This window comes from Mercenaria mercenaria, chromosome 11 (genome assembly GCF_021730395.1).
Source record: "Mercenaria mercenaria strain notata chromosome 11, MADL_Memer_1, whole genome shotgun sequence".
NCBI classification, from domain to species: Eukaryota; Metazoa; Mollusca; class Bivalvia; order Venerida; family Veneridae; genus Mercenaria; species Mercenaria mercenaria.
This window is the reverse complement of record NC_069371.1, coordinates 49,462,462-49,530,518: the sequence shown is the minus strand read 5'-3', so window position 1 is coordinate 49,530,518 and position 68,057 is coordinate 49,462,462. Positions and strand designations below refer to the sequence as shown.

The 68,057-nt window shown below is 34.4% G+C and overlaps 4 protein-coding genes across 7 annotated transcripts; all 4 read right to left on the bottom strand.

Annotated features, from left to right (window-relative positions):
• Positions 1-7,594: 7,594 nt before the first annotated feature.
• On the bottom strand, positions 7,595-14,617 carry LOC123532467 (uncharacterized). The gene is made up of 3 exons (XM_053517408.1): positions 14,422-14,617; positions 12,897-13,738; positions 7,595-8,551 (listed from the first exon to the last, which is right to left on the bottom strand). The coding sequence occupies exons 1-3, from the start codon at positions 14,612-14,614 to the stop codon at positions 7,727-7,729; spliced, it is 1,860 nt and encodes a 619-aa protein (XP_053373383.1). The 5' UTR covers positions 14,615-14,617; the 3' UTR covers positions 7,595-7,726.
• A 20,628-nt stretch (positions 14,618-35,245) lies between these two features.
• LOC128546775 (putative uncharacterized protein DDB_G0282133) lies at positions 35,246-36,652 on the bottom strand. Its single transcript, XM_053518087.1, has one exon. The coding sequence runs from the start codon at positions 36,650-36,652 to the stop codon at positions 35,246-35,248; it is 1,407 nt and encodes a 468-aa protein (XP_053374062.1).
• Positions 36,653-36,967: 315 nt separating this feature from the next.
• Positions 36,968-42,592, bottom strand: LOC123525722 (uncharacterized). Its single transcript, XM_053518086.1, has one exon. The coding sequence runs from the start codon at positions 42,590-42,592 to the stop codon at positions 36,968-36,970; it is 5,625 nt and encodes a 1,874-aa protein (XP_053374061.1).
• An 11,232-nt stretch (positions 42,593-53,824) lies between these two features.
• On the bottom strand, positions 53,825-65,547 carry LOC123531828 (E3 ubiquitin-protein ligase TRIM33-like). Of its 4 annotated transcripts, none has more exons than XR_008366032.1 (7): positions 64,393-65,547; positions 63,809-63,861; positions 63,048-63,149; positions 62,104-62,181; positions 56,078-61,086; positions 55,111-55,181; positions 53,825-54,365 (listed from the first exon to the last, which is right to left on the bottom strand). XR_008366032.1 is itself a non-coding variant. In XM_053517411.1 (6 exons), the coding sequence occupies exons 1-6, from the start codon at positions 65,357-65,359 to the stop codon at positions 54,338-54,340; spliced, it is 1,299 nt and encodes a 432-aa protein (XP_053373386.1). In that variant the 5' UTR covers positions 65,360-65,547; the 3' UTR covers positions 53,891-54,337. The 4 variants fall into 4 exon arrangements, 2 of the variants coding, with proteins under 2 accessions (XP_053373386.1, XP_045169029.2); XR_008366033.1 differs by having other exon boundaries at positions 54,316-54,365; positions 56,567-61,086; XM_053517411.1 differs by lacking the exon at positions 56,078-61,086 and having other exon boundaries at positions 53,891-54,365.
• Positions 65,548-68,057: the final 2,510 nt, after the last annotated feature.

Sequence of the window (68,057 nt, the reverse complement as noted above, 5' to 3'; positions counted from 1 at the left end):
AATGATGCTACAAACCAATTGTGATGAAGATCGATCTAGCGGTTCATGTGAAGAGGTCGTTTTAAGGTGTTTCTAATTTTAGTTCTAGCGGCCTTTAAAAGGGGCCAAGTGCCCCCATGTCAACAAAATGAGGTGAGGACCTTATATTACTGCTACAGACGATGTTTGATGAAGATCCATTAAGGGGTTCATGAGAAAAAGTTCTTTTAATGTTTTTTTCTACTTTTTTAGCTCTGGCATCCCCTATAAGGGACCAAGGTTAACCATTTGAAGGAATTTTGGTATAATGTTGACCTGTAGTATCAGAGGAGAAGATGTTTAAGTAAAATGTTGACGCAGGACGACGGACGATGGACGCCGGGCCATCCACTTACACTAGCAGCTCACAAAGTTTAGGTGAGCTAACATAGACATGAATATAATAATGGTTGTGTTTTGTAAAAGAGAATCGGTAGGACTGAGAAAGTTTGATACAGTGTACAGTTGCATGCAGAAATTTAGAGTAATATGAAAACGGTTGTTTTTGTGAAAGAGAATATTTATTACTGAGAATATTTAGTTGCAAAGTTAATGTTATTAGGTATTGTTATAATGCTTAGTAATATGTTAAACTTTATGCCAACAGATAAAAATTATGTAGAAACTTACTCAGCGTAATGATAAGCTGGTTGTATTTGAGAAATAGAATAGTTATGACTAAAAAGATTTTAAGATTTGTTGTTCATTGTTGACAGTTATTACTGCTGTTATTGAGTAATTAAAGTTCAAAATCTTTTTGTTGTTGGGCAGCATGGTAAAGAGTTGGCAAATAAATCCACTGTTCGAAACCTCGCTTTGTGTGTGTATGTGAGGAAGCCAGCTGACATGAGGAAAGTCTGTACATATACCCAGCTGTCCACCCGTGCCAAAAACATAATCAACCTAGGATCTTTCTCCACCATGAAAAGTTGAAAGTTGCAATATGGCCTATTTGTGTCAGTTTGACTATAACTCAAGTAAAAACAAAACCAATCCTCATGGAAATTCAAAATGAGAACAGTGACTGTCATTACTGTTTAAGAGGTTATTCGAAATTCATTGCCCTGATTTTAATATAATAAATATTATTTTGCGCTATGTCCAATTTTTGTAATTTCACAGTGCTCCATCTCCCGGTAGAGCAATATACCTTTAACATAAATTTTTTGACTTTTGTCTAATTTGCTTTATTTCCAAAGTGAAAATGTATAATTGCAAAAATGTTAAAATGAATAGTAATAAAAAGCATTTATAGTCTGAATAAACTAAATGCAAGGATTATTATCGTTTTCGCCGAGAAATAAAGAAACTAGACACGAATTAAACTTTGGAAGCGATTTTCTAAAAAAGGCATTAAAGTTGTGTCGCACATATCTTGAAAAGTTTTTGACCTAGGGTCATGAAACATCATAAGAAATATTATTCTGCATGTGAAGTTGTGCTCCTGAGATTTTGTTCTGGATCTCTGTCAGTCAAACCAGAGTTATGGCCCTTAGTTTTCAAAAAATATGCGTAAATGGGAAACAAGTTTGTGTCGCATGTACCTAAAAAGTATTTGACTTAGAGTCATAAAAGATTTAGGGATTGCTATATAGCATTTGAAGTTCTGCACATGGTGTTCTGTTTCAGATTTCACTCATAGAATAAATTACATTCTTTTCATCTGTAAGAGCTTGTCCGAGTTATCCTGCTTTCACTCCTATATTTAGATTTTTGCTAAATCTAACCGAAACACGAAACATCTTAGTTTAATGTCGGAAACGATACAACGATTCTGTGGTAGAGCTCTACATTTATGTTTTGTTTAATTTGCAATCATCATCTTGCTTGTTCTGTATGTGTTTTAACTATTCCAAGCCATAATTTATAAAACAAGCACCAGATGTTGTGATCACTTTTCACTATGTGTGTATAGTTCCAGCTTTTAGATATTGTCCATCTTAAAAATGTAAAACTATCACAGAAATGCTCCTTTGGCGATCCTTCAAGAAAATGGTTCGAACTACATTTATTCATCCAAATACATGATGCCGAGGGTTCTGTGCTAATTTTCCCTGTACGTTAAATAAAAAACTCAGCTCTGAATGAATTTATTATTTGGCAGTACCACTGGATCATTTTCTTCCAAAATTGTTACCTGTCTGAGAGTTAAACTCAGTTGAATGATCCAGCTCTATGATATCTACCATGGTGCATTTCATTTTATATGTCAGAGTGTTAAAAAGGGTTTAACAAGTAAACGTTTTATAGTGAAGTATTTAGCAGTTACACAACTGTTTTTATAGCAAGCTGTAATACCTTTTTAATTCTTCTTAGTATACTGAAAAAAAGGTATCCAAAGAAATTAACCCAACTAACGTGAATGACAATTGTTCAGTACATTTTAAATTTTCATATAGTGAGTCGATGATATTTTGACTGATTCATGAGCTACCGGTCCAGTAAAAGTATTAAATATTTTCACGATAAATGTTACTTTAATTATGATTACAATTTTACTGAGTTTTAAGATATACATTATAGTATGTTCCGTGAGGCGGCTGTAAAAAGTCTCCTCGTGCCTTGACTCAGTGCTGTAATACTTTCTGGATCTTTAGGATCATGAAGTACATTCATTTTTACTACAATAGGATTTCGCTTAAGCCAGTGCTAGGGGACAAGAGGGCTGTTGCATATTTCATTTACCTCTCATGAACAGACTCATTCAAACCGACTCTACTCCCATGTTGCTAGGTTACGTTTTATGCTAACAATGAATCTTTTCACATATTTTATTACTTATTTCTTTCGACGCAAGTTCATGCCATATTTTAACTGCGTTTAAATTCATTGCAACTACCATTTGACTTTCATCTATTGCAGATGTCACTTTCATACGTTTTCTTGCCATCTTTTCTAATTAGTTTCCTCGGAGCTGTTTCGATAAAACCTTCATAAATTAAGATGCTATGACTGAGAACCATACAGTTGCCTTATCATCCTTGAAGAGACAAGATGGAAACGGGAGAAAAGGTCTAATTTGACAGTTGTTATTCCTCTCCTATTAAATTATCACCTTTAATTTAGAATATAGTTAAGCAAGAAGTATAACTAAGGAAAATATTTTGTCATGTAGAATCTACTTGTCATGTAAATACTTACTGCGATAGATAACCAGTGCAAACATCATTTTAATTAAACGCTATTACTAAAATAAAACCAGAAAGCATACATCGCAAAGTTGACACTTTTGATGTATGAATATCACATTCTTTTTGTGAAATAGCTTTTGCAGAAAAGGAGAAATGGATTGCTTTAAATATAATTGTGCCGCGCCATGAGGAAACCAACATAATGCATTTGCAACCCGCATGGATCAAGACCAGGATCCTTGCTGTTCGCTTTCAAAGCCTATTGCAATTAGAGAAACTGTAAGCGAACAGCATGGATCCTGATGCCCAAGCTGGTCAGGATCCATGCAGGTCGCAAATGCACTACGTTGGTTTTCTCATGGCACGGCTCATAAAATGAAAAACTTGATATATGATGGCAAAGCTACATGTCGCTATAAACTGGAAAAACTTTCTAATATGTAAATAACTAAATTCTTCCTGTGAAACAATGACCAAATAATACTTCCAGTATAATAACAACAATATTTAGGTATAAGATGAATGAAAATTTATTGGTATGTTACAATTACAAAACTACATAATCACTATAAACCTCAAGCACCATTCCCATATATGAAAACCGAATTTCTTTTTCTTGTGAAAACAACAACAACAACAACAACAACAAAACAAAAAACAAACAACAACAAAACAAACAAAAACTACCTCTTTACTGATAACAAGAGATATATGATATTACCTCTAAAAAAACTAAAGATAAAAGTATATTTAAGTATCAACAAAATTATTGTTAAAGTAATTGTAGATGAATATCTTTGCTGAAAAATTATTTATATGTACAGCACGTACAGTAAATTGCTCGAAGCTGGGTTGCACGCGTTACACTCGGTATACTGTCCGAAATAAAATCCCAGTGTAAACATTTCTGGCGTAATTATCATAGTAACTGTTCCAGCTCAGGATATTATTTTGATGATTTTGTAACAGTGATGACGGATATGTTTCAAATTTTATGTCCAGTATATTCAAAATTCGGAATTGAGTTAGCCAGCATAGCCAGATCAGCCAGAGTAGCCAGAGTAGCCAGAGTTCAGCCAGAGCAGCCAGAGTTCAGCCAGAGTTTAGACAGAGTAGTCAGAGAAGTCAGAACTCTGGTTACTCTGGCTAGCCAGAGTATCCAGAGTTCAGCAAGAGTATCCAGAGTTCAGCTAGAGAAGTCATAACTCTGGTTACTCTGGCTGGCCAGAGTAGCCAGAGTTCAGCCAGAGAAGTCATAACTCTGGTTACTCTGGCAGGGAAGGGAAGCCAGAGTTCATCCAGTATCCAGAACTCTGGTTACTCAGGCTGGCCACAGTAGCCAGAATTCAACCAGAGTAGGCAGAGTTTCTAGATTTTTAACATGTTCTGGCTACTTTGGCTACCCTGGCTGCTCTGGCTAATTTCACGCACATTGCTTTTCCCTGCATAGAGGTAAAAAGTGCACAATTTGCATGGGTTACTAGGTCAATAGCCAGCTAAGCATACAGTAAAGTGAAAGCGGAGTTGTCTCCATTTCTTCCAAATATTTTACCCGGGATCATTTTTTTCAGCTCAAATAACTTTTTTTTTCTGAAAATGATATCTAAAATAGTTTTTCAGCCTACATTCTTTGATGCAGTTAGCTACACATATATCTAAAATAAATAGTTCCTACTTGAAGTTTGTATTTTTAGTTACAATGTTTATATTTTGGTGTCAAGTAATAACATACTCTATAACTCTATTTGACTGAGTCTGTTCGTAAGAGGTTATGAAGTGTGCAACAACCTTCACGCCCCCACTCTTATTGTAAAGACTCCGTAATCATAAAGGACCAGGAAATAAAACAACACTGAGTCCATGTACGTGTTTTTGCGCATTTTACGGTTGAAGATTTCTCACTTAGCATTGATCCATTTATTATTAAGACGTAGAATCTCTTGTACTAAATAGCATTGTCTTTGCTATCTTTTTAGCTACTAGTATCATTTTTTTTAGTTCATTTTTGGCATTACATGTATTTCGATTACCTACACATTTTCTGTCTTTACTTGATATTTTATGTATTTATATATTTTTATTATTTATTATATTGTTACATTTTTATTGTATCAAAAACTGTACATGAGGTTGCAGTTAGATAGAAATACAAAACCTAACAGCACCTCACTCATTTCGTTTTTCTTTGTTAAAGATACCTTGAAAATAAATTCATAAACAATGAACAGTTAAACACATATACACAGATTTAGAATTTACCTATTGCTGAAATAACTCAAAGGCTGTCAGAAAATTATGTTGTCAGCATGAGAATTACACCGATTAGTTAACGATCTCGTCAAAAAGAGAGGTATTAAAGAGTTAAAGATAAAATAAAAATTTATGACAGGAAATGGTTTTAAATTTTTCATGAATTTCTGTCTGGTATGATAAATATGTTCTTAATATATATATTTGTGTCTCATTGTTTCCCCAAAGGAAAGTTTTTGTATCACTTTGTATAGAACACTCAACTAATGTACGAAATGAATATAGGGTATTTATTTACAAAATACCGGATAACAAAGTTACATTAAAGTGTACGAAAAAGTAGGAGTTATCTATATCCAGGCGATAAGAGAAACCGCCGCCACATAGTACAAAACAGTTAGAAGCTAACTAACGCTAAAAATACATATATAAAAAGACATGTTTGTATAATACAAGCGACAAGAAACTAGAGCCAAAGAAAAACCGACAATAAAGTTGAACGTCTACAGACCTAAAATACGGAGGAGATAGGGGAAGGTGGAGATAATTAAGAGAAAATAACCATTGAACTGATCCTTTCCGCATCCAAAACAAGAATGGTTTACAAGACGGCGATTGGTTTAATCGCATCACGTGACTAGGGAACTCGATTCTCATTGGCTCTACTTAATTATCTCATCCACGATGCTACCTTCCATTGCATGCGTCATAAACTTAATTGAATCATAACACATATAACTTTAATAGAAAACACAAATGGTAAACAAATACATAAATTCTTTTATATAAGTTTATATAACTTAATTGACTTGTTTGCATTTAAATTGAATGGCTTTTTTATGTATGTTAAAGAATTGTGTTATTAGTTAAGACTATCATGACATACATTGCCGCGTGAACAGTGTCCTTAGTGGTTATAACCCGACACTTACGGTTTCATAAAGCCTGTTGCCAAATCGTTGAAATACTACATTTCATTCTTGTAATTTTGCATGTAAGTATTGGTTTTCAGACACTTCAATAGTTCGTTGAAATTCGTCATCGTTATCTACGCGTATTTAAGCTCCTCGAAAATTTTTAGAGGAGAACATAACCGCCACATCACACGATCGTTTGTCCCGATAACTTAGCCTAGCCAATTTTCACCACTCGGGCTGGAATTCAGCAAAAGAGCGATGACCATATTACTAGCAAATGCCGGACGAAGTGTATATCGTGGAATTACGTCCGCGCTTGTTGGCGGTATTTTGCTCGACCCCTTGTATTAGTGATTGATATGAATTATAAAATCTCTGAAAAAATCCTGGCTTTTCTATCCCAAATTTGAGAAATACAATTATGTTTCGTTATTTATTTATTAATTTATTTTTTAATTAATTTTTTTTGTGGGTGGGGTGGGGGGGGGGGGGGGGGGATTGGGGTGAGAGGAGTGGTGATGTTCAGAGAGGCGAAATGACTAAATGGCACAGCGGCGGCTATGTTTTTAAAGTATAAAATTATTTCTGGCAATTCCAATTTTAACGTTTTGGAAGCGAGTTTCGTTTATAGTAGAAAAGTCTTTCTGCCTTTACCACTCTACACTTACATGAATCTGTTATGTCACATGCACGTTCGTGTGACCTCACTGTAGTCATGAAACTCTGCTTGTGTTTGTTTTTCTTGGCTTTTTCAGCAGTATTTCAGCTATGTAATGGCAGGCAGTTAATGTAAACCTGAATGTACTATGACCGAGTTAATTGAAAATTTCGTACGTTAATTTGAACTATAAATATCAACAAAAGCAAGGAAAGATTATACTTTCAAAACACGTCTGGAATCTGCCCGTTTTATTTTATTTTTATTTGTTTTTTTTTTTCGCATCCAGATATCGGATGTTGACACAGTTTTGGTGCAGCTCTGGTAAACATATTTGAGCCGCGCCATGAGAAAACCAACATAGTGGCTTTGCGACCAGCATAGATCCAGACCAGCCTGCGCATCCGCGCAGTCTGGTCAGGATCCATGCTGTTCGCTAACAGTGTGTCTAGTTGCAACAGGTTTTAAAAGCGAACAGCATGGATCCTGACCAGACTGTGCGGATGCGCAGGCTGGTCTGGATCCATGCTGGTCGCAAACCCACTATGTTGGTTTTCCCATGGCACGGCTCATTTTACCAATGAATGGTTCTTTCAAAGGAATGAATAAGTTTTCGACGATTCAAAGCACGAAATGTTGATACTAACCACTATCCCGGTGTATCATTTACTTTTTTTTGTTTCCTGCAACTGAACAGTTACTTTAACACTTTTATACATCAGACAGAACAGTACATATACTTTGTATTGAATTTACAAAACACGAAAAAGCAATGCTGCAGCAACAAGTCCAAGGACATAGACTGTACGAAATGCGCCTACATTCTGCATTGTGACTTTGAAGGTTTTGTACATTCCGGAGTCTTCAATGCAAATTCTAGCGCGAACTCCTTCAAACGCGCTGCTCGATATGAGTGCAAACTCGCCGTCAAACATGAAACGCTGTGTGATAATATTGTAAAGTGTTTTCTCGTCTCGGATTAGAATAAATTCAAACTGATTCAGTTCAACCTGGTCGCAAAGATAGAGCTTCGTGATCATATGCAGGTCTGTTTTAGTATTCCATCCTTGGTACACGAGGCGGTACCGCGGTTGCTCGAGATTCTCGGAAAGATTGCCGGAGACTGACATGGCTTCGGTATCATTATCTACAAAGTTAATCGTAGATGTCGGCATAAAGTTTGCTTTTAGAACAATTGTGACATTGTTATGTTTTAACAACCATTCTCTCGTCACCGTCCTGTTTATATTTTGCACGATACGCCCGGGCTCTACGGTTGATAGTTTGGTTCTAATTATGGCTAAAAAAGATGAAGTGTCTTTATCCGTAAATTCATGATATAGTGATTCAAAAATCCAGTGGTTTGGCCATGGCGATTTGAGATCAGGCAAATTCCTTGTCCAGACAGAACCAAGTGGAATCTCAAACACTTCAGTAATATTGATGATCTTTTCTGTCGAAAGTTTGATATAAACAGTATATTCCTGGTCGTACCAAAATTTGTTCGGATATGTGCATCTACCGGTTCTGTCCCGCAGCTGCCCTGATGGACAAAACACTGGTCGACATACGCTGGTCTAGATTAAACAGAAGCAAAATAATTCAATTTAAAAGGGAACCATTAAGTCCAATATTAAACGAAATGGACCAAGTAAAATTGTTTTCATGATTAATAAGCTGATGAAATTTAGTTGTTTATCATATGTTAAAATATTCATTGGTTCGCCAAAGTAGGATTTTATTAAAGGTAACAACCTAATGTACTGACACTATTTATATAAAAGGAATAGTGAAAGCGATATCATTCTTTCGGAAACAGAATTATAAAGAACTGCCATAGCTCTACTTATATGTTATTAATATCTGATAAAGTCTAACAACAATAATAAAATGTCTGATTAGTTACTATTTTGCTACGTGTAAATACGTTTATTATTTGAGCCGTGCCTTGAGAAAAAACCAACAAAGTGGCTTTGCGACCAGCATTGATCCAGACCAGCCTGCGCATCCGCGCAGTCTGGTCAAGATCCCTTCTATTCGCTTTCAAAGCCTATTGCAATTAGAGAAATCATTAGCAAACAACTTGGATCCTGACCATACTGCGCGAATGCGCAGGCTGGTCTGGATCCATACTGGTCGCAATCACAGTTTGTTGGTTTTCTCATGGCACGACTCATTTGTAAAAGCTCTTTTTAAAACAATTAAGCTGTTAAATTCAAATACCACTTAAATGGAAAAATGACGGTAATTAAACTAAAACAGAATATATCTACGGATGTGAAATGAAGCAGTACTAACTAATTGAGCAATAATATTTATTGCAGAAAAAGCACCCCAAAAATAATTATAGAAACGGTAATACTGTGTTTACTATTTGAATATTCAGCAGTGTTTACGTTGATAGTGTTACTGTTACTTAATTTGGAACATTTAGTATATTTGTGCTTATATTGTTTTTAATTAATAAATTATCCAGTTTTGTGATTGTTACTAATGCTGATATAAAATTAAAATGATTTTTACTTATCTCGGAAGAATCAAGAGTACAAACACTGAATATAATAATTGTTCGGACAATTCTTCGGACAGTGTAACCGCTACATCCCTGGTGGAAACTGACTTTTAATTTCAGTGATTTTCATACTTTTATGAAGATGTACAATATCTTTTTAAGGCAAAGAGCTATAAAAATAAATAGATCGGCAACTTGAAAGGCCTACAGAGCAAATCTCGCCAACATCCCGTGACTACTGAATGAGATCTCGTTTACCGGAAGTGACGCGTTCTCCACGCGCCATTTTGTATGCGAAAGCAAGTATTCATCGGTAAATTAATAATCACCGTATGACCACGCTTCTTTTGATGGTAAGAAACGTGTACTTTGTGTCTTAAGACTATTTCACATTAAACTAAAGTTGTTTTAGAAGCTAACATGTATTTTAAATGTAGTTTTAAAGATACAAATTGTAACTCCATGCTCGCCGATGTTTGTTTTTACTAAGATAACCTAGGTCGTTGCGGATTATCGATTTTGTACAATACCCTGTCACCAAGGTGATCTAGCAAGGTGTCAGCGATATGACAAGATTCTGTGTACATATCAGTCGCCGATGCACTTCATGATAAATGTAAGACCGCTGTATTTATTTTCAATTATATTTTCTAGCCTTTTCAAAAATATACGAGTTCGGCATTTCGCCGCTCCACGAAATATTGGGGCGGCGGGTGCCGCCCCTGCCGCCCCAGCTCCTACGTTTTTCGTCCCCAAATATTCACGTTCTGGAATACGATTTCTTCTCTGATAATTATACAAAAGCGGGATTCGGAAGATTGCAATGAAATCATATGTTGAATGCACTCCATGATCCCAAAGGACCAGAAATTCAACAACACTAAAATATGCATATTGTCATGATTATGAGGCATTTTTTTTATTAATTTACAGCTGAAAAACGACTGAATGCTGAAATTGGAGATAGTAGTAGTTTTTTTAATGGAATGAAAGATTTAATTTCATTGTAAATATTCTTTTATGGTTGCTTTTAGTTTAAGAACTATTCTGAAGTGTCTTTTATCTATGTAATGTATATGTATAATATATTCATAGCCTACTATTACCAAGATGAGATCTCATTTGAAAATAAATAGATAGATAGATAAATAAATAAAAATCACCTGTCGATGTCACAGGGATCTGAACATTGAAACCCGTTTCTGGTCAATAGCTTGAGGACCACTTGACCCAGAATGTTGAAACTTCATAGAATGATTGGACATGTTTAGTAGATGACCCCTATTGATTTTTGAATCACTTGATTAAGTTAGGGTTAGGGTTAGGGTTTAGTTACAGGAATCATAACTTTGAAAACAGTTTTCAACCAATAACTTTAGAATGATTTGACCCAGAACCTTCAATCACGATGATAGGAATTACAAAGTTGATGAGCCTTAATGTTCTGGGGTCACATGACTTAAGGGAAAGGTCACAGAGGAATGAAGATGGAAAAACTCTTTCTGGATCAATAACTTGAGAATCACTTGATCCAGAATGTTGAAATATCATAGAGTTATTGGACATGCAGAGTAGATTATTCCTGTCGATTTTGGACTCACTCAATCAAAGATCAAGGTCACAGTGGCCTGAACATGGAACACAGTTTACTTGAAAATCATTTGACCCAGAAGTTTGTTACTTCATAGGGTGACTGGACATGCCAAGTAGATAATCTCTATTGCAGCCAAACATTAGTCTCTCTTTGTCTTTCGCTCCTATCCTTTATTGACTTCTTGCCTATTACGACTATGCATTTGGGGACTAAGGAGACATGAGCGTCTTCTAATTTGAAATTTAGTTGCCCTCATTCGAAGGAGGAAGGGTATATTGTAAATATTAATGTTTGATGATAGATGTTGGTCGGTCTGTAGACAAATCAGTTTCCGGATGATAACTGGAAAACGCTTGGGCCTAGGATCATGAGATCAGGATATTTTCATGACAAACAAATGACCCCTATTGGTTTTGAGTTCATTAGGTCAAAGGTCAATATCACATTGACAGTAGAACTTTTTTGCCAGAAAACGAGATTATGATTTTGTCCAAGATCACATTTGATGCGGAGGTCATTTAAGACTGGTAAATGACCCATAATTATTAATTTAAGATCAATACGTTAAATGTTCAGTAGGCAGTGACCAAATAATTTCTGTTCCTTGTCAGTTAATTTATGAAAGTGTGCTACAAGCTCTTGTTATAACTAGAATATATATATATAAAAAAAAAAAAAAAAAAAAAAAAAAAAAAAAACATATATTTATCAATTAGTCCATGACCTTTATTCCCCTTGTTTCAGTAAAAGCAGGGTGTTTCCCATTGATTTGTTGGGAAAAAATGCTTATAATTAAAAAAAGATTTTGAGCAAATTAAACAAACCTCACAATTTTCAATAAGCACACGAGCTTTCCTAATATATCATTTTATCCCCTTTGACAGAGTAAAAGCAGAGTTTACCCCTTGATTTGGTAAAAGAAAGGTTGAAAATGCTTATTAATAAAAAAGATGTTTAACTAGAATCACCAAACTTAAGCTAACTGTTCATGCCTATTACCAGATGCTGTCAACCGCTTTCCACATCAGTCCTCTCAGTGCTTTGATTTTTTGTTTTACACACTCGTAAAACCCGAAACCGAAGTACACATATCCGATAACGATCGGATTGCCGTTATCGTGGATATGTGTACGAGGTTTCGGGTTTTACAAGTGTGTAAAAAATGAAATTTATTACTTTTGTTTCTTTTTATAGTCATTGTTTTCAAATCAGTCATATTTAAGTATAAATAAAAATAGTCCAACATCGGGAGCAGTACAAAAGTCATCCGAATGAATTTGTTTTACAAACAAAAATTCTGATAGCCAATCAAATTGAAGGAATCGGTCCAAAAAAGAAACAATCCATACTGACGTTCAAATTTCAGATCGGATGCTTGACGTCATTTGTGATGCCAGTTTCATGCATTCCGTCACGTTTAAAAGTTCTTTAACGACAATAACTTAACTCGTTCTTTTGCGGAATAATATTGCACTCCTAAAGTCGCGCAATATTTCCGCTGCCGAACTCGTGCATATTTCTCAATACAAATCTAATAACCTATAATTATTTTACGTGAATGATACACAAAGCGGGGTTTTATAGAGTAGTGTTTTAAATTACACTTAACCAAACTTTTCGTAGTGTGAATTGTACTTGTAGGAGAACACTATAACTAAACTTAAGTAATTTAGTTATGACGGATACTACATTCAGAGAGGGGTCTTTTACAACTTAAATTTGTACAGTTGCAGCCACCAGGCGAGGTAACAGTTATAAAGTTTTTATTGTTGCTTGACTTATTTCACATTAGTAACTGCTAGCATAATTCATTTACATTTACAATGCCGCATGCAACTGGAACGTCCGTTGCCTCTCCAAGGTTGTCCAGTCGGCCATTATTAATAAAATCTCCGTCAATCAGCCCGGCAAATCCGCCTTTAAAGATACGTTTACGTCCATCGTCTTGAATCTTTTTGCAAAACATCTCCTTTATAAAGAACTCAGCATTACAAATATGACAAAATACGTTGGCATACAATTTCAACTGCCGATAAGGCGATACAAACCCGCTTGTACACAAATGCATTATATTTTCCCTTGAAAGACCAGAACTTTCGGGTATTTCAAATTCAGACGACTCAGGACAGGTATCTATGAGCGATAGAAAGCATTTGAATGGGTGCATATTTTCAAAATGACCTGGAAAGATGAATCTCACAGTACAGTGATTAGGAATTGAATTTGACTCTAGCTCGAGGAGAAATTTGTTTACATCTGACCTAATATCTATAACTGTATTGCAATCAAGTACGGCATCCCAAAGTATGCCGTCAGTTACACCATCGGAAATTGCACATTTCATATTCTTATATAACTGTTTGGATTTTGCCGAGTATACGGGATACAAACTGCCCCAAGGAGCTACAATTGTATCTCCACAAGGAATATTGGATGCCAGTTCCCTAGAATCTTGATCGTTTCCAGGAACCAAGGAAACCATCTTGTATGAATGAAACCGATGTCGATCCCTTTCTGCTGGTGGTATTGTCATTGGGAACAGACAGGAAAAGCCTTTTCCAAAATTTTCCATGCGTTCTTTTCCTTGTTGATGCAATGTCTCCTCGTACGGGAAACAACATTTTCCATTTTCCGCACAGCGTGGGTCACATGAGCAACCTGAATTTTTATAAGATTGAATATTGAAATATATGCTTTCAAACTGTATCGAACTTATTATTTTATATTAACACAAACTGATTAGGTCACATTTTTTCCTACTTGGTAACTGAATGCATTTTTATATAGCTAGTTATGGTTATTTTCTAGTGTTCATAATATCAGAACACAACAAGTAAACGGCTACCTGTCTCGTTTTAATAATATATCTGTTGTACTAAGTCATTAAAGGAATGAATGTCATAGTTTTTTGTTTGACACACTTGTAAAACCCGAAACCAAAGTACACATATCCGATGGCCGTTATCGTAGATATGTGTACAAGGTTTCGGGTTGTACAAGTGTGTAAAACAAAAAAACTTTGACATTTATTACTTTTGTTTCTTTTTATAGTCATTGTTTTCAAATGATTTCAAATCTCTATACTGGCAATATAAATTAAAAGTGAAAAAAGTAGCCCAACATCGGGAGCAGCACAAAAGTTACCCGAAAAAATTTGTTTTACACACTTGTGCCAAAATTCTGTTAGCCAATCAAATTAGAGGAAACGGCCCCAAAAAGAAACAAAGTTAAATAAATTCTCCCTTCATGTTTTCTTTATTAAATAGATTACCGCTTGAATTATTTTGATGAAAGAGGGTAGTCTTCCGACTGACAATATCATCCTCAATCTGCAAACTTACCAGTACAACAAGATTCAGTTCCAGGTCTGAACACTTTCGTTTGTACTTGAGACGACTGGTTTTCAAGACACACGTTAGCGCCGGGGCAGAATTCCGCCACAATGTCTGGCAGGCGTGTCATAATGGACGAATTTTCAACCGAATTTCCTCTCCCAAAGCATGAACATGCCACAAGAAGCAACAAACGGGACATCTTCCCTCTGCATAATATAATATACCTTACAAGTAAAGATTACCTTACGTTTCTAGCCTTATGAAAAACAAGTGTTAGATTTTCTTGCAAACCGGACTGCCACTTCCGGTGAGTTTTACCCATGCCAGCCGCAAACCCAACTCCCCCCACAACCACCACCTTTTTCTTTTCATGCCAGATGACTATCGCGATGTTAATGACAACTATTGATCCATGACTTGAATTATTTTGTAAAATACGGTATGCAAAAACATATCTGTCAGAATAAAACGATATGCAAGAAAAAATATCAGTAATATGTTTACGAATCAGATAGAAATATTCATCCCCCTGTCATACGCACATGGGACAATTTAGTTGAAAATGCCTTTATTACCTTGAATTACCAAAGACGTCTATAAAATAAGCTTTTATGTGGCATTGTATTTGTTCAAACGTTCGGCAAATTAAACAATACTTGTCTCAATATTTATTTTTAAGAAAAGTCAAAGATGGTCTAAATGGACTCCTTTAAGTCCAGTGTATTATCGTTCCGACAATTTGTTGTTGTTTTTTGTTGTTGTTTTTTCAAGATTTAGGACATGATTACGGGAACTAGATATGTCGATATATATATTTTAGTGAAAAAAAACTTGTTCGTGAATATATAGAAGTTCTTAAATTGAATGGCGCTCATGCATTCCTGTTTTTATAGGGATATCACAAAATTGAAAAACAATTTCTGGCCGGCACATATCTGACAAATCTAATTTGTTCCAATAAATATAAAACACTAAAACACTGGTGATAGAATCCTATGTTAAAAATTGAAATATTAAAGAATAGATTGATTCTTTTTATGCAGTTTACGCATGTATATTGTATCGAAATCACATGCAAAGTCATAAAATGTGTATGTTCTAGTCTCCCGTAAATCTTTATAGATTGGTCATATATATGTTGTCTTAATGTTTTGGAATTATTAGAATTACAAGAGACTACGTATGTCTCTTACCATACAATGCTACATACTTAACTTTCTAAGTAAGTAATTTATTTATTTATTATAGTGACTTGTGTTATACTATACTAACAAAGTACGATTTAAATCAATCTAACTTTATTTATTAATGTATAATAGATCTCCTTTAGGATTCTTAACAAGATAAGATGAAAAAAAAAAAAAACAATTTATTTCTTTCTTTTACAATTATTTGGATAAGTAATGGCAAACAAAAATACTTCTTATAGATAAGATAGACAGTCTCAAAAATAATGAATTGATGTGAGGTCCAGCTTTGCTGAATATAAAAGCTTTCCTTTTCATATGATTATACTGATCGAGCATATTCACATTGCCAGAAATTCATAAAATGATGGTATAAAATGTAAAGATATTTTTAACTATCTAGCTTTGAGAAAAGGTGATATATTTCTTACTGTGTTGTAATCAATTGTTTGTAAAATTCAAATTATTCACATAATGATCACACTTGTCTATCAGCCGTACTGATGCGTCGATTATTCGCCAAATGGTTCAAATTTAAAGCAGCATGCCTCCAGATTTGGCTAAGAAATAATCTTTCTTTTAAATTGAAGTTTTGGTCATATTATGAACGTTAGAAATTAAGAGTATGAATTTTTGTTTCTATAATATTTTAAAAATTCCAAATCAAGGAAATAAGATGACCGCATGCCTTTATTAACGATTAAATGTGGTTAAAAACGTTGACACTATGGTGTCTACAACATCTAGAAACGTAATTTGCAACCTGGCTAAATTCATGTATTTTATTAACAAACTACGTCTTTCTTATTGATTTTCCCAAAGAGTAACTTTATTAAGATTTAACGAGAAAACATTAAGATGGCTACCATGGCAATATATTTCCCAGTTAATTTCAAAATCTGTTTTAAATTTTCTTTCAGGTTTTCAAAATTGCATAACATTTTATTTTGGTTCATATCGATTAAGACTACGTACCAACACTGTTAAATGTTTCAGATCTCACAATAGACAGGAATGCGGGAGGTCGTGGGTTCGATCCCCGGCCGCGTCATACCAAAGACGTAAAAATGGTACTACTAGCTTCCTGGCTTGATGCTCAGCATTTAGAGGATAGTGCTAGGACTGGTCAGCCCGGTCTTAGTATAATATGATTGGGTGGGGTATCATGCCACGTGTTTGCGGCGTGAAAAATTCCAGTGAGGCAGCACTATAAAGTTGGGCATTGTGCTTACTGCTAAAAGTAGACACCGTCGTTTATATGACTGAAAAATTGTTAAAGACGTTAAACCCGAACACACACGCACACGCGCGCGCGCGCGCGCGCACACACACACACACACACACACACACACACAAAAATGAAAGCATCAATAAATTGGCAAACTTACGTCTTTAAATATGCACTTAAGAACACACTTAAACCAGTGAAAATATGTGGGATCTTGTGTGCGTGTGCGTATATTAATCAATTTTTGCTGCAACATTGCAATGAAATCTTCATTTTCTACCAAAATCTGATCAATTAAGCCCATCTAATATATGCATATCTGGACAAATCGCAATATACCACATAGCTGCGACATCCATTTGACAGTCCATTTGCATATTGCAAAATCACATAAAAATCTGACTGCCGTGGCCTTGTATCACTACTCATACTAAAACGGAGTTTTACTTTACAACATGTAACCTGCCTTCTAATTTTTTCAACCAAAAATGTCATAAATACAGCAATTTTGAAATATAAAAAAACAACTAGAAATGTGTCACAGACATGGATGCCCTTCGCAACATGAGAAAGGCATTACCAACTTTTAGTAACATCTCGAAACCGATAAAGCGGGACAGATCTACCTATCATAAAAATCAATAAAACCAATAATCCGATATCATCGCTATCGGACGGATTCGTTGATTTCCGTACTAATTGTTGTTGTTGTAGTAACACGGGGGGAAAATCGATAATCAACATCTTTGGTCATTATCTGATGCATTTACAGGCGGGCGGTTTGCTAAACGATGTACTTGAATTGAATGAAGTTTTGGTAATTATTAAAGTGGAAATCAGATCAGATTCTGGGATATCCTTGCTAGAATTTAAGCAATTATAATATTTTTTGTTTCAAAATGAAGTTGATTAAGCTTTGTATTATAAATACGGAAGTCGAAAGATTATATAATACTTTATAAATTGTCAAATAAAAGTAATATTTAAAAATATGAATATGTTATCTAAAATATTTAGAAATCGTTACATTTTATACATCGAACACATAGATTTACTTTCTTTTTAATACATGAAACATCATGCTAACGTATATCTATGTACAGAAAAGAAATATTTACGCGCAAGAAACTGTCTGTAAATAAAATAAATATTCAAGAATATGAATATGTTATCTAAACATCGTATATACTTGCTCTATACAAAGAAGTATAAAATAAAATTTATTTTTATAGCTCTTTGCTCTATACGCGCTTTCTTTCACATATTATAAACATTAGAATATGAGCTTTTGATTCTAAAATATTTTCAAAATTCTAAACCACTAACGTTTTTCGAAGTTAATCGCAAAAGGTAGTAAAAGCAGCAAATTCTCATGTATTTCTATAACATAAAGTTTGTCAGTAATTAAGTTTTGAAGCCTTCATAAGAAATATAGCATTTTTTTAAGACATCTAAAAAGTCGATCTGGAAGCCGGTCGCTTTAAAGAAAAAGAAATATAGAAATAAAACTAAATACTTAACCCTTACCATGCTGAACACGATTGGTTCTTCCTTTGAAATCAGTGTAGACCATGATCAGCATGTACATCCGTGCAGACTGATCATGATCTGCACTGTCTGCCATTCAGCCAGTAACTTTTTGGTATGCACCCTTTTCATAATTATTAGTAATGTCCAAATTGAAAGATAGACAAGTTCATTATTGTAATTTAGCATGGTAAGGATTTAGTTTCTTATTTTGTGCCTAAATAGAAATATCATATTTGCGTGACATGAATAAGTACTGCTGAAAAATACTACTACCATAGTATACTTTAACTATAAATATATTGTTACAGGAAATAATCAACATTAAATAACAATAACTTCATCAATATCTCAATTTTAGAAAAGCAGACTTAACTAAGTAATAACTTAATTTTTTTCGTGAAACTTGGGCCAAGTAAATATTTACGGAACAACTCTATTAACGATGTGAATTCTAAATTTGTACTGATTCTTCCTACTGTCATACGATTTATGAAATAAGGGTAAAAATCGTAAAAACAAATTTCATGAAAGAAAGGGAAAAGACTATATAAAGACAGAAGAAAGTGAAAAACATATATTACAACGCAAAAACCATAAAACAATAAAAATAGCTCTCACTTATAATAAGTGGGGTAACATATCTTTTATGACCCGTCTTGAAACAACACTGACCGGATATTGTTTACCCCTAAGCAATATTGTAATACACAATAAAAGTCAAAGGGTAATTTTAAGATATTTGTTACAATTAAACCAAATAATAGATATCGCAATTTTTTAAAACGAATGATTGAAGAATGTACCAAAAACATGCATTAATTTAAGAATACAGAATAATATATACAAAGAATTCGGAAAGAAGCAGAATTATCAGTTCATCAAGGCTATCTTTCAAATTAAAGTTTGGTCATATTATGAATAATAGAAAATGACTTTTTTTTTTTGTTTGTTTGTTTGTTTAAAAATTATTAAAAAATCCCATATGAAGAAAAAAAGATGACCGCGTCGGAGATCAAACCCGGACCGCCACGGCAATAAAAAAGTCTCCAGATCGTTCGGCAAAAAATAATATAGGTATCTGGAAATAAATAAATTAATCATCGTTATATTTCTTAAGAATGCTTTGAAACCCAATTACTGACAGACTATATTTTACGGAAACACATGAGAATTAGTTGCTTTAAGTATATTTTGCGATGAAAATTAAAAGCATTTGTATATTTATAATTGCGAATTAAAGACTAAATCCTCCACAGTGTTATTTTAAACGACAGCGGATCTAGGTTTCGGCGTTTCTGAGTTCAACAATTAATTTGTTTTAAATTCTTCTTTTTTTGTCAGTGTGAAGTTGCCTACAATCTATAACAATTTGTACCGCCAAAGTCAGACTAGCAGACGACAATATTTTCCGTAACAGCTTACGAGTACTTACGGATAACGGCGGAAAATGCCGGAATTTTTTAAGAAATGTTCACTGTACACACTTAAATGCAAAAAGGACCAAACAAACCATTATAAAATCTAAAACAAATTGCACATAACGAAAATTTAATAATTTATCTACATTTTTAGGGGTATCGAATTTTTGATTTTTTGCGGAAAATATCTCATTTTATCTGTTATATTTGAAAAAGTCAGTTTTTTTTATCCGTTTCCTACAGAGTCTATATGAACTGAGGTGGGTCTATTTAAAGTCAAAAAGGACCAACCAAATATTAAAATATTTTTTTAAAAAAACATTCATAATATCCGGAATAAATTAAACTTTAATTTGTGGGGTATCGAATTTTTGATTTCCAAATAGAACTTTTTATATTGAAGTTTAAGTGATTTTTTCCTTCTTTGTTTATATAGGCAAATTTATCGATTTTCCAATAGATCGATGTTACTAAAAGTTGGTAATGTCACCGACATAGCACTGCTCACAAACTAAAAGAAGATTTTCAAGATTTTCTTTACAATAAATGCATAAGTCCCACAATAGCGGGAAACATCAGCAGTATGATATCATATATTTATAAACATAATGCATAATGGAAAACGGCTATATATTACATTTACAGACAATATACAAAGTGCATATAAATTCGTACAAACGTATTTCAAACTTAAAACATATCAATGTATCATCTTAAGTATGTATAACATTTTACAGTTGTAAATAATATGTTTACAATTTCGCACTGGTCTGAGTAAAAAGGTTATCAAAGTTCTAAAGAAGAGAAAAATAAGTCTTATTTGAAGTGTTGCATAATCTTGTCACAGAAAATACTTAGTTTTTCAAGTTTCTTCATAATATTAGATGTTAACAAATTGATAAATTTAAACATACTTGGTCTATACCTACAGTAATTATCTATATACTTTTTCCTTTCGGTTTCAAATGTTGGACAGACAAAAATATAATGAAATTCATCTCCTATATCTCTACAATACATGCATTTTCGGTCATGTGCCGGTATATTTTTGCCATCGCCCCAGTTCAATCGGAAGGCGATGATTTATTGTTAAAAAAAGACACAACTTTTTACTGAGATAAATAAAGAGATAGTTTATCTATGTATGGACTTCTTGAAAAGTTACTCTTAATATATTTGTAGACATTTGAATCTGACGTAATGCTGATTTCGGATCTTCAGTTTTGTATATACATATCTCTTAGCTTTTGGTACGTTGCTTTTATAAGCCATTTACTACTGTTGAAATTTTGTATATACCAGATTCCAGAGAAACCAGTCTCAGATAGATATTGCTTTACATTTTCTATCCATAATGACTTCACTATATTTTTAGATTGTAATTTCCTTAAAACAACATATACTTTTGATGAAAGTTTTGTTGTGTCTTCATTATTTATATTATCAATAAGTCTGGCCCAGTAAGCTATAACTCTACTCTTAATATCAATTTTGAGTGGTAAAACACCTGTTTCTCCATATACCATGTATGACGGAGTAGACTTTTCCATGTTAAAGATATATTTATAAAATTTAAGCTGGACTTTCTCTAAAACATCAACATTTCCAAATCCCCAAATTTCACTTCCGTACAATAAAATTGGTTTAATTGTCTTTTCAAATAGTTCAATTTGTAGATCAAACGGTAGAGCCAACGACTTGATCTTTCTTAGTAATGCAAACCTTGCTTTATTTGCTTGTTCGGCAATATTTATTTTTGATTTATAAAATGAACCACTCTTATTAAAATATATACCTAGATATTTGTATTCATTTACAATTTCAAAAACATTTTCTCCAATTGTGAATGATCTGTTACATTTTGAACGACCTCTACTGAAAACAATGACTTTAGTTTTGTTTACATTTATGCTTAACTTCCAATAACCGCAGTATTCTTTGAATTTAGTTAAGGCATTTTGAAGATCCTCTTCACTTTCACCGAAAATTACTGTGTCATCAGCGTAAAGTAGAATAAAAAGTTTTAAATAATCATGTACTCCTTCAATATCTATATCTTTAGAAACTCCATTTACATCACTATTTTGTAGAAAACTTTCAAGATCATTCAAGAAAATTGAAAATAAAAAAGGTGACAAATTTTCCCCTTGACGGAAACCGACAAGGCAATCAGAAAAAAAGGTGTACATCCATCAGAGGTTATTACTCTTGACTTGATGTTATTATAAAGACTTTGTATAACATCAAAACATTTCCCATTTATGTTCTCTTGTCTCATTTTTTGCCAGAGTCAAACTCTCCACAAAGAATCAAAAGCTTGTTTGAAATCAACGAAACAACAAAACTTTTTTTTTCCTGTTTGACTGTACAATATCAGTTAGTCTTTAAGGATAAAAATGTTATCAATGGTTGAATATTATTTCATGCGAAAGCCTGCTTGCGTTTCATGTATTAAGTTCGAACTATCTGCAAATTTCTTTAGTCTATGATTAATTATACATATGAAAAGTTTTCCGAGACAACTCAAAAGTGATATTGGGCGATAATTTTTAGGTAATTTTGGATTTCCCTTATTCTTATATATCTGGCCTATAGTCCAACTTTCTGGAATAACCCCTTTATCTAAAATAATATTAAACAATTTCTTGTAAATATTTAACATCGGACCAATAGAGTATTTAATTTGTTCATTTAAAATTTCATCTTCCCCAGGGGACTTATTCCTTTTGCGAGTTTTTACAGCATCTAAAATTTCTGTTTCAGTTATTATACAATTGATTTCCCCCTTTATTGTATCATTTATATTCACTTGATTTTCGTCAAGAAACTTTGGCCCTATTTATTTACAAAAGAAATATTTAGGAAAACCAGAAAATTTAGTAATCTGTATATGTAGTGAAAATGGGCTAAGTTCAACCAAGAATTGTGACCATGACCTTTAAACTCGTGAAATGTTTTTGTGCATGACACATCGTCTATCCATGCTTATCATGCGTGTCAAACTATTTTGAAATCAGACCATGCATGTCAAAGTAATGGACCGGGCACGAAAAACACATTATCAGTATATATGTAGTGAAAAGTTCAACAAAGGACTGTGACCTTGACCTTTAAGCTGGTGAAATGTTTTTTGCACACGACACATTGTCTATCCATGCTTATTATTATTGTTAACTTATTCTAACATCGAACCATGCATGCCAAAGTTATTGCCCGAACACGAAGAATACTTATGTGGTGAAAATCGGCTAAGTTCAAACAAGGACTGTGACCTTGACATTTAAGCTAGTAAAACTGTTTTGCACATGACACATTGTCTATGTATGCTTATTATTTGTGTCAACTTATTCTGAAATAGGACCATGCATGTAAAAAAAATGTAAAAAGTTATGGCCTGGACAATAACACCACCCTTTCCCGAAAACACAAACAAACACGCACGCACCCACACACACACGAACAGGGGTAACACTATATGCTCCCTCCCCATTTTAAAGTGGGGCCATAAAAACAAAGTCACAAACTACTTTCACCGTGAACGGCTCATCAGTATGTCTCTCTGTTTAAAAATTATATAGTTCTAAGAGATTTCTTAACTGTACAAAACCTAAACCTACAATAAATTGACATGCTTTTTAAGAATGAGATAATAATTATTTCCAGTGGAATAGTACCGAATAGTTACAGTTTTACTTTCAAAGATACGCTTCAATGTTCTTCTTGTAGAAAAAGTACCTAAAATTCTAAATTATGACAATCACTTAAAAAGCTAATGCTAAGTGCTGTATACGCTGGCGATTCATGTTTCATTTGCCGATGCTATTTTGTCGTTCATTTTGCATAAACACCGAAGAAAAAAATATTTATTATATTTACATTAAATTTCCTTTCTATTTGTAAACAAGATGATATTATAAATTGCACATATTTTGTTGCATTTAACATTAAAGTCAGCTTTCCGACTCATATATAACATTTAAGGTAGTTCTGTAGGTTCGGATAAACATGTTTCTAAAATGTAAAACACCGATTTTTCCAAACTTCAGAATACATTTAAAATTACGGCAAAATAAAAAAGATAGGGTCGTGAGCTCAATTTTCTGCTAGACTGATTTGAAAAATTTCAACCTCACCCAAGTTTTCATAATGGGGTCTATAGGAAAATCACAATTTTTATTTTCGCGAATAGTTTTTTTCTCTATAATGTAGGTTTTAATGAAACTTCTCACATTTGTAAATAAACGTACGGCCTATAATATGTCGAAATAAAATGTATAGGTCCGTGTGCTTGCTTTTGAGATTTTTGCCCCATGATTAAAGAGATCCGCGCATTACAAGCTGATGTAAATGGATTTTTCGGAATTATTTAACCTGTCAGATATTTTAATATCATTTTTGAGCTTTAGAAAGAAAATAACGTTGCCGTTGTAATAAATTCACTCACATTTTGCCGTAAATTCATAAAATGACTTATCACATGTTTAACGTCGTGGGAGTGAAATAAAGCCATTACATAAATTTGATAATACACTAGTGTAATAAAGCTTTTTATCCTACCCTCATACAGGATATAGCACAAAATCGGCCTGCCAAATAAACCTTGCTTTATCTTGTCGGGTTTTATACTTTATTAAAGTCTCTTCCAATACAGTGTCATAAAATACGCAACAAATATTAAACATACAATACACATGATTGGCAATTCTATATCTAGAATGACAAAAGACTATAGATTAAAATACGTTACAAATTACACTATAAGAAATATCTTTACACATACATTACTTAGTGCACCAAAATGCAAATTTTATCATATCTGTATTTACACGATAAAAGGTAGATAACCAATGCTAATCAAAATATAAGAACTGCCATAAAAATAAGTAGTTAAGACACTAAAGAATGTAAATCGGGGCCCTAATGCGCTTGATAAGAAACATTTTAAAATAGAACGTATCATCCCAGATCAGATCAGGGATGAACAGATTAGCATTGATGAACTACTCATATAATAAAACGTTACGTTCATTATTCATAAAACATTATTGTGACATTATTTACAAATAAATAAAAGACGACGTTGCAAAATATTAAAAACAGGTTTTGGCACTATAACGTATCATTTCTTCTTTGGTGAACAAAAATTTCAATTGATCAGTTTTAGACATTGTACTGAAAGAAGTATCAACAGTATTTGCCTTTGCAAATAATGATTGACGCAAGTCATAATGCAAAAAAAACAGTCAAGAAGAACATGGCTCTCATCTTCAATATTGCTACAGAAAGGACATTTTCGTTTCTGTACGCCTAATCCTTCATAACGGCTGGTTTCAATGCGTATTGGAGTGACGCCACAACGAAATGTACTAAACGCTGTGCGATGTCGTGGAGACATAATAAGCTGACAATACCTTTCTGCACGATATTCGCTTTTAAATAACCGATAAGTACGCAACTTATGTCCACCTCGATCGGAATAACCTGTAGCAATATTCAAAGATTCAAGCCAATCTGAACAATGATTGACTTTTGATTTTTGCGTGACTAAGTTGACAACTGTTTGTTTAGGAATAACAATACTGATATCACAACACTGGGGAACACTACAACTAGTCTTTATATAAAAGTCAGTGCCAAGATATCACTTTTGTGGGAACTTTTGAAATCACATATTTTATCCAAACATTTTTTGCATTGAAACTGTCACCATTGTATTGAAAATGTTTGAACTTAGAAAATGAGTGGTTAAGTAATAGGTTTCTATAAAAAAAAAGTTATTGCTATTTTTCACTTTTACAACACTTCAGTCGGAAATTTTGAAAACACTTCAAGTTCTGAAATTTTCATTGAAACCGTCATCATTATATTAAAAATGTTCTAAATAAGAAAATAAGTGTAAAGTTTTTATCTAGAAGCAAAACAGTTTTATCCACAAACTGAATTGCACTCACAAACATCATATATATCTGCCATGTGTTTACGAACCAGATAGAAATATCCATCCCGAGGGCACCTGCGCATTGGGCGATAATGAGGCTTGCTGACACATGACTGATATTTTTTCTTGCATATCGTATACATGTTAGCATTTTATTCTGGCAGGCCGATTATTTTTCTTGCATACCGTATTTTACAAAAGGTAGAAATACTTTCTTTTTAGCACTATTTCTTATAGTAGAGAATGAACATGAAGCGCGGGAAATTAACGTCCGTAAGCAGAGTGACGTCATGATGTTTTGCGTTACGCACAATAACAAAGTTTCACATTTAATTTAGTTTTATCGTTTGTAGCGTAACGTTACGTTTTTACGACAAACTAACGTATTTTGAATAGAGAACTAAACTATATAAGGAACGGAGAGAAACTATCAAGGTACCTGCTTTTTTTCGTATTTTACATAAACAACATTATCAGTGCATGAACCACTAGTTGTCATTAACAGCATGAGAGTTATCTGGCATGGGGGTGCCAGATGGGTTTTGCCGGCATGGTTAAAATCACTGAAAACGCCAGTCCGGGATGCAAGAAGACGTCAAGTCTGCGCGCTTTTGCTCTTTCAAACGACGTTTCCCCTAATTTTCTGAGTAGATAGGATAAATAGAATATTAAAAGTAGTATAGGCGTCGGTTTGGGGTCAGGACTGCGCATGCGTGAGAATGACGTCATGCGCAGCGGTCATGTTGAATTATATTTTTAAAATGACATCATCTTTCTATTTTTAGAATGACCTCACTCTGCTATTTACATCTCCCAGAAGTATATAGAGCTTACTTATATTCTAGGGCTTGTTCGCGCACATTGAGGATCAGGTGCTCAGCCATAAACGGAGAGATAACATGAAAACAAAATATAAAAAGAAAATCAAATAGAATATGAATTATACTTAACCATATAAATTCATCGCAGATCTAAATGAACAAATACATTTCTTTTAAATTAAAACAGATCATATTAAAAAGCAAAGAACATTACTAATCCAAATCGAAATATTTATCACATTAAAACTAAAACATTAAGTATTGTTTAAGATAAATACATGATTAAAAAGCAAGATTTACTGAAGATTTCTTTTTTGTCGACGATGTGTACCCCTCGGCGTCCACTAAGTAAATGACCATGTATCTGTTTTAACAAGAGGTCATTCAAATGAACCTCCGACCTCGGTGCAACTATTATTAGGTACTGTATACCCATAGCGATGGTCATTAATCAAACGAATCTTTGATGGTTGAGCTTTGGTATTCATGCGTAAATTTGTACCGGATGAAAATGTCGTTTAATTTTCCCTTTGGCTCTCACGCGTGAAAGTGCACTTCCTGCATCACTGAGTCCATGTGGTAAGCTCATTATCTTTTCCGGAATAGCGTTGAAGCGTGATAGGGCACTTTCTGCATCTCCGAATACATGTGGAAAACTCATTAAGTTTCCTGACTTGGCTCAAACCCGGATTCTTCCTAATATTTGACCGATCCAATGAAACACCCTCTTTCTCCATATATTGAGTTATGTAATTCTTCATGTCTTGTTCATTTTGTATCCAGTCAGGGGAGCCGCTTGCCTCTTGCTTAAACTTTAAAAATGTGTTGATGTAATTGGCATACAGTCCCCCTTCACTGGTTTAAGGGTCATATTGAGTGGTTTCCTCCCAGTGGTATACTTCGTATATTTTCTTAATGGTATAACCTGATCTTAAAGCGGTCTGAATCTCCGGAGTACACCACGTGCCAGTTAACGCTCTATCATCATCCGGGCAATCACAAGGGTTTTGATTTTCAGTATCTGTGCAGGTCCTACATAAAGGGAAGTTCAGCTTGCCATTTGACCTATAAGGAAGTACGGGATGGTATAGACCTCTTGGTGGTACTATTTTAACTTTGGCAATGCCAAAGTACTCCTTTATGTCACCGAAATCTTTCGTTTTTATGACGGGGTGACCTACAGGATACTGGCAATACTTGTTGACCCAAGGATACAAACTAGTGAAATCAACATATTTGGTTTGCTCACTTTCATCAACTTTGTATTAGAGTGTACTGGCATTGGTGCGTCCCCCGAAGAAACTTTTCCTAGGATCTAATCTGTCTGTTAAATCTTAATTGTCAATGAAACGCTTCATCTCAGAATTTTGATTCTTTTGTTTTCTGAATTCGTGGTCCCAAATACAAACGTATTTCATTCCTAATTGTTCTATGGTAGCTTTTTTTTATGTTAACGCGAATAGTTCGTCTAAAGATTGATTGGTGAGTGGATGACACGTATTTTCGCGATTATCAGTGAAACAATCTCGGCAACCGTGAAAAATGCAACCGTGGTACTCATGCGCTGTGTTTGTTTCTTCGCAATACCTATCTAATTTAGATCGTGTACCTGGTAAAGTTTTTTCGCCAATATTTAATGCGTGTTGAATTTTGATATTTTTAGTATGCGCCAACCATTCTAACCATTCGATAGAGACTTTACTATATTGATCATTATAACCACTAGGAGGAATTTTTGCTATTTTGGTACGTACAAATTGTTTCTCGCTCACTTCCGTCCCGGTCAGACTGGTTTCATGGATCCATTCGTTTTCGTGTAATACATACAGCATTCCATCTACTAATTTTGCGGGTACCCAATCATTTTCACCCTCTAATTTCACTTCCCATTCTTCTTCTAAAAATTTGGTGCTAAATACGTTCATGCAGACGGAAGCTATAGTCACGGAATCGAATGGATCCACGGTCCGTACTATCTTTTCTTCTTCCTGCCCTTTCTCATTCATTTCAAACTGTCTTTCACCCGTAGCACTCATAAGTAATTCTCTAAATTTTAAACATGCTTGTCTCAAAATATCAACATCACTTCTACAATATTCCAACATTTCTTTTCTAAAATCAAACATCATCCTTTCTCTCACACAGCCATGCTAACAAATCAGATCTCTCTTTCTCACTCATAAAATCATGTCCGTAAAATTTAGCCTCAGGATAGGGTCGAATATAATTTTGGTTTCCACGTGTATTGAAATAATGAGGGAACCACCCCTTTTTCAATTTATCTAATCCAAAGGCTTTCGGTAACGCAGATAATTTCATGGGTAAAAAATTGAGGCTGTCAATTACTTTAATATGCAAACCTTGCTCCAACGTCATATACACAATTTTTGATCCGCTATAAATGATTTTGTCGGGTCTAAGGGACTGGTCTATAAGGTATTCTAAAAAGGAAGTAACCGTCGTAGTCTTTCATATTGTGGGCAACAGCTTTAAAATATTGATGTTGATCAGAAAACAACCATTCGCCAAATTTTCCGCGGTGTCCGTTCCTTCAAACGTAACTTCTCTAAACCCACATGTTCCGGGGCATGGCCCTTTATCTTCGTTAGCAGGCAAGTCTGAGTTGTCACATTCGTCGCAACGGGTACCGCATTTTTTACATATAGACTCTGGCGTTAATTCTTCATCAATGCATTCTGAACATACCGTATGGGCCACTACAAAGTTGGGACGATGCGTGGTTTTACCATACCATGACGTTTTACATACCTGTTGTGATTGGCAGTCTTTACAATCCATTTTTCTATTAGGTACATATCCATTTTCATACACTGATGTTTCATCCTGACTACACTTAAAATAGAAAATATAAACTATGGAATGTGATCTTCTTTTGCTGGGGTAACTCTTAAATAACACAATTGTCCATCTAATACATATTTGTTACACGAACTACACATATACTCTCCGCACTGGTGTTCATCTTTTTTTCGTTCATCGAATCTTAAAACTTTATAGCATGAAGGGCACTTCCATCATTTGTCGCACTGTGAGGTTCCACTGGATTTTCTTTTATTTTTTCCTTTCTTATGTATGGGTATTTGTTTATGTTTTTGATAGCACTCATTTTTTGAATGAGCTCTTGTTAAAACAGATACATGGTCATTTACTTAGTGGACGCCGAGGGGTACACATCGTCGACAAAAAAAGTAATCTTCAGTAAATTTTGCTTGTATTTATCTTAAACAATGTTTATTAATAATGTTTTAGTTTTAATGTGATAAATATTTTGATTTGGATTAGTAATGTTCTTTGCTTTTGAATATAATCTGTTTTAATTTAAAAGAAATGTATTTGTTCATTTAGATCTGCAATGAATTTATATGGTTAAGTATAATTCATATTCTATTTGATTTTCTTGTAATATTTTGTTTTCATGTTATCTCTCCGTCTAGGGCTGAGCACCTGACCCTCCTTGTGCACGAACACGCCCTAGATTGGTATATAAGTCAGCTCTATATATACTTCTGGGAGATGTAAATAGCAGAGTGAGGGCATTCTTTAAATAGAAAGATGATGTCATTCTAAAAATAGAATTCAACATGGCCGCTGCACATGACGTCATTCTCACGAATGCGCAGTCCTGACCCCAAACCGACGCCTATACTACTATTAAATATAAACGAGGTAGACGTCATAGAGAATATTAGGTTGCTGTCTGAAAAAAAAAATATTTGGCTCGTCAACGAAAAAAGTATAAGGCTCCGCAGAGCCTTTCCTAATATATTTTCTTCGACTCGCCTAATAAATTTTACATAATCAAACAGTAACCTTATATTCTCTATGACTTCGACGTCGTTTATATACTATCCGTAATAGGTAAAGAAGGAAGAAATTTCGATGTGTCAACAGGAAAAGCTTACATGTGATAAAAGGAATATTACATTTGTGTCTTTTCACATTGAAATTATTAAATTCGTTGAATAAAAATGATAAAGTGCTCGGCAAAGTCCCGCATTTTATTATTTTATTTCTCTCGTTTAATACATTCAATATGAAATGACACACATGTAATATCCTCTAATTATTTCTTGTTTTCTACGCAATTACTCCCTCAAAACTACCTTTAGATCTATACATAGAGCTCTGAATTCGGCTACCCCTATCGGGCCTCAGTCAAACGGCAGTATGTCAATACATGCGATCAGCTGTTTAGACGGCATAGAAGCTATGACTAAACTACCTTAAGACCAAAAATTATACTTTTTATAATGCCTTGTGTAGTTCTAAAAAGATACAATAATGAGTGAAATGCTATACCTTTTTTTAACAAATTATTTTTTCTTTTATCATTATTTGAAGAAAAATAATAATCAAACTTGATTATTTTCAGAAAACCCGTTTTACCTAACTAGGGTTTTCAGACGTTTTTCACTCGAAACATACTTGTGAGTTAAATAAGCAAAACTTACCTTATCTGAAGCTGTTCCTTTGTTATATGCCTTCCCTTCCTAGACTATCTGATACTCTTTGTCTTACAAATTATTAGTAATGTATAAATGCAGACTAGAATATTATAGTGCGGAAAACTATATCTGTATTGGATAATATGCTATACATCCATTTATATATGCCGCAGATCATAGGTATTCCATTGGCCAGGAAACGCCTTTTCTCGGAATTGGAAATGCTTTTACTGGTGCAAACACAATTAGCTGGAGGTTTTCATTGGCAGAGAGAAACCATATACAATAAAAATGTTAAGAAAAACCCGTAAATGTCAATATGAAAAAATGCTAAGTACTGGAAATGTATTACAACAAGAGCTGTCCGTAAGACAGCGCGCTCCGCTATTCGGAGATTTGAAAGTAAAATGAATATGTCTGAATAAGAGACCTCTACTATAAAAGGAAGATACACCAAGGGGCACAATTCCATCAAATACACAAATTAGAGTTATTAGGATTTATACAACAAATGAAGATGATGATGGTAAAGATATATTTTGAGTTTCAAGTCATTATTTTATATAGTATTAAAGTTATATCCAGAAAACGAAGTTTGCTAAAAAAATAAGTACAAAAGGGGCATAATATGGTCAAAAGACAAATCAGAGTTATGGGGATTGTTACCATACATGCATTGTTATAAAGAAACATTTTAAGTTTCAAACACTTATCTTATATTGCATTAAAGGAATATCCAGAAAGCGAAGATTGCAAAAAATGTTTAAGTACAAAAGGGGCATAACTCTGTCAAAAATACAATTAGAGTTATGGGGTATGTAACCACACATGCAGATGATGGTTATAAAATCATAGTTTTAATTTCAGTAAGGGTATTTATCTATATTAGCTAGTTGGGTGTGGTTGTGTGTGTTTATCTTGTGTAGCAAACGAATGTCTGCGCTATTGTTGTTTACGTTGTAGTGTAACTGTGATTAAGGAACGTAGCCGATGATTCCCTTTGTATATTCATACTTGTCCATTTTCCCATTCAACCTCCTCCCCCAACCCCTTTCTACCCCTTACCCCTTCCTCCCCCACTATCTATACTTTGCATAAAATTTAAATTTACTTGTTGGATTTTTTAAGCGAACCGTCTGTTATATTTTTTTTCCGTTACAGCTTCTTTTTGTTGTGGACTTACTTTGCATATGCATGGCTCTGAGGCTTGGTTTTTAGTGCTCTGTGCTTCTAATATTGTTATAGTGTATATTAAATATACGTTTGAAAATATCAATTCAAATCAAATCAAACCTTTACTGTGATTTAGGCATCCGGCCCATACACCATCAATTATATACGTAAGTATATATATATATACAAATATAAACATATACATAAGTATATATATATATATATTCCGAGTTAGTGCACGGCGCGATAAAAGAACATCAACAAAGGTGAGTGTCATCATATTTCTGGCATTTTTACAAGCAGTGTATCGAATATCAAAAATCAGGGAATGGTAGGCGATGTAGATATTATTCACGAAAGAGCTGTGAATAATTTTACTCCAGAATCGTTGTCGGTACATATTTTATTTCAAAATGCATTGTATACTTTACAGCTATCTCACGTCTACTCGGTTTGCTTCTTAATATTAGTTAAAATGTAAATATTTGACAATGAAAGTGCTTTCATGACGAAATGGCCAAATTTACTGCTAAATCAGCTTGTTGGTAAACACGACCACATGGACATGTTGTATTAAAAATGAAAACTATAAATACATTTTGATGTTGCTATATTCATGTATCTTTGAAATAATCACAAAAACAGATTTGCGAAATCCAAAATATACAGAAGACGAATGCAAATAGGTCATCCTCAAATCTTCGTTTAGAAGATCAAGTACCCTAGTCAGATTGCTGTGAACGTATCTTAAATTGAATACGATATCTAAAATTCAGTAGCAATTTACAAATTCATATTATTTACTATACAATTTATGTTGGATAATGATTAATTTAAGCAACATCTATCGTATCATTAGCTATGATAGAATATAATGTTGTGATTGTATTTTGTGCGTTTCATATCCGACTGAGTCGATATTCAGGGGCGGATGCAGGATTTGGTGTTGGAGAGGTGGGGGTCTGGGTGCAAAATATTTGTAGAGAACCAAGGAGAGTCCGGCGGGCATGCCCCGCCCCCCCCCCCCACCCACCACACACACAGGCGGAAAGTTTTGAAAACAATGTATCAGTATGGTGCATTCTGGGCATTCTGAGGTATTTTATTTGGCATTGAAAAAGGACAGGTTTTGTGACAAAATTAACCCAAATAACATGCTAATCATGTTTTATGACCTTTCAGACTAATTCTTGCGTTAGTATCTCGGAATGGAATTTCTTGGCCCGATTTCTGAGGACTTTTAAGGGAAGGGGCTACCGAGGGAATTGTAAAGAGCGTTATAGTAGCTCATTCAAACTTTGTCGGATTATTATTGTGCAAGCGTAGCAAGCGAGAAAAAATACATTTTTTTTTCACCCAGAAAAAAAACCAAACTTACCTATGAGAGTGTAGCGAGCGATAAAAATGCATATTTTATATTTTTCACCCAGAACAAAAGATAAATTACCTATGCTAGCGTAGCGAGTGAGATAAAATGCATATTTTGCACTTATTTCACCCAGAACAAAAGACAAATTACCTAAGAACCCCACCCACCCTGGATCCGCCATAGGATGTGGGACTATTTTCAAATAAGAATAAATTAATATATCGGATACAGTCAATATATTGCATACATGTACAAATAAAATGTGTTACGATTTACCTAATGCTTAGCTGGAAAAGAAGCTGAGCTTGTCATTGCAATCGTTGACTCCACGAGAACACATATCTGGCGATATGACAGACATCTCTGACGAAGAACTATGAATTGCGTTAATTTGTCTGTAAATGACTATAAAGGTAGCACAAATATATAACAATTACAACTCGTTTAAATGGGCCAACTGTGTTTTTGTACTTATAGCATAGACTGGCCCAGTTCATAGGTTGGTCAGGACTACGATATGTAACTGTATTTTGCCACCGAAATGTTTCTACATAATGCTTCTTACCCTTCCGTTTGGACCCGCCCATGTTTACAAACACGGTTTGTTATTTTATAAACTGTACAAATAACATTATAATTGTGAAAAATCAAATGAAAAATAAAATATTGTGTTGTATGTACACAATGTATATTGAACTCGCACCGCCTGTGTGGCAGACCAATAATTTAAAGCATATCATGCTGATTTCCCTAATTGACTGACGAGTCTATGATATGAATTTTTAAGCTTCCGAATCAAACTAAATCATCTTTATTTTTGGCCATTAAACAATACTAACGATAGATAAGAAGTTTGAAAACATGCTTACAGATTTTATTTCCAACAGAAAGTTATCGAAACTGAATTCCATCATCATCTTGCAATGATGCCGTCTGCTGTACTCTGTGAGCCTTATTATCATAAAACCAGTTATATGGCACTCTTTTTTATGCACATGTTCAGCAGCTTTTGTGGCGAAATTTTTTCTTTCTTTAGTTTCGGACTGTATGTCATCTCATTAAACGCCACATTGGATTTCTTTTATTCTCATCTAAAACACAAACAATAAAATCCATCCAGTTTCACATAATTTATTTAAGTGACGAATAATTTACATTTATTTTTCTAGTTGTTATCTTCCTAACTTCTCTAATTTTAACAGTGATTCTTTTAATACCTGAACAACAGCCTTTTATACTCTTACAAAAACATTCTAAATCTGTGAAACACGTGACCTGGAAATCATGAACTAGGTTCCGACGACGCCGTGGTTCCGGCGGACACCCAAAAGATGAACCAAGGCTCCGACGGCACCAAGATAACGTCGCAACTGTAATTATATATGCAAAACAGACTCGCAGTTCGCGACACTCCCGCCGCCGACGGAAGAAAACAATTTATACAAAATTTTCAATTTCTTGTGAGTTATTCATTGAATATGAGAATACAATGTATCAATTTTCATTACATAATTACAAACTTATAAGTTGTGTAAAATACATAATACAGACAATACATGTATTTAATATCATTGGCAATTTTCAGTATTACGAAAGTCCCTGGTTATCACTTCCAATTTAATGAAATTGTTTTCATTTGGACCACATTGTAATAGTCTAAGTAATCAAAGTGTTTTCAAATATTAGCAATAATAAATGTTTTATTTTTCAAATTCAAAGTAATCAAATTCCTTTGTTGCACTCAGTACATATTCTTGACCGTCACGTATACACAAGCGTTTCGTCACAGTGCATGTCCAAACCCTGGTTTTATATAAAGATGATGCCTTTTCTACCGCAGTTTCATTAGACCCGTCCTCGTCTTCGCTCGAAATTAAGATATAATCCTCATCAGAAGAACAGTTACGCTTGTATTCATTATTTCGTTCATTGTTTTCACCACTGTTATACTCACTATCGTCGTCGAGGTTAACATCATTCACGTAATTACCGTCGGTACCGTCATTATAACTATTTTCATCGAAACTATTGTCGTTGACGTTATTGTTGATCATGTCGACACTATCGTTGTCAGAGTTATTGGTGTCATTACATCCATCGTTATTACCGCTAGCATTATCGCGTTCATTATATGTTTCTTCATTGCTTTGGTCACTGTAACTTTCGATGATATCATCACATTCACTGATGTCACTATATCCGAAATTAAAACAATTTTCACTTTCATTATTACGGTTAACGTCATTCACTTTGTTGTTTTCATCGTTGACGCTAGCACAATCGTTTTCACTTTTATTTCTGTTAACGTCATCTTCGTTGATGACGTCGACGTTTTCACCGATATCTGATCCCTGGTGGACGTAATCCCTATCACTTTCCTCTGTTTCATTATTAACGTCACTTGCTTTTTTGGCGTCAACGCTATAATCGTATTCGGCTTCTTTGTTGACGTAATCACGATCACTTTTACTTTTTTCGTTATCAACGTCACTTTCTTTATTTACGTCGACGTTATCGTCGTTATCTGATTTTTCGTTGACGTCATGACGATCACTTTCATCTTTTTCACTGTTAACGTCACTTGGTTTATTTACGTTAACGTTATCGTCGTTATCTGATTTTTTATTGACGTCATGACGATCACTTTCCTCTCTTTCACTATTAACGTCACTTGATTTATTTACGTCAACGTTTACACCAACAGCTAATTTATAGTTATTTATTCCGTGAAACTGATTATTGTTCTCATCAAATCCGAAAACATCGGTATCAAATTCACGTATTACAGAATCAAAGTCCAACTGTTCTGTTTCTTCTGATGCTAATAAATCAAGAATTGAGTCGTCATCGCTAATGTCCTCATAGTTCGACGTTTGTGTAGGTTTGTTTCCTCTAGGTGCAGAAATAGCCGCTGTCCGTGCGTCCGTTTTCGAAAATTCATGTTTGAGAGATAAATGTCTCCATAAATAACTTCGCCGAATGAACTTCGAATTGCAGGTCTCAACTGGACAGTTCCAATGTTCTAATTCTATATGTTTTTCACGGATGTGTCTAAGAAGATTCTTTTTATAGCTGTAGTTTCTACCACAAATGTCACACTGATGCATAATTGCACCTGAAATAAATTATAACGCTATATTTATTACTCGGTTACTACTTTGCGAATGAAGGTCGCAGTATGAATTACATTTACAATGTACAAATGAATATCCCGAGAATTTCGTGCACATCGATTTACATGGATAATTAGACTCCGTTGAACTTTATATCGGCTCCGTTGACCTTCTGATTTGTTAACACTTAGTACTTTAAGCGGAGCCATCATGTTGTATAACCTTCCATGTGCGGAAAAGTGTTTTTTGGATTGGGGGGTTAATAGTTGTATCTCAGAACACATATTGAGTACACAAACATGTAACCGTTTATTGGGATAACTGCTGTTTTATTGTTTTTAATGCTTTAGATGCTGAAGCTCTCATAGGACGTTGGGATAAGCCTTGATCCTGATCGTTCACTTTTGACTGTAATTTACACTGTGGCAATTTTTCTATAATGTCATTCTGTGTATTAACTGTGCTTTGAGAAGTTTCGACGGGAAAAAGTAAATTCAGTGGACGGTTAAGAATGTTTCCTGAAGACAATTGAATTTTACAAGCACGTATTTCACCATCCCGACTTTTGATTAGTTCCTCAATTTTTGCAAGTTTCCAACTACCTCGTGAACAATTGTCTTTAACAATCACTACATCACCGACTGTTGGCTTTACTGATGACTGAATTCTGTTTGTTTTTAGTCGGGTTTGCATCCTTTCCCTTAAACTTAGTAAATACTCATCCCGCCATATTTGCCAAAACTTATTTAAAATTCTTTGACCTTTCTTCCAAATATTTAATAACCTGTTTGTGGAACTTTCGTATGGTAAATATTCACTATCGCTCTCTTCTGATATTTGTGGAATTCCGATGTTCGGATTCAAGGTCAGAAAATGACTTGGCGTTAATGCAATTGTTGAATGTATATCATCACCAACATAGATGAGTGGTCGCGAATTGACCACAGCTTCTACTTCTTTTATTAACGTTTGTATCTGAATCAAAGTCAAGAGTTTCCTTCCTATTGCTTTTCTAAAAGATCTTTTAACCAAACCAACTAAACGTTCGTAAAACCCGCCCATCCAAGGCGCGAGTTCAACAATGAAGTTCCATTTTATATTTGCATTTGCCACGTAACTTTGAACTTCGTTACTGTGTAATACTCCATGCCAAATTTGATCTAGGATCGAACTTGCTGCTTTGAATTGCTTTGCGTTATCACTTGTTATTTCGACTGGAGTCCCCTTTTGTGCTATGAAGCGTTTTAAACACAACAGAAATTCCTCTGTGGACATATCAGAGACTAATTCCAGGTGAATTGCGCGTGTTACTAAACATGTATATAAACAGATCCAAACCTTCTTCTCTTCACCTGATGTTTTAAGGTAAATTGGACCGAAATAGTCTAATCCTGTTCTCGAAAATGGTGTTGATTCAGTCACTCTTGACGATGATAGTGAAGACATTGGTGGCATTTTGTAACTACCACCTTCATGACGTCTACACAATACACATTTGTTTAAAACGGTCTTGACTGTTGCTCGACCATGTATGATCCAAAATTTTTGTCTTGTTTTAGCAAGTGTCTGTGAGATACCACTATGCAATAACTCTTTGTGAGTTCTTTCTATAATCAGTTCGGTAAGGTGATCATTTTTTGGTAACAGAATGGGATGTCTGGCCCCTTCACTCAGGTTAGCATTTTCGAGTCTTCCTTTGCAGCGCATAAGCCCTTGTTCGTCAAGAAATAGACCTAATTGTTGTTGTCTGCTAGTGGTCGTTTTAGCACGGATAGCATCAATTTCACTTTGAAAATGGCTTTCTTGAACATGTTGTAACCACATTTTCTCGGCTTCGAACAGTTCTGTACTTTCTAAAGGGCCACCTTTACACGACACTTTTTTGAGTTTCAGCACAAAGCGTAAAACTAACGCGGTAACTCTTGTTAGACGAGTTACAGAAGAATATTTGTTACTGTCAATATTAAATGGCGGATTACTTGCCCTTTCTGTATTGTCAACATTGGTCAATTGCACTAACATTGTTTCTTTGTTGCTTTTCTCTTCTGTCTGTAATACTTCTTCTATCTCCTCTTCAGTAATACCACTTTGCTGATCACTGTATACTGGCCAATTGGGCATTGGTTCCAGTAACCACTTTGGACCATACCACCACGTAGTGTTAGATTTCAACTTTTCTAGCGTTGTCCCCCTAGAAGCAACATCTGCAGGGTTCTCCTTCGTAGGAATATATGACAAGTTTACGTTACTGTGTTCTTTAATTTCTGTGACTCTGTTTTTCACAAACACTGATAATTTTTTTTGTGATGTAATCCATTGTAATACGCATTTTGAATCTGTCCACAAATAATTTTGAGTGACTGGTACTCTAATTTCATCTCTTATAAACTTTAAACATCTTAGGCCGATCACAACCGCTAGTAGTTCCAACCTCGGAATCGTTAATTTCTTCACTGGCGCAAGACGTGTCTTGGAAAACACCATATTAACAATGGACGTTTGAGTTTGATGGGTGTGAAGATATATAACCGTAGAATATGCTTTCTCTGAGGCATCACAGAAACACAACAAGGAATACGTTACTGTTCCATGAAATTCACAAACCTTCCTTGGTATATGAAATGTGTTTATCTTGTTGATGTCTGATACAATCTCGGACATTTTCATTTGATCTTCAGTATTTATTTCTTCGTCCCAATCGTGATTTTTCTGCCATAACGATTGTAGAAGCACTTTTCCTCGTAAGAGTACTGGCGAAAGTAATCCAAGTGGATCAAAGACGGAAGCAACACATTTTAACACGCTACGTTTTGTCCATTCTTGCTGATCCAACACTACCTTCGGCTTTGACAAATTTATCGTGTCTTCTTTGACATTCCAACAATGTCCAAGAACTTTTACTGAGTTAGTAAATGCTCTGTCTTCTTTAGGAATGAACTCATTAACCACCTCACTATTCGTTATCCATTCCCTTAAATTCATGGAAGCGTCTGCAAACATCGATTTCGACGTTTTATACAATTTAATAGCTTCACTTGTATTTTCGGCTCCATATATAACATTATCTACATATATGTTGTTTCTTAGCTTTTCTGCGATTTCAGCGTTGTAAGATTTTAAATGGTAATCTACAGTAGCTCCCAGTAGAAACGGACTGCTGATGACACCGAAAGGTACTCTGCAAAATCGGTATTCCTGAATATTATCAGAATCAAATACAGGTTTTTCAAAGTCCTTCAACCAAAGAAATCGTGTCACGTCACGTTGGTTAGACTGCAATCCAATCTGGAGAAACGCCTTTTCTATGTCAGCAACTACTGCTACATGTTGTATTCTAAATCGTAGTAGCATACCACAGAGGTCTTGAAGCATCACAGGTCCTCTATACATGCACTCATTTAAGCTTTTGTTTTCTTTTCGTGTTCTTGCGGATGCGTCGTATACGACTCGTATTTTTGTTGTTGCCTTTTGTGGTGTAATAACCGCGTGGTGAGGTAAGTAATGTACCAATCCATCTGTTTTTGACTGTTCTACTTTCTCAATAACACCCTTGCTCAGTTGATCCTTCATCACTGCATCGTATTTCTGTAATAGATCAGGTTTGTTTTTCAATTTGTTTAAACAACTTTTTAAACGACCAAGAGCCAGCTCTCTATTTACTGGTAAATTCGGACAGTCCTCATTCCAAGGCCATGTGACCTGATAACGTCCATTTTCAAACTGCAGAGAATCTAGAAACATTTTCATGGCCATTTCATCGTCGGAAGTATTTTGTTTATCTAAAATACCAATGGACTCTACTCTCCAAAAGTCCTCTAGATCAGGTTTCACAGGTACTACACTATCCACATTGGTGAAACTTGTCTTTGTAAAACTTTTCCCATGCGTCATAATAAGCATGCACGGGCCGTCATTGGTGTCTTGATCATTAGTTCTACCAGTCAGAATCCATCCTAACTTAGATCCTAGTAAATATAACCCAGGGTGTAATTCGATTCTTTGACAGAGAATGAAATCCAAGTAATAGTCATTGCCGACCAACATTTCTATTGATGAGGATTCGTTTTCTGTTGGTAGCGTATCTGCTAGATCTACACTTCCGACTACGTGTTTAAATTGTTCTGTTTCCAAAATACTGACTGGGCTACGATGTAACTGACCACTAATAGTTGGAACAATATTCACACTAACTGAGATGTACGTTCCATTTTTTAGTTTTACATCGATATTAGCACACTTTGTTCTTATACGTTGCGTACTGTTACTCCCAAATGTAACTAGTTTGATTTCCTGTTCCCCTGTTTCTTTGAGATGTAACCTATTTGCTAGTTTTTCAGTGATATATGTTCGATGAGATCCCGAATCTAATATAAGTCGCACAGACTGAGTTTCAGAGGTTTCTGGATTTTTTATATCCGTCAGGGCTGTCTGCATCAGGACCATTTCATCTGATGACACAAGCACATTTTCTTCAGAAACGTCCATGGCTTCCGTTACTTCACTTGCTAAATGTGACATTGTTTCTCTAAATTTAAATTTCTTTGGACACAAACTACGGTGGTGTTTATTTACTTCACCACAGTGGGTACATAATTTGTTTCTCTTGCACTCATTGGATTGGTGACCTGTCTTCAAGCATTTATAACAACTGTCCTTTAGTTGTTGTTTCCTTTCACTGATAGTCCGATATTTGTTACACTCGTCACTCCAGTGTTTTTGTTGACAATAACGACATTTATCAGCGTAATTTTCGGTGTTTCTTTTCATAGTTGGTTGTTTTCTAACGGCTGCTAACACGTGTGCGGATCCTGAATTTGCAAAGCTTCTCGTTATCGGTTCTTTTGACTCATTTAATCTTATTCCTTTTTGTACTGAGTGAGAATTTAAAGATCTTTTATCTGGTTCTTTGTCCTTTTCAGCCCTTTCTCTCGCTATAATATACTCCCGTAACCTGTCTCTTAGCCTGAATGTATTCCACTTATTCTTCGTACCATTGAGAATTTCCAGTTGGACTAACACATCTTCTGGTAATTTGGCTCTTATCATGGACACAAACACATCTTGATTCACATTTTGTCCTAACACTTCTAGGCTGCGTAAGTGTTTTTCTACTGCATCAAGTAGTACTCTTAAACTGCTTGTTTTGTTTATTGCAGGTTGTAAATTAATTAACTTGTTATAATGTACGTCGACCACTTCTTGCTCGTTCCCGAAACGTTCCTTTAGAACTCCGACAGCTACTTCGTAGTTAGCATCGGATAACGTAAGACCTGATATTGCACGCTGAGCTTCACCGTACACTTTACTCCTCAAATAATTGAACTTTTCACTGTTGGAAAGCGTTGCATTTTCGTGAACAGAACACTTGAACGAATCCCAGAATTCAATCCATTTTGTTTTATCGCCACTGAAAGATATTAAGTCTAACTTAGGTAATTTCGTAAAAGAGACTTTACCTTTGTTAGTCTGATATTCTATGAGTTTTTCCTGTTGTTGTAATTGTATTTCCATTAGTCTTTGCATGTCTCTCTGTAAAGATACGAGTTGTTCGTTTTGCGTTTCTTCAATCGTTACATTTTTTACTTGTTTTGTTTCACTCTTTTCCTTCTCGCTAAGTAATAACTCCTTGTGTTGCTGTAAAATGATACAACACTCTACAGCGTCTGTACATAATTCACTATCTTCATCAGTAATTTGTTGGACAAACTCCGTGTCAGTTTCTTCAACAGCACCAGATAATTTCTCACTTTGTAGCTCCAACTTTTCACAATACACTTTAAGACTTTGCATACATTTATTTGTTTCTGAAATATTCCTGTCAATATCACAAAATTCGACATCACACTTCAGTAATTCCTTGGCAGCTTCAATATTCTTTTTTAGAACATTTCTAAACCTCGTCCTTACACCTTTTAAATGTATCACACTAGCCATTTTTATTGCTGATATTTCAAGCACTACTGATAAGCTTCAGTATTCCAATTTACTTTAAGTTCTCGTATCCGGTTCGCGGGACCAAACAATGTGGCGAAATTTTTTCTTTCTTTAGTTTCGGACTGTATGTCATCTCATTAAACGCCACATTGGATTTCTTTTATTCTCATCTAAAACACAAACAATAAAATCCATCCAGTTTCACATAATTTATTTAAGTGACGAATAATTTACATTTATTTTTCTAGTTGTTATCTTCCTAACTTCTCTAATTTTAACAGTGATTCTTTTAATACCTGAACAACAGCCTTTTATACTCTTACAAAAACATTCTAAATCTGTGAAACACGTGACCTGGAAATCATGAACTAGGTTCCGACGACGCCGTGGTTCCGGCGGACACCCAAAAGATGAACCAAGGCTCCGACGGCACCAAGATAACGTCGCAACTGTAATTATATATGCAAAACAGACTCGCAGTTCGCGACAGCTTTTGTACATTGTGCATTATCAAAACCTTAATTAAGAAATAATTTATAGCAAAAGAGTGTTTTATCACTTATTTATGCATGTTGGGCGGTTATACGTCGGGCGTAATAATATCACCAGGGCGCAGCCCGAATGAAATTATTTGTACGACGTATTACCGCCCGAGTGTACAAATAGTGTTAAAACACGGCTTTGCTATAAATTATTTCGATTCTAATATGTCCTTAATCTAAAACAGTAGATAAAATAGCGCTCTTTCTTTGTCGCAACAAAAACTTTGACGTCACCGCACATCTGTGTAATAATGAAATATGAAACATTCTAATATGCTTTCTCTGTTAGAACACTCGTACGCTAGAATGACATCACGTTAATGTGCAGTAGTGTCAAAGTTTTTGTTGCGACCAAGAAAGAGCGCTACTATATTTTATCTACTGTTTTAGAATACGGGCATATTAGAATCGAAATAATTTATAGCAAAACCGCGTTTTAACACTGTTTATACCCTCGGACGGAAGTACTTCATACAAAAAAAAAAAGAAATTATTACTTCCGACTTTTAACCGCTCATAGTTCATAAATAGTGTTAAAACACTTTATTTGCTATAAATTATTTTTTAAGTTACAAAAATGGATATGTCACTGCTAACTTTTGAGTCACAGACTGAAGCATTCTAATGTATTATACGGTACATTAATGTGCAGGTGCGTTTAAGTATGTTTTATTTTGTATAATTGTTATCGAAATATCTCTGTCACCTGCTCTATGTATTATAATTTTCTGAACCGTTTGATTTGAAATCAAAGAAAATGGCTGAAAAACTTCAGAATGGATAATGTCTCTCAACGTTCGTAAGTTTCAGCTTGTCATCGTGAAATGTTTGTGAGGTTTTACATATGATAAATTAATGATGCATCATTAGCTCGTGCATTGTCTTGAAAATGGTTGTAAGCGATATTGCAAACAATTATAACAATGATGATTTCGTTTCCAATACTCTTTTACATGAACATGTTTCAGTTTTAAAGTGTGACTGATAAATTCGTGCTTATTTTTGGTTAATGCTTAGTCATTGAATATTGTGTTCTTCATTAGAATACTACTTCATAATTGTTAATGTTATTTTTTATTTTATTTTATTTTTTTTATTATTTTTTTTTTTTTGTAAAATTAAATAAATTTTGGTCTAAAAGGTAGCAAGAACTTTTGCAAAAATGCACATATACACATATATCAAACGTGCTTATATGTATTTATAAGTATGAACCTCCAGTACTTTATCCTGATTAATAAAATTAAACTTATCACAGAAAAATGGAAAGAGGTATTAACCACATTTAAAGCTACTGGTGTAATTTTATGTCAGGAAACAGATTATCTTCAGACGAGTTTTGCTTCATTTATTGCAAAATTTCAAGACTAATATATTTCATATTTTATAATATAATAATATTAATTAATATTGATAGATATCAATATACTTTTGTAATTTAGCTTATAGATATAAATAAGTTTTTGATATAAAAGGTTAGAATTTTGTCAATTCATATGTACAGAAATAGATAGAAACCCGGCTTTAAGGTTTAAGATTGTATCATCAAAACACAGAAATATTTGAAAAACGTACAAAACCTTTACCAAAATTTTACCTGACCATTACATGTTCTGCCGTACTGTCCCGTACGACGGATAATTGAAATCTTCTGAAAAAAGTTGTTCCCCGTTGAAAATAAATGTCATTTGTAAGTATTTGGGAAGAAATAAAAATAAAAAATTGCCGAGAACTGCGTTCCATCTAACTATGCGGCATTTCAACACTTGTACATTATTGCAAATGCATCAAAACGAACATATGTAAGACACGACTACTAAACCCTAGCGCCACCACTAAAAGGTGGTGATTTTACGTTACATTTTCGTTGATATAACTTATTTAATTATAATAAGAATAAAATGCAGGCAAACCCAGACAAATCCCAGCTATTGCAAATGGTAATCAGGCAAAGAAATGTAATATCTCCTTCGATCTAGAAGATAACACGATCTCATGTGATGTGGAAGTAAAACTGTTAGGAGTAACTATAGATTTTAAACTTAATTTTCATTCTCATGTTTCGAGTATTTGCAAAAAAAAAGCATCTAGGCAATTGAATGTATTTAAACGCACTGGGCGTAATCTAGTAAATAAGTAACTTAACGTTTACTACTCATTTATCATGTCAAATTTTAATTTCTGTCTATTGGCTTGGCATTTCTGCAGAGAAACTAATACTAAAATATAGAAAAAAAATACAAGAAAGGGCTTTAAGTTTCATTTATAATGACTATAGTTCAGATTATGCAACTCTTCTAAATCAATCTCGGCTTCCATCTTTGAAAGTTAGGTGTCTAAGGACAATTGCTATTGAAACTTTTAAAATAATTGATAAACAGACTCCAGCTTACCTTCATACATTATTGACAAACCTTATTCTTTTAGGTATTCAAACAATGCAGAAGTGCCACAGGTAAGGACAACAAGATATGGTAGCAATTCCTTCCGTTCTTGCGCTGCCAAGCTCTGGAACTCCTTTCCTCAACATTTTAGAGACGAGTCAAACCTAAATCAATCAGTCCCGGAGCTTGATCAGTGCTTGGAACGGACAGAGTTGCCGCTGTGTCAACAATGCATAACTGTTGCTACTGTATTTATGTCAAGCTTCTTATGTACTGCATGTTGTTTGTTTTATTTTGTATCCTGTTTACTTCAATACATAGCTTTCCAATTGCATACTTCAAGCATGCCATTTTATTGATTTGCTCTGCTAGCTTATAGTTAAGCTAAATGACAATTATATGCTTATGTATTTTGCAACCGGTAACTGCTTTTGTTTTATACTTAGTTTGCATGTTTCTGTTTAATTTGCTCATGATAAAGTTAATATATTACCTGAGAGATAGGTGCTAATCAGGTCTCAAGGTGATATATGATTTTTGAAGACATTTTTCAGCTGGTGCACTTTTGTGTTTATATTAAATTTTCAGAATTTTACTGATAAGATCTTATTTTATTTTTAGACTGTCGTCAAGATTAGCACAAATCTCTCAGCTTTTACCTTGTATAATTTGAAGTCCTGCAGTTGTATTATGTATAATGTGCTTTTATGCTTGATAATTCATGTCCTTTTTATGTGCTTAAATTGTTTGTATTGTAATGTGACTGTTATTTGTTGCTAAATCAGCTAATAGCTATTCATAGCTAATGTTGTTATGTTTGAAACCCGACTATAAATAAAAATTTGTATCTTGTTAATTGTATTTCAAAAAAATCGGCGAATGTAGTTCGGCGTAAGAACATTTTTGCTATAGGTTAACTGAAATGTCGTTAAGATATTATGTAAATTGTGTTGTCAAGAGATTTTCTCCTGATTCTAACGTTTGTAAATTTTGACATCTGTATGCATTTCAACTAAATTTCGATGTATATACACACTATATGAACATTATCGCTCATGTAAATGGTCTACATATGTATGATACTCTCACAGACATGCATTAGTATTAATAAACTCTCCCGTAAAAGAAATACACAAGCATTTTTAAAAGTGGCGGTGCTTTCGCATCAGTGATGGTGCTATGCAGTAGTGGTGGCGCTATGGCGGACGGTTAGCGTTAGAACATCTCTGACTACAAAGAAGTAGTTTTATTCATGAGAAACAAGGTATGATTAAAGGGATTGTCATTTACCTTTTTTAAAATTAATGTCTTAAAGTTATTTTAATATTAAGAGAAGCATGTGTTTGATTAATGGTAATATGATGTATAATTATATAATCACATTATAAATCATTTATATATTCAAGTATCATGCAGACACTGTGTATCAGTATCAGATGGGATTGGTCTCAAGCGAAACTCCTAGCAACTATAAAATGAACAATATCTTGCCAAACCTGTTTCTATGAAGAGATTAATTCAAATGAACACAATTATCACACTGAAGGCGAGTTCTGCAACAAGTACAAATACTCCTCCATACCCTCACTCAAAAACGACTTAATTTGTTCACCTATCAAAAAATAGGTTATAAAACTAAAATCACATTCCAAATAAAACAAAACTTTTGACAAGTCAGTCATTTTCAAAACAAGAAACACTTAAAGATATGAGACGATATTCTAAGCATGACGAAGTACTGAAAGTATTAGCAAAATGCAGAAATGTGAAACTTAATTGTATCAATTTAGTGCATGTGAAGAATGTTCGTGAAATTAGCCAGAGCAGCCAGAGTAGCCAGAGTTCAGCCAGAGTTTAGCCAGAGTAGCCAGAGTTCAGCCAGAGTAGCCAGAGTTCATCCAGAGAAGTCATAACTCTGGTTACTCTGCCTGGCTAGAGTAGCCAGAGTTCAGCCAGAGAAGTCATAACTCTGGTTACTCTGGCTGGCCAGAGTAGCCAGAGTTCAGCCAGAGTAGCCAGAACTCTGGCTACTCTGGCTGGCCAGCGTAGCCAGAGTTCAGCAAAAGTAGCCAGAGTTCATCCAGTATCCAGAACTCTGGTTACTCTGGCTGGTCAGAGTAGCCAGAATTCAACCAGAGTAGGCAGAGTTTCTAGATTTTTAACATGTTCTGGCTAGTCTGGTCAGCCAAAGTAGCCACAGTAGCCCGAGTCACCAGGATATCATTTGCTCTGGTTACTCTGGCTGTTTCTAACAGAGTAGCCAGAGTTCAGCCAGAGTAGCCAGAGTTTCTAGGATTTTAACATGTTCTGGCTACTCTGGTAAGCCAGAGAAGCCAGAGTAGCCAGAGTAACCAGGTCCCGTGTTCGCAAAATATTTTCAGTCTTAGCTGAGTTTGATTATGAAACTTAATTTGTCATTTCTATGTAAATAGCATATGCATATATAAAACTGAATTTCAAGTTAATAACTATTTTCAAGTGGTTAATTAAAGTAGCTATGGTTACTCTGGCTGGCCAGAGTAGCCAGAGTTTCTAGGGTTTTAACATGTTCAGCCAGAGTAGCCAGAGAAACCAGGTCCCGTGTTCGCAAAACATTTTCAGTCTTAGCTGAAGTCGATCTTGAAACTTAATATGTTATTTCTTTCTAAATAGCATGTTAAAAACTGAATTTCAAGTTAATAACTATTTTCAATTGGCTATTTATAGTAGCCATAGTAGCCAGAACTCTGGTTACTCTGGCTGGCCAGAGTAGGCAGAGTTCAGCCAGAGTAGGCAGAGTTCAGCCAGAGTAACAAGACTTTATTAGGATTTTAACATGTTCTGGCTACTCATACCAAAGCAGCGTAACATCAATGCTTGAAACTTAAATGGCAGACACTAGAACATAGAAGAATACATGCATCCCGAATAATGTTGTACAAATAACCATTAATCAAATCATTCAGTTTTAGTTTTAATATTGCATATGCCATGTTTTTGTGATTTTCTTACATATCTGCGATATGTCACATGTTTAATTGTTAAGCGCCCTTGAACGTATATTTTATATTAAATGGGCGCTCAACAAATCTGGATTAATAATAATAATAATAATAATAATGATGATGATGATGATGATAATAATATAATAATGATAATAATCTCATATACTAAGTTTTTCCTGCAATGGATGCAATATGGTGTTACAGTATTCTAATTGTGGGCGAACGTATGGTGTTAGGCAGTTTCTTTAGCATTATTATTATTACATGGTACATATTGTTTTATAAATCTGAGAGTGTTACTAGCTTTTGAAGATGTAATTTCAATATGTGTGTCCAAGTTAAGACATCACTAATAGTAATCCCAATATATTTAGCATTTCCTGTAGTATTTAGTTCTTGATTAAGTAATTTATATGGAAAGATGATATTTTTTATCTTTTTTTGTGATTCTTATTACTTCGCATTTATCAGGATTGAATTCCATAGACCAATTACGTTCCCATTCTTCTAATTTTGTCAAATCATCTTGAACTTTGTAAGAGTCTATTATCGAGTCTATGTTGAGGTATATGATAGTGTCATCAGCAAATAAGCGTATTCTACCTTTAACAGAGTCAGGAAGGTCATTGATAAAACAAAGGAAGAGACTAGGACCCAACACTGAACCTTGAGGAACCCCCTGATAGAACTGGTAAAGAGTGGGAGCCTTCAACTTCTACAGATTGAGAACGGTTACTAAGGAAAGATTGAATCCAGGATAGAGAGATTCTGTAGACACAAAGTTTCAAGATTTTATAGAGAAGGAGTTGATGATCGATCTTGTTGAAAGCTTTCGAGAAATCCATTACAATGAGACATGTTTGTTTCCAGATTGGAGATTGTCAAAAGTTTCTTGTGTAAAGGATAATAGTTGAGCCTCACAGCTATGTTTGGAACGGAAATTTATATTGGAAAGGTGTGAGAAGATTATTGACTATTTTGGTTCTCTCAAGGTTGATTTTTTGGTGTTTTATGTATCAAGTTATTCATCAAACGGACTTCAAAGAATTGTCTTACTTATCAGTTAGCTGTCCTATAACTGTTTAATCCAAACACAGTCAATATCGTTTCATGCACGTACACAAGTAATACCGAGTTAATACAACATGGAATGTTGATTGTCTGATGGCATAAGGTGACCACAATCAATTTTTGAATGGCTATTTGCGTTTTTATTGGCATGTCACAGGTACCTACCTCTTCCCAAGGGTTTAGATGAAATACCGTTATTATGCCGCTTTAAGTGTATGTGTTCACATGTCAACATTTCTTCAACTTCCACAACTTTAAAATGCAAATTTCAGGAACTGGTTGCTGTTAACAAGTATGAAAAATTTATTCTCTAATTTCTTTATATTATGTCTTCAAGTTAATTTATTTTGTACAAATTCAAGGCAAACACTGAAGTTAAATAAATAAAAAAAACAGAAGCCTTCAAATAAATATTCTTTATTTTTACACTCAAAGTTATATGGAATTCACTGCAATTGTTTACGATATCAATATAAACAAGAGGACCCATATGGTCCCGAATAAGGTCCTGAATCGCTTACCTGGACCTTGTGGGTTACGACAGTCATAGTAAAAATTCACAATTTGTAATTGTTAACTCTAAATTCTGGGCATTCTGGAAATTTTAAACTTATATTGTATAAGATTATAAGTATATTGATAATCCACAGAAAGAGACTAATATTACCCTGGGGATGGTGATTCCATCAAGTTTGAAAGAACTCCATTATAAATTTTGCAATTTTACATGCAAAATATTTCAGCTCCTAACCTTGTGGCTCTGAAAAAGATTTTTGCTTTGTAGGTACTGGTTAGGGAACATTTTCCGGACAGGACCAGTTTCCGGACACATGCCATATCCGCTTTATTTCGTTGTTATTCATGTTATTGTTTTATCTAGAACATTTAGATGTTTGTTCTTCATGTCTACAACAAACCATTATTTTATAAGGCTGTATAATGTTTGGGTTTTTGATGATAACTCACCTGCGTTTACGAAACAACTTTCTGTCTTAACGGGGCATGAAGATAGCATTGCGCATGCGCGGTAGTTCACACATGCTGAGATATCAAGTGTGGAAGAAATAATCAAACTACATAATGATTGTCTGCTGATAACTTGTTCTACTTTTAATTTCATGCTAAATGTTAGGCAAAATGCAGGGCTGTCGATTTTTGCACTAATTTTATTCTATTTTTATTGGAATTATCAAGGATTCGTGTTAGACGAAATTCGAGTTTTTTTATAGTCAACCTCGGTTTGCTTTCGTAGCTGCTATTGAACGTCGGGTTATGTTTCAAGTGCAATTTTGAAGAGATGAATGATTAAAAAGTGTGTAGAAATAGTTTAATTACTTATTTTGATATGAAATTAACAACAAAACACCGTCAAAATATTTGTCCGGAAATTGGTTTACCTGACGGGAAAAATACCTCATTTTAGTGACCCCATTTGAGGCCCCACGGAACCCATATTTTACGTCACAACGCGATGCTGATTACAACATCGGATGCAGAAGGGGCTGAAGTTTGTGCAGTGTGGACTTCATTTATGTCAAATATTTTTTTTAAGAATTAATGGAGCCGAAATATGAAAATGTGTCCGGAAAATGGTTCCCAACCAGTATATCATGTTTTTTTCTATATAAAACTTAAGTAGGAACCATTTTGACTCTGGGGTATTGATTTGAACATGTAAAATATCTTAACTCTTGTCATTGCAATTCTTTTGAGAAGATTTTCAAAGATTTTCCTGTAAGACTTTGCAAGCTCATTAGCACAAGCGGGGGCAATTTTGACATCAGGGGGACATGATTTGCTCAATTTTAAGAGAGGCATTCACTAGGCCATGCTACATACAAAATATATATAGTCTGGGCCTAAAGGAAAATAAGAATATTTTTATAGGATTTAATATATTACTCTATGTGAAACTTAAAACCCCAAGGCAGATCCAATATGACCCCGGAGTCCATGATTTGAACAATTTGGAAAGAGATGTACTTGCCAATGCTTCTTGCAAAATATCTAAGCTCTGGGTCTTGTGATACTTGAGAAGATTTTTAAGGTTTTACAATATAAAATGGAGTAAGTACTGAGTTCAGTCAAAGAGCCTGACTCAATCTGATAGACAAGACAAAAGTTGATCACAAAACCCCACCTTGTCACACAGTAACACGAGCTAAAACATTCAAGTATAGTGTATGAGGGTCATTCAATATATAATCATTATGGTAACTATTAAATATCATTTAATCTGACTAAGTCTTACCTATCAATTTTGTTCAGTAATGTAAATTGACTTTCACCATTTTCACACTGTTATGTACGGCGTTCCGTTTGGACAATTGTGACTTTTTATTTAATACTAAACCGCGATGCACGATGGTACGATGATACACTTGATACATATAAAACACTAAAAATTCAAACCTGAGAGTACCAAAAGGGTCATTTCGCAATAGGTATTACAGTACTTTCTCTGGCTATTCTGGCTAGCCAAGGTAGCTAGAACCAATGGACATCTCAGAAATTCTGGCTGATCTTGCTAGCCAAAATAGCCAGAGCAATTGACATCCTGGTTACTCGGCTACTCTGGCCAGCCAGAGTAACCAGATTTCTGGCTACTCTGGCTATTCTTGCCAGCAAGAGTAACCAGAATTCTGGCTACTCTGGCTGAACTCTGGCTACTCTGGCTATCCAGAGTAACCAGAGTTCTGACTGATCTAGCTAAACTCTGGCAGAACTCTGGCTACTCTGGCCAGCCATAGTGACCAGAGTTCTGGCTACTCTGGCTACTCTAAATAGCCACTTGAAAATAGTTATTAGCTTGAAATTCAGTTTTAAACATGCTATTTAGATAGAAATGACATATGAGTCGCGCCATGAAAAAACCAACATAGTGGGTTTGAGACCAGAATGAATCCAGACCAGCCTGCGCATCTGGTCAGGATCGGTGCTGTTCGCTAACAGTTTCTCCAAGTCCAGTACGCTTTAAAAGCAAAGCCACTATGTTTGTTTTCTCATGGCACGGCTCAATTATTAGATTTCATAATCAAATTCAGCTAAGACTGAAAAACTTTTGTGAACATGGGACCTGGTTACTCTGGCTACTCTGGCTGACCAGAGTAGCAAAAACATGTTAAAATCCTGGAAACTCTGGCTACTCTGGCCAGCCAAAGTAACCAGAGTTCTGGCTACCCTGGCTGAACTCTGGCTACTCTGGCCAGCCAGAGTAACCAGAGGTATGACTTCTCTGGCTGAGCTCTGGCTACTCTGGCCAGTCAGAGTAAACAGAGTTATGACTTCTCTGGCTGAACTCTGGCTACTCTGGCTGAACTCTGGCTACTCTGGCTGAACTCTGGCTACTCTAGCTGAACTCTGGCTGAACTCTGGCTACTCTGGCTAAACTCTGGCTGAACTCTGGCTACTCTGGCTGCTCTGGCTACTCTGGCCAGTCAGAGTAAACAGAGTTATGACTTCTTGAGTTTCCAGGGCTTCAATGTGTTAATTAAACTGGCGCGGAAAACACATATGGTGCTCTACATGTTATGAAATTTACGAAGCACGTGTAACATCAAACAAGTCTCATCTTAACACTTTCCAATATTTGCTGATGATGATTTATGTTGATAGTTAGACAATCCTTCAAGAATAAATATGTCAGGTTCACATCCAACAATACATATTTTGCTATAAGAAGCTACTGCTAACTGCAGTTCATCTTTTTTCTTAATATGCTTCAGGTTAAGAAGTAGGCATTGAGAAACAAAAATCAAACAACAACAAATCATAGACAGAAAGAGTTATTTGACATGAAAATTGAAGCATGTAAAACATGTATATTACTTTACGAAAAAAGTGTCAGTATACTGATATAAACATTGAATTCCAGAAAATGACTGCCTATAGGGGCCCCACTTCCGGACAGTCAAACGAATTTAAAAACCCACCACTTTCAAAGGACTGTTACATATGTTCGTTTTGATGCATTTGCAATAGCGCGCGAGTGGTAAAATTTTACATAACAAGGTGGAACACAATTTTCAGCAATTGTTTGCCTTTATTTCTTTACAAATGGCATTCATTTTCAAAGGGACACAACTTTTTCTCGACGATTACTTAAAATAATCGGAAAAAGTTGTCTCCCTTTGAAAATGAATGCCATTTGTACTTAAACTATTCCAAAAAAGTTGATCTATGTTTGTAAATACCATATATAACAAAGAGTGACAGTAAATTCCTGTTCTTAAAATCTATGATTTGGTGTTGTTTGATTTTTGTTTCTCAATGCCTACTTCTTAACCTTAACATTGTTTGCAAAACAACATCAGACCGACCAAAACATATTTAGTAAATTTGATCGTGTATCATGGTTTTAATCTAATTATTCTTTTCATGCAAATCATCAAACAAGTTACTTGAAATGTTTAAAGTTCAATCATATCACTTTCACCATTTGTTAAAGACTACTTATTTCTTGGTTGGGAGAAATTGACGTCTTTAGACCAGGCATTGAACAAGCTTTTAGTTGAATCTTAACACTGTCACCCTATCATCAAGATCATTTCCTTTGTTTGACTATTATGATTCATTAATTACACTTCTTAAAAGCAGTTTCTGTAACAGTATATGTTTAATTGAGAAAATACTGAATAAATTGTTAAATAAGTTCTAAATCATCAAAACCGGATTTTGAATTAAATTTTCCTAGTCTGTAACCAAACGCTTGCTTCCCAGAAATATCCCATCTCACCGTGATGATTCCATTGCTATCTGCATTGGTCACAGTACCTGGCTGGAAATGGTGGAACTGGAAAAGTAAATGATTTGTATATTGACTTGCACTGAGACTTTCTAACGATTGTGATGATGATGATGTCAATAAAATAATGTTGGTGATGAGAATAATTTTAGTATCCTACTGAAACAAAAGAAGTTACTGGGGCATCCGTGACCTAGTGGTTCAAGCCATTTGGTTTGGAATTACTTGCCCCTCACCAATGTTGGTTCGAAACCTCTCTTAGGACACAGAATTCGTTATGTGATGAAGCCTTCCAGCTAGTTTACGGATGTTCGGTGGCTCTGCTCAGGTGCCCGGCCATGCCTGAACTTGGGACACTTCTTGAAATACTTTATTAGATTCTTATCACTAAAACTGTTTATAAAGAAAGCTCATTTATCTTAAATTAAAGCGGTAAGGAAAGGTTATCAGTCGTGGACAAAAGATTGTAATAAGGAGCAATGTCACAAGAGAAGAAGTGTAAATGGTTAATAACTTAATAAATTAAGTATGATGAAACACCGAAATCAGTTTTGCTACAGATTGTTTGATACATCAAGTTTTACTGAAGTGAATTTCTTATAGTTTCCCCCAAGTTGTCACTATACACCATATTTATTTAGGAGAATAATGTAAAATACATAAAGTAACTAAACGAAGTTATAACCTTTAGCTCATGGTAATATAACAGAATCAGAATAGCAAAAACCTCGTACTTTTAAGGGATTTGCTATGCGATGACACGTATGTAATCGAAAGCTTTCTAATAATTTACCTTTCTACCATTTGTCCAGTATGACCTGGGACGTACACGCGCCCCGACAAACACGGCACCTGACATCCGTTCTGAAATAAAATGATCAATTATGTTTAACCGGTAAGTGATTCTGCCTTTGCGACCAGTGTAGACCAAGATCAGCCTGCACGGATTGATCATGGTCTGCACTGTTCGCTATTCAGGCAGTAAATTTTCAGTGTACACCCCTTTGAATAATAAGTGGTACTGTCCAAATTGAATGATAGACCAGTCCATTTTTGGACTTTAGCAGGGTAAAGGTTAAATATCAGTCCGTACCCGACCATATGATAACGACGACAATGATAGATATGAATGCAATACAGCTATATAGTTATTTCTCCTTCTGCTATTAATTTTATGTACCCATATTAGAAAGTTAGAAGGCACAAATAAAGAATTAAACATGTTAAAACTGTTACTGATAAGTTATAAAAGAATTTAGACAAGTAAATAAATTAGTCAAATATAACAATACGTAAAACAATATATTCAGGGATAACTTAGATCGTCTCAAGTATTTCATAACATATTTCCATATTAATGACTATTTGTTTATAAATGTCATTCTTTCAATCCAGATATTAAGTATAACCTAAAATGTTATTTTGACTTCATTTTTGATTTAGTTGAAAATAATAGTTATAGTGTATTACGGGGGCCTCCGTGGCCGAGTGGTTAAGGTCGCTGACTTCAAATCATTTGCCCCTCATCGATTTGGGTTCGAGCCTCACTCGGGGCGTTGGATTCTTCATGTGAGGAAGCTATCCAGCTGGCTTACGGAAGGTCGGTGGTTCTACCCAGGTGCCCGCTTGTGATGAAATAATGCACGGAGGGGCACCTGGGGTCTTCCTCCACCGCCAAAGCTGGGAAGTCGCCATATGACCTGAATTGTGTCGGAGCGACGTTAAACCCAACTAAATCAAGTCAAATTATAGTGTATTACTGTTTTTCTTTTCGTAAGCTTGTACAGTTCTACTTGTCCGATAGACCTTGTTTCCAGTCTTATCCTCAGACATTTGCTTTGTGCCAACACTAGCTGTAACATCTACATGCCCAAGTCTTTTATCAGAAGCGACGCTATTGAGAAGCTGCTTGTCAGGTATAAATTTAATGCTTATCATACGGTTTTCTGATTGTGATCGGGCATCCGTGTTCAATGTTGAGAATTTCAGGCTTACTCTCTACTGTGTGAATAAACAACGAGTTTCCTTGGTAGAATTCTGCGTCTATCTTTTGTTTCACTTTGTCAATATTCAAAGAAAGTTGCTGGCATTCTTTCTCTAACTTGTTCAATAAATTTTCATTGTCAGACTTTACGCGATTCACCTCACTTATAACATCAGCTTCAGCCTTGTCCAAAAACGTATTAATGTCTGTTCTAAATTGGCTTATTTCGTGCAGTGCCGTTTCACACATTATCCCGAGTTCTTACCTATTATCTTCAATTGCCTTGCCGATTTCTTTGTTTGCAGAGGTCATTTTCTCCACCTTTCTAACTAGGGTTTGGAATTCTTTGTTCACTTGGAAATCTTTTGATAAGTCCTCAATAAATTCAGGCTTACAAACACCATGCTCGCGTATCATACAATCACCACACCCTACAATGTCATGCTTTCGACAGTAGTATTTTATTGTTTCATCCAAATGTTGTTTACACTTTTCTCAACAGTAACAAGGTAGGGTCAGCATCAACCATCACATGCTTCCTACATTGCCTCGCTCTCAGATGATGCTGAAAGCATGTTTTGCACATAAATTCCTTACACTCCCGACATAATCCATCTGCATGTGTAGTGATATCATCATCTTTGCATGATTCACACAGTTTATCACTTTTCTTCCCTTCAGCTTCAAGTCCGTCTTTATCAGCTCTCCTACCAGTGACTTCCATTTTGTTTTGTTTAATTAAGAGCTAAGATTTTTATGCAAACCTGCCTCCTGTAAAGACGCTAAAACACTATTAAACGTGTTACGTGTAATACGCAGATGTGTTCGCTGTATACTATAAATAAAATACGATACGTCATATTCTTTTTATAGACTGACTGTAGTACATATGGTAGATATTATTTGCATGGAGATGTAAATACATGCACGGATCCAGCTAATTTTCTCAGGGGTTGGTGAGGGGGTGGGAGGGGGCGGGGTCTGACCGAACCCTTTCTATGACAAACATGTGTCTTCAAATACTCAATAATATGATGTGGTTTATGTGGATGTTAGCCAATTACAAGTACAGGGTTGTTAATAAGTTTTGGTTGAACAAGCTTCTTTTCCTGCATTCTGGGGCAATTTAGTAGCACTGAAGAACACCATTTTCACTGCAATTTATAAACAATATACCCTTAGTTTCACATTGTCATGAGCTCACTTGTTTAATTTTCGAAAAATGATTAATAAGATTAAGTTTTTAAAAGGTTTTAAAATTCTTTGTTTCTTTGAGATAATTAACATAAATATGAATTACACAAAATATGTAGAATTTGTTTCGTGTGTTATAATGCGTGTGTTACAAAGAAGCGCATACATTTTGGCTAGAGACGTGACAAGTATCAGTAAGTTACCTCTACTCGTAGTTATTAATAGACAGAGATAATTCCCAGTATAATCAGCTGACATATTATATCTACTGAAACGTCAATATCCCCCAGTAACAGTGCTACTCAAAAGCTGTCATCTTACGGTGCAATATGATTTAAAAGCAAGGGCGAACCCAGGCTTTAAAAGAATATACGCACATGCGCGAGAGAGTATGAAATGTGGTATCGCCTCCCACTGTTCAGAGTACAGGGGCCTCCCCCGGATTTTTTTAAATAACGACTTCAAATGATGCACTCTGACCACTTTTGAGGATTGATATGATTAGCTGTTGTCAAATCAGGGAAAACTCGCATCTTTTCACAATGGTCCATAAATCTTTAAACAATCGATGACTGTCCTAGAATAACATTAATTTCTTTCTTTCCGATCCATAACACCAGCAAAATTCATGGAAATATTGTGGACCTCTCGCCCTGAAATGCTAGTGTACCATCCAATGACGATACTGCAGATGAACAAAAGTGTTATGCATAAATATATTTTAAACTTGAAAAATGAATATAGAGTTTTGAAACACAGAAATGCGAAAAAAATGTTTTAAATAGGTAAAGTCTGCCATTAGAAGTCGGCAAAAACAAATGGTCCCTAAATAGACACACACGCACGCACGCGCACACGCACGCACGCACCTTGCTGCGTGGAGGTATTAAGAACGTGAAACAAAAAATTAACTTTTTAGCTTTTGCAAAAAGTAAATGTTTGAAACAGTAATATAAGAATTTGTCCAGGTCTTGGACTACAGTAGGAATCAGAGTCATTTAAATTACTTGGAGTTAACTTCACTTTAGATTTGAACGATATTATAGATGAAGACTATTTTACAAAAAAGTGAGGAAATTAAAAAACTGTTTAATCAATGGTCAAAGAGAAAAATTAGCCCAATAGGAAAAATTGTTGTAATTAAAACATTAGCCCTTTCTAAGATAAATCACCTTATTATGAGTTTACCTAATCCAAGTATAGACATTATTAAAAAAATTCAAAATATTTTCTTTAAATTTCTATGGTCTTCAGGTCCAGATAAAATAAAACGCAATACAATAATGAATTCCTATGAGTATGGAGGATTGCGAATGATAAATCTTGAAATATTCATGTCTTCCTTAAAGATCACATGGCTCAGGAGATATATGAAAAATAATTCTAAATACTTTAATATGGTTAGAGATATATACCCATTCATCAATAATTTGACCAAATTTGGTTGCAATTTTTGTAAAATGAACATGAATACAGTTAGGAATAATTTTTGGAAAGATGTTCTTATGGGTTTTTTTAAAATTAAATTCAAAGCATCCTAAGTCCTGGGGTGATTTTTGTCATCTGCCAGTATGGCACAATACTATGTTTAAAGTTGGAGGTTCATGTGTCTGTTTTCCTAGATATGTAAGAAGTGGTATTGTTTTGGTCAATGACTTTTTGGATAGGAATGGCAACTTCTATTCTTTTAATGATTTTAACAATATTTACAACATAAATACCATTTTTTTTTTTTAGAATACATAAGTACTATAGAAGCAATGAGAAGTTTTCTTGATACTTTAAATGTTACTCATTTTGCAGTGAAAGAGTCTATTCCCATACAACCTTTGACAGTTAAAATCATGAACAGTCAAATTAAGGGATGCAGAACTATCTATGACTTTATGTCTAATTTTAATAATTTCCCAAGTTCTAAGAGGAAATGGTGTGACGAGTTGAACCCTGTTGTCAATCTTAACTGGGGACCATTATACAAACTACCTTTTTCTGTCACTAAAGACCCAGTGCTTCAATGGTTACAATACAGAATTAACCATAGAATTCTTGGAACAAATTATATGCTACAAAAAATGGGAATTAAAAATAATGATCTATGTAGTTTTTGTAATGCACATAGTGAAACCATAAAACATTTGTTTTTAGATTGTCATGAAACCATAACTTTCTGGAATAATGTAAAAGAATGGCTAACAGACAAATGTCCGGCTGAATCTTTGGTCTGGTCAAACATAGATATTATAATGGGAAATGTAACATTTAGTAAAGCAATTACAAATATTATCTTGGCTGCAAAATTAACAATTTATAAATGCAAAATGAAGAATGTAATTCCAAACATTGAGTTGTTTAAACACCAAGTTAAACTTTTACTTAAGACAGAAATGTATAATGCTAAAAAAGACAACAGACTGAATAAATTCAATGAAATATGGGGTAATTATGCCATCCTGCTTGACAATGAGGATTAAGGGTTTATTTTAGGTCAATCCCCCCATCTCCCAGCACTGCACTGCCATTTTCATAATGTAGAATGCTCTTTCTGATCTTGTATCTTTTTATTTTTCCTTTTTTTTTGTTTCCAAACTAAGATATGTGAGGCAGTAGTTATTATTGTGACAAGTTATAAGCTTTGTTTCCCTTGTAAAAAGTATTAACAAGGTCTCATGAATTGTCTCCCTTATAAAACAACAGTGTTTTCAAGTTATAAGATTTGCCTCCCTTGTAAAAAGTACTAACAAGGTCTCAAGAATTGTCCCCCTTACAAAGCACTATTTGGTTTCCTTCTTTGTAGTCTTCTTTCTCGCTTTTCGACTTTTCGGCGTCAAACAAGGCTATAAATCCATTTTTAAAATCTAATTGTAAGATTATTTTAATAGTACTAGGGAACGAGTGCCACATTCTTTAATAAATTGGCGATGTTTCGTCAGTTTGACATTTATAGCAATTTGAATTTACCAAAATGGATTCATATGTCACCTTGTATGTACTTTACTAAATGTTTTAGCTATAACTTAGTATATGTATTCTCAATAGGGTTAGATCAATAATATTAGGGAGATATATATGGTGTGGATGTGATTATATTTGTGTGTGTATATATGTGTGTGCATACAATTAACAAAAAACACAACCGACATTTAACCTTTGCTACATATGCATGTTACAAAGAACTAATGATTTATATAATTGCTGTTTCTGTGTCATTGTTTAATTATGAATTGTGAAGGTAAAAATAAACGGGGTTACCTCTAACGGGCCTCAAATATAAAAAAAAAATATCTAATTGGTTGGATACATTTTTGCAGTTTTTGGCGTACTTGTTATTTTTGTTGAATTTTTGAGTAATTAGAAGCTTTGTTCAAGGTAATATTTATGTCACAAAGTATTGTTGTGTAGTAATGTTATGTGTGCTTTCCTAACAAAGTTATTATAAAAATGTCCATCTGGATATAAACACATCCATTTGAGCTTTAATAGTACATTCATTTGGATCTTTTAAGAGACACACTCATGCAAATAAATTCTTAATGAACGTTTCTTCCTGTATCTCGGTCCGTCTGGTATTTATTTCTTCCTGTAATTGTTTTCCTGGAAATTAAAACAAATCCTTATTTTATTTTCCTTAAATTCAAGTTCGCCTTACAGAAAAATTTCCTTCTAACAAACTAAAAATATGTGTACTTCACATTAAAACGTCCGCTTCAGTTGAAGCTTTCTGTAATTTTGACAGTACAGTCAAACCTGTGTTAAAGACTACATCGGAGCAGAGACCACCTGACTCTAAAGACCACATGTTTTGTTTCTCATTCTAACAATTACAGGATATTTTACCCTGTGAATGAAAACCAACTCCCAATAAAAACCACATTTTAGTTTAAACATATTTTATTTCAGTAATACATGAAATTTTTACAGAACATTAGTTAGGAATAAGACAGAAAGCTTTGTCAGCTTACGGTTGTCCTGTCCTTAAAAGACCACATTTTGACTCTCTAAAAGGTGGTCTTTATAGACAGGTTTGACTGTATATGAAAGATTTTATGCCAAGTGCTTACTAAGTGTCATATTTATTTTCCAACTCTAGGACTTCTGTCTTCTTTATTTTCCTTTGATGTTTTAGTTTTTTTTCCATTCATTCTGTCACAAGTATTTTGACTTAATTTCCTTTGACATACGACTACATGCATTATTTAAAATATATTTAATTTAAACAGATTTTAATTATCATAAACGAAACGCTGTGGGTTTGAACCTAGCGTAGTTGCCTCGGGACATTACAATGGCTTAATCCAGTAGATACTTAGAAGTACATTAGCCAATGTAAATATCATTTTGTAGTAACATTGTACAGAAAAAGCCAATTTAACAACAAAAAGACAGACAGATGAAATGATGCAGATCTACACACTCCGAATCTGAATAAAGAAAACTGTCTATTAAAATATATTCTCGGTAAACTTTTATTTATTGAGAAAGTTGTGTTCTTTTGTCTAAGTACAAACTGAAATGTTAAGACATAATTTATCCATAACTTAGGTTGATTAAAAACATTAATAAAATTCAGGATCCAGTATTTTTCTAAAAAAATCATTTGATTAAACTTACAGTACTATCATCTTTGAGGACAGATTTAGTCATCAACACGCCTTCGATGTACCAATGTTCAGGAAATTCCAGCCATTCCTGAAAATGAAAAGAATTGAACAGAACAAGCAGTAAATGTTTGTTATTGTTCGGTAGCAGAAACGTAAGAGAGGTCAATATAAATCACGTTTCCAATCGATTTATAAGTCGCTGATTGATAGAGCTGTCCAACAAAAAGTTTGGTACAGTATATCTTTCATTCTGACCTTCCGTCAATTAAGAAGGAAGTCGTCATATGACCTATAATTGTGTCAGTGCGACGTTAAACTCAACAAAAAACTTAAGAAGGAAGCAAATCAAGTCGGGGGTCCAAACACTTTTCAACACCTTGGCACTTTTGCATGGGGGTGGGTGTGGGGAGTAGGCACGGGGGTGTCTTTTTCAGAGTCAAACCTGTGGGATAGAACAGTATTGCAAGTAGTTTCCCTTGGTGTTATTTTAATAAGAAACGTAAATACTAGAAAGAAGAATGAATGGGGGTAAGATAAAACTATATTATTATCATTATTGTTATACCGGATTTATATAGAACCCTTTTCATGATTAACACGTTCACAGGCGCTTTACTGCTTTACACAGCGCAAAGGCAGCCACTCAGGGCGCCAAATTTATCATCTTTTTCTTTAATATGGGATATTCCATTAAAATGAAAAGGTATTTACTGTATTAGCCCCACTGTAAAATTCAATGTATAGTTATAGGAATGTAACTGAATGTTTTATATCATAATTATATACTGTCTCTGGGCTTGCTGAACTTGCCTGGAGATAATAGGTTAATTTTCTTAACCATATTATGGTTAACTATTATAGCTCTTGTAAAAAAATTATCAAAGACATGTATTTGTCTATTACAAATGTACTTAAATTGATTCTTAATTTCGATTTATGAATTATGTATTATACCCAAGAGTCAGCGAGGTAGTATCGAGTTTCATTCTGGTAAATACACTGAAACTCTATCCCGCTCTGATGATAATACGTTTCGAAAACAATTTCGCCATCTTTCTGAAATACAAAATGAATAATAAATGCTTATATGTACACGTGAACTATTAGCAGGATAACTAATGGCAGAGAGTTCGAGGCAAAAAGCTGAAGGTCTGAGATTAATATGTTAACAGCTGTGTCCATATTTCGAAAACAAAAGTCCAAACAATACCAAACCATAGGAGGACCGAGCTGTTTTACATGAATAATGAATAGCACATATATTACTCTACAAAGCAATTGTCATTTTATATATATATACATTGAATTCAAGAAAAAGACTGCACAACTTTATGGGCCACACTTTTGGACAGTGCAACGCTTTTAACATCTCAACATTTTAAAAGGTCTGTTACATATCTTCGTTTAAATGCATTTGCAATAATATACCAGGGCTGAAAAACATATTTCTATTTTCACTTATTTACAAAAAGTATTCATTTTCAAGGGGGTGGGGGTGGGGGTAGGGGACAACTTTTGACTTAGTGTATTGAAATGAGGTTAGAAATGACAAATAATAAACGCGTAGGTATTTTCTTTTATATGGTTTTCCTCCATATAGATTACATTTAACGAAAGAAGTCAGCTAGTTTTGTGAAATTGGCTCATTTTGGGCGAAAATAATGCAGATATTTGAATGGTAAGTTATATGTTTCTTTCACGAGTGTATAACTTACCTTACTGACTGGCATTGCGTGTGTCCCGTTTACCCCAGCATTTGATCTCAACACTGAAATTATATGATGACGAAACTAATGCTAAATAATTCTGTTGACAGATCTATTCAGTTTGGATTAAATAACAGCAGCAAAATTTGATGTTGCTAATCAACATAACATTGCAATGATTCCATACTGCTGTTGAAACATAACTAGAAGTGTAAATCAAATTTAACGAATGAATTTCTTTTAAACCTTTTTTTCTTACAGTATGGTAGGATACGAATAAACGCTCTTATAAACACAGTAGTTTTTCTATGTCGTAATTCACAGCAAGAGAAACACCCAGCATTCCTTGATGAAAAACAAGTTTTGCAAACATTGGCGCCGGGATAAGTCCGCTCGGTATGCAAGAATAAACCCTTAACATATTGTGCAATTTTCAGTAAAAGTATAATTCTTTTAATGTATTTCAAATCAATACCGGATAATCTCATTGACAAATGCTATTCGTAAAGCACATTTTACTAGTAAACACAAAGCTTACCGATACTTAAATTTCATATTTTGAATAAGTATAACACATGCATATAGTAAAATACCTTCTTTCGTCTCGCTGAGTTGTTTTCTTTGAATTTTCTCATCGGGCGTTTTATCAATCGTCGCATGAGACAGTTGCTTTACGTCAGCAAACGCTGGAACGGCCATTTCTCCGAGCTTTGTTTTAGAAGCGACGATATTGAACAACTGTTTGTCAGGTACAAACGTGATTTTCTCAATATTATTTTTTAATTTCAGCTGGGCTAATGCACGTTCAATGTCTAGCACGTCAGGCTTGCACTCAACTGAATGAATAAATAGTGAAGTACCTCGGCAGTTTTCTGCATTTATTACCTGTTTAACTTTGCCTATTTTACAAGAAAGTTCCTTGCAGTTCTTCTCCAGCTTGACCAGTAGGTTTTCATTTTCAGACTTAAAACGATTTACCTCAGTTATAACATCTGTTTCAGCCTTATCCAAATACTCATTAATGTCTGCTCTAAACTTAATTATTTCTTTCAGTGCAATTTCATACATTGTTTTATTTTCTCTCATATCATCTTGAATTTTCTTTTCACTCTCTGCGATTGCAGATGTCAAATTTTCAAGTTTTCCAACGAAACGTCGGAACACTCCGTTTTCTTGGAAATCTTTCACTAAGTCCTTCACAAATTCTGGCTTACAAGCGCCGTGCCCAAGTACCATACAGTCACCACACCCTACAATGTCATGCTTACGACAATAGTATTTGATCGTTTCGTTCTTATGAAATTTACATTTCACGGCCTTTCCATCACCTTCATGCGACGATGCTGACTGATCACTTGCATCAAGAAACACGTGGTTTCTACATTGCCTCGCTTTTAGATGATGTTGGAAGCATGTATTACACATATATTCTTTACATTCTCGACATAGACCATTCGCTCGTGTCATTACCTGCTCATCTTGGCATGGTTCACAAAAGTGATATATTTTCCCACTAGCTACACTCCTGTCTTGATCAGCTTTTCTTCCTGATACTTCCATACTAAACTCTTATTTTAAATTCCTAAATCATAAGTTAAGATTTTTATGTAAACATATTTGATTAAACGCCTCAAACCTTAACGTATATCAGTATCAATCTGACTGAAGTACATCTCCTATTACGCTACGCATAGGATCTGAGAACGACCTATTCATAGCCTCGTTCTGACGACCCTTTCGCTAGCCAATCAGAGCCAAACTTACAACATCTTGCAAATCTACCTGTAAGCCTTGACTTTTGATATTTACAATTCTTATGTCGTAATGGATCAGATAGCCGGCTAGCTCAGTCGGTAGGCCACTTGCTTTGTAAGCGAGGGGTCCCGGGTTCGAGCCTTAGAATGACTGCACATTTTTCTTACTCTTTGACATTCGAACAAGTCGTCTGATTGGATAAAATAAAAATAGCAATATTGGAAATCCAAAATATACAGAAGACGAATGTGAATGGGTCGTTCTCAGATCTTCGTTTAGAAGATCAAGTACTTTGGTCAGATTGTATCAGTATAAACTATGTACGTGTACATATTCAAACGCATTGATGGGTAACATACCTTGTCGCCAGGTAGTATACGTCACCAAACGACCTGAATCGTAGTTGGTTTGTACATCATAGTACATATTCGCATATTTTTCAAATATTGTAATGTAAACTCAATATTTAACATTTTTCATATTCTTCGCTTCGTAGCCTTACATCTTCACAAAATATGTTATTATCAATACGATTGTTAAATTGCAAATTTAATGAAGCATCCTAGTGGAGTAAGTTTCTCCTACTTAGGACATACTAATACTTAATTAGTACGAAATGTTATCGCACTGCATGCCCTCAGATGTCTGTTCAAGGTGTGGAATTGTTCTCCCTGAGCACAATGTGCTGTTCTAAAAAACAAACTGAAATCCAAGAAAACAAAAAGTTAAAGGCCTCAAATCATTGTTTTGTTTGCTACTCACTGTGGTATGTATATATTGATGATGATATATCTGTGGTTAGGAATTCGTCTGTGGATAGATATAGATGTAGTTAGCTAATGCGTGTCAACATTCAATCGTTTTTGTTTAAAATCAACTTAAATAATCTGAATTTTCGGACAGAACCGATTCCATCAGCTGTTGCCATGGTAAACACGCCGTTACATTTCTACGGCCAATTTTAAAAGTAAGTTCATACATCATCATGATACAAAAAGTTTTATAAAATGGATAAATTAAATACTGCAGAAATTTTAAAAGATGCTCCAAATAACAGCGGGAGGATCATTTCTGTTTCAAATGAATATTGAGCAGCACACAGAACATGCTTATTATTTTGCAAAACAATAGCCAATTTACTGATATATGCCTTGAATATCGCTAAAGTACTGCATCGCGGGCATTGCCTTTTACACTAACCATTTCCAAAGAACTGTTGAATAGCTTCGTTTTGATGCATTTGCAACAACGTTTCAGTACCAGCTTTCCACATTACTAAGTTATTTTTTTTTCATTTTCAGTTTTAAAAACTATTTATTTCTATTTCTTTACAAATAAAATATCATTTTTGATGGGGGACTTACTTTATGGGAATATCTTAAGCATCCAGTAATACTTAACGGTATGGGACAGTACAGTAAAACATGTATTGGGCAGGTAAATTGTTTGTTAAAATCTTGTTCGTTTAACAATTATGAGAAGTTATCTTTACAATGTATATTGTCTTTTTTTTATGGATGGATCGTGTCGATTTCGTAATAGTCGTTATATTCAGTTCTTTGCAATAGTTGGTTTCATAACATTTAATGAGTGCAAATGGCAATCTGTCAAAATGCATTAGGTGGACGTATAGAAAAAATGATTCAATCAACGAAAAACTTATTTTCAATTTTAGGGCCCGGACATTATGACTAACATGTTTACAGCTTTAAGACTGTAGTATTAATTAAAAATTGACATATCCTTCCTAAGTCGAAGAGTAACATAATAGAAAAATGAGGAAAATATTTTTTTTTTTAAAATACAGATAAAGTTTCAACACACATACATACTTTTTAAATTCAATATGTAAGTATATGTTTAGTGTTTTATTTGCTGCACACCCTTACATATAAGAATATTACAAAGTGACTGTTTGGGATAATCATCATAAACATACAATCTGGTAATTTATAATAATCTCGTACGACATTTAGTTGTGCAGTGATGAGTACAACTGTATGCCTGTCCGCCATTTATGCATTCATTTTGTTTTGTGTAGGGAATTATTCGCAGTACTTAAAACATAAAATTTAATGCATAAATCTCTCTCTCTCTCTCTCTCTCTCTGGCTGATTTCTGGTGATAAAGTAGACTCGCCTCGTATAATCCACCTAGTTTATAAAATGAATACAATGTACCATTAAACTTTAGAATATCTATTTGATGAGTCAAAATTCGTTTAAAATTATCAAAATTATATAAAACCTACTAGTAGACAAAGTATTATAGAAATATAATAGATACAACATTTAAACATTTACTCGTAAGAGTTCTTTACTGATTACAATAAATTATAGTAAATCGATACGGAATCAAAAATAATCAATAAGGTGAAATGAGAATAAAATGCAACATTTACGACACATTTACTTCTAACATGTAATTAAAGAGGAATACCAAATTAGCTTACATTAACATTTCTCTTATCAAAAGTTGTAAGACCAATATAGACACCACGTAA

What these genes read in the sequence shown, in the direction of transcription:
- LOC128546775 (XM_053518087.1), bottom strand. Translation starts at nt 36,652, where the DNA reads ATGCATCAGTGTGACATTTGTGGTAGAAACTACAGCTATAAAAAGAAT.
- LOC123532467 (XM_053517408.1), bottom strand. Translation starts at nt 14,614, where the DNA reads ATGTCCCGTTTGTTGCTTCTTGTGGCATGTTCATGCTTTGGGAGAGGA. An exon ending in AACTGAATCTTGTTGTACTG is followed by an intron (nt 13,739 to 14,421) that starts GTAAGTTTGCAG and finishes ATAAAAATTCAG; the next exon opens with GTTGCTCATGTGACCCACGC. An exon ending in TTGCATGCGGCATTGTAAAT is followed by an intron (nt 8,552 to 12,896) that starts GTAAATGAATTA and finishes TGTTTAATCTAG; the next exon opens with ACCAGCGTATGTCGACCAGT.
- LOC123525722 (XM_053518086.1), bottom strand. Translation starts at nt 42,592, where the DNA reads ATGGCTAGTGTGATACATTTAAAAGGTGTAAGGACGAGGTTTAGAAAT.
- LOC123531828 (XM_053517411.1), bottom strand. Translation starts at nt 65,359, where the DNA reads ATGGAAGTATCAGGAAGAAAAGCTGATCAAGACAGGAGTGTAGCTAGT. An exon ending in ACTACCTCGCTGACTCTTGG is followed by an intron (nt 62,182 to 63,047) that starts GTATAATACATA and finishes TTTCATTTTCAG; the next exon opens with GAATGGCTGGAATTTCCTGA. An exon ending in TCCTCAAAGATGATAGTACT is followed by an intron (nt 55,182 to 62,103) that starts GTAAGTTTAATC and finishes ATTTTATTTCAG; the next exon opens with AACGGATGTCAGGTGCCGTG.